Source organism: Pleurodeles waltl, chromosome 9, assembly GCF_031143425.1.
Source record: "Pleurodeles waltl isolate 20211129_DDA chromosome 9, aPleWal1.hap1.20221129, whole genome shotgun sequence".
In the NCBI taxonomy this organism is placed as follows: domain Eukaryota; kingdom Metazoa; phylum Chordata; class Amphibia; order Caudata; family Salamandridae; genus Pleurodeles; species Pleurodeles waltl.
In genome coordinates this window covers 196,027,872-196,099,960 of record NC_090448.1, presented here as the reverse complement: position 1 = coordinate 196,099,960, position 72,089 = coordinate 196,027,872, and positions in this window count along the sequence as shown.

Sequence of the window (72,089 nt, the reverse complement as noted above, 5' to 3'; positions counted from 1 at the left end):
ATAGATTTGACTAGACTATTTTTGGGAGATAATGTCCATGTACATGATGCAATTGGTTTAGACAAGCCCAGGGATTCACGTTGGGAGCTGTGTTTTCTCCTTCATATGACAATATATACATGAAACACTGTGAAAAATATCGTTTATGGTTATTCTGTACCCCTGAGGTTCCAGAACATATCCTATCTTGTGCCAGATACATTGATGGCATTTTTGAAATCCGGACAGAATGTCGGTCTGACTTGCAAATACTGTTTAATTACTTTAATGACAATCAGTATACCATAATGCTTTACCAGTCACATGAGCTCAGAACAGATTGAATCTGGATGTCATTCTATATAATGAGGATTCTAAGATTATGTCAAGATTATACTGTAAACCCACAGCTTGTTGCACCATTCTACATGCTAGTAGTTCACATCCCAGAAACCAAATACATCCCATTCCTTTGGGTGAGATGACAAGTGTACTTTGGAACTGTAGTAATGACCAGATCTTTGCTCAGGAATTGACATAATTGGAACACCGTTTCGTCGGAGATGCTATACAGAAGATTCATCAACGTGAGCGGTCACATTGAGAAATCTCACTGGCAGGTGGTCTTGAGTAAGATTTTACTTGCTTGCACTCGGCAACTCACCACTGACGAGCGCCAGCGAGGAAAATACTCCACTCCACTATGCAGAGTTTTTCAGAACTCCGTGTTCTAAGCAGAGAATGGAGTGGGTAAAACTCTGCAAACTCCGAGAGCGGAGCGAAGTTCACCACCTACCCCTATTCAAGAACACATTAGGGCTATCAAAAATAACAATATCAGTTGTCTGTTAGTGATTCATTACAACTCTGTCCAAAAAGGGTTAGGATCAATTGGTATCAGATTCCATGGGACAAAGCATGTCAGCCATGAGTTAAGAGAGGTGGATAGAGTTGAGAAACTTAAAAAAAGTTACGCTACATGTATTTTTCAGTTACGTGCCGTGGACAGGGGACTGAATACAGATAGAGAATGCATGTCTTTTTGAATCTGAGGTTATTCTTTTCTTGTCTCAACAATGTATATATGTACAAGGCCTCTACTTTCTCTCCCTACCTGTGCATTATATAAGATTTTTCACTTTTTATTTTGAACCTTCAAGCCCTAGTTTTAAGACTAAGGCCCTCATTATAATTTTGTCAGGCAGTGGAGGATGCCCGCCAAACTCAAACCGGAGAGAGACCACCTGTACAGTCCAAATACCACCAGCCCTATTTGGAGTTTACTGCAGGGCCGGTGGGCAGAAACAGTCTTTTCGCCAGCCGTCCCTGAGGTCAACAGGGCCTTAGATTGCAGCTGATTCGTAATCGAGCCGATGGCAATGTGGCGGCCCGGTGGGTGCAGCAGCACCCGTCGCGCATTCCACTGCCTGTAATTCGGGCAGTGGACTGCACAATGGGGCCCCCAAGGGGCCTCGAGACCCATATTCCTCCAGCCTTTCCATGGCGATTGAACCGCCATGAAAGGCTGGCAGTATGGGAACTCATAATCTGGAGGCACTGCACTGGTAGATTACAACCACCGGTACCGCCAGGCTACTGGCTGGTGGCAACCTGGCAGTGTTGGTGGTCCGACCGGGGCGGCTCCACCATGGTCGTAATGTGTTGGTCAGACTGAGACTCTGAATCTGGCGGTCTTAAGACCACCACACTTATAATGAAGACCTTTATGATTTATTACGTGTTTTCATAATTGTTTCATGAACAACATGCATTTGTTATCATTATGCTGTGACTAGCGATTTTTACTGCTATTCTTTTGTTGATATGATACTCACATCCTCAAAATGTTTTCTTCAAGAACACTGGTGGTGCACTTTTTGTGGGCTTTCTTCTTTTCTTTTTCTTGAAGATCAGGTCCTATTCATGTCTATAAATCACTCTTACAGATGACGTTAAGTTCTCATTTGCCTTCACTGTTTTTACACTTTTTTAGACTGAGGTTGACCTTGACTGTGTGAAATGTGGACTTTATCTGTGTTTACTTTGCCTTTTACTCTGTTATATATTGACTTTCTCCCATCACTTTTTTACTATAATGTTTGCTTTGTACACTATTTTGCTTGTTACTCACAAGATGGCCACCACATCTGTTCGGACTCCCTTTACCAACACTAGGGTACATTAGTCCTTTGTTTATTTTCTTTGGTTATACATGTGGAACGTTGATATGGCATCTCCACTCATTTTTTAATTACAAGTGGCTATACTTATGCATACAAGTAGGTGGAAACAATGATCTGTGCACCAGTTAAGTTATGCATGGTGTTTTTTTGTGTTGGATACGTGGTTTTGTACTATCTTCGATATCTCATCAAAATAATATCTGGCACCTGCTTCCTTTAGAGATGTGCTGTCAGAAACTGGGAGTCTTTTGTTGTTTCTTAGCTTACTGTCTTAGAGGATATGGCTACTTAAATGAGTAATGAATGAGCCTCATATAGCGCCCCTCTACTTCTTTTCTCCACCGTTCATTGTTGTGTTGGATACCACATATTTTGCGTACTATTGGGAATGGCTTTATTTGATTCCTGAGCTTTTTTTGGACACATGTTTAATACCAATCTGTTCCATTGCACTTAACCATGATGGCACGCCTTTTTTTTTTTTTTTTTACTTTAGCCATGTGATTTATGAGGTTCACAAGCCATCTCTGGAGTTATGTTTGGAATTCAAATGGATGATGCTATCAGGTGATTACTTTTGTCACCTATTACGTATAAAGTAGGTTGGACATTGCGAACTTGCATATGTGAATACATGGGTTCTATCCTTTTCCAAGACAGGGCCATTTCTTATATTTCTCTTAATTATCTTTTTTTAGAGTTTGGTGATTGCACTATGTATTTTGTACGACTGACTGGACGGGCTTCACACTGTTACCTGATTTAGTACTGCTTCTCCTTTGACACGTTCCCCTTAACTCTATCAGGTTAGGAGTAGTGCAATTTTGGAAGCCTGGTATACTTTTACATTTTGAAGTTGACGGGAGGCAATACTGTTACTTTATGCTTGGGTGTCTGCCCTCTGCCACGGTTGTCCTTGATTGTACCTTGAGTAGATCAGGATTGTATGATATGTCTTCACCTTGGACCTTCCTATATTCACATTGTACTCTTCTCTGCATCACTGAGGTATGACATCTTTTGTTTCTCAGCTCGGCCTTATATGCCGTTTCGGTGTACATTTCTTGTTCCAGCACTTAGCAGTGGCTTCCCTGGTCTTCTTCTAACTCTCTTTCGTGAGGCTTACTAGTCTGTGGGCCAGCTATTCCAATACCTTCAACATTCTCATTTTTGATGTACTTTACATGGTTCTGTTTGTGAGAACTGTAAGAACCAATGGTTCTTTTGTTTGTAACCACATGAGCTAATTTTTTGCATGCAACCAATGCACTTACTGTTTGCATCCCTGTCAAAATCTGCACTATTCATTCAATTATGTAATCCTTGCAAATTTTGCCTATTTCACAACCTTGAAAAAGCCACGCAGGTGATGGAACACGTGTTGGCTGTTGCTATGGATATTTCTACATTGTGTTGTTTATGGAAGATCTGATTTCGCTCATTAATAAGTGGCATGAACCTTAGAATCTTCTGTGGAGGTTTTGTGGAAGTGATTACATTATGGACTTCACTGTGTTGTGCTATCAACCAGGATATATGGTACTCTGTTCAACGGGCCTAACTGAGTCCCTGTAGCTGACCCACGCTTTGGCATGGTTGGCGTGAATGTATGAATTTGACCTAGTCTGGTGCAACCAGATATTCACAGTTGGCACTTTACACCATTTGCAGCTAATTCCACTAAAACCTTTAAAATGTAATATCTCCTGTTCTATTACTTTTGAAATGTTGGTCTTGCTTTATTTATTACAAATTACTTTATTCTTCTAAATTAGTGTGGGCCCCTTTAGTGGTGTGCTTTCACTCTGCTACTGTTAGACCTGGGATCCTTGGTGTGGTTTCCCCCTAAGGTTTTGCCTTCTGACCTCCTGTTAGAAATATTTATCTAAACAAAATGACCAAAACAACAAAAATCCGACATGCACAAGTCAAGTTATGAATTTTTTCAAAGATTAAACTAAAAAATAGCGCTTAGAAACACAAAATGCTTCGATGAGGTTTTAACACGGCGTCTTGACGGAGTCGTTCCCAACAAGCAGACATGAGCGGTGCCGGACATGGAGTTGCGTAGACCCCCAAGTACAGTACCTTTGGTGAAGAGTGAAAACAAGTCGATGCGCGAAGACAGCGATCGCGGCGTCTGTGCGAAAAGTTGAATCCACGCACTTCAAGCGGCGGCGGTCACGACGCGGTGCAGTGACTTCCACGGAGTCACGGACTTCAGTGGGGCTGCAGCGGCGTCGAGTCTTCGAAGGTCGTCGCGTTCCAGCAAAGATCACACAGTTGGTTGTAGGCGGCGTCACCGGATTCAGCAGCGCCGTCGGTCCGAAGTCGCCCGAAGTCAATTTCCTTGGATTTCAACCAGCTTTCCTTTCAAGGGCCCAGGGACTGAATAGGGCACCACTTGTCAAAGCACGAGACTCTCCAGAGACTCCAGGTGCTTGCATAGAGAAGTCTTTGCTGTCCCTGAGACTTCAAACAACAGGAGGCAAGCTCTAAATCAAGCCCTTGGAGATTTCCTCACAAGATGGAAGGCACACAAAGTCCAGTCTTTGTCCTCTTACTCTGGTAGAAGCAGCAACTGCAGGATAGCTCCACAAAGCACAGTCACAGACAGGGCAGCACTTCTCCTCAGCTCTTCAGCTCTTCTCCAGGCAGAGGTTCCTCTTGATGTCCAGACGTGATCTAAAGTCTATGGTTTTGGGTCCCCTTCTTATACCCAATTTCTCCTTTGAAGTAGGCCTACTTCAAAGTAAAGTCTCTTTTGAATGTGAAATCATGCCTTGCCCAGGCCAGGCCCCGGACACTCACCAGGGTCGGAGACTGCATTGTGTGAGGACAGGCACAGCCCTTTCAGGAGTAAGTGACCACTCCCCCCCCACCTAGCACAGATGGCTCATCAGGAAATGCAGACTACACCTCAGTTCCTTTTGTGTCACTGTCTAGTGTGAGGTGCAACCAGCCCAACTGTCAAACTGACCCAGACAGGGAATCCACAAACAGGCAGTCACAGAAATGGTACAAGCAAGAAAATGCTCACTTTCTAAAAGTGGCATTTTCAAACGCACAATCTTAAAAGCAACTTTACTAAAAGATGTATTTTTTAATTGTGAGCTCAGAGACCCCAAACTCCACATGTCCATCCTCTCCCAAAGGGAATCTACACTTTAATCAGATTTCAAGGTAGCCCTCATGTTAACCTATGAGAGGGACAGGCCTTGCAACAGTGAAAAACAAATTTAGCAATATTTCACTGTCAGGACATATGAAACACATTACTATGGGGGTCATTCCAAGTGGATGACCATGGAAGCACCGCCAACAGGCTGGCGATGCTTCATTTGGGATTCCGACCGCGGCTGTAAAGCCGCGGTCGCCCAGCCGGGTCCGGCGGTTTCCTGCCGGATTTCCCCCGGCTGGGAGAATCCTTCATGGCTGCGCTGTAAGCAGCGCCGCCATGGGGATTCCGACCCCCTTCCCGCCAGCCTGTTTCTGGCGGTTTTTACCACCAGGAACAGGATGGCGGGAACGGGTGTCGTGGGGCCCCCTAACAGGGCCCCAGCATGATTTTCACTGCCTGCATAGCAGACAGTGAAAATCGTGACGGGTGCAACTGCACCCGTCGCACCCCTGCAACACCGCCGGCTCCATTCGGAGCCGGCTTCTGTGTTGCAGGGCCTTTTCCGCTGGGCCGGCGGGCGCTCCCTTGGCGGGCGCCCTCCGGCCCAGCGGGAAAGTCTGAATGGCTCCCGCGGTCTTCTGACCGCCAAACGTTGAATGACCCCCTATATGTCCTACCTTAATCATACACTGAACTCTGCCCTTGGGGCTACCTAGGGCCTATCTTAGGGGTCCCTTGCATGTAAGAAAAGGGAAGGATTAGGCTTGGCAAGTGGATACACTTGCCAAGTCGAATTTACAGTTAAAAACTGCACACACAACACTGCAGTGGTAGGTCTGAGACATGATTACAGAGCTACTTATCTGGGTGGCACAACCAGTGCTGCAGGCCCACTATTAGCATTTGATTTATTACTATGGGCTTACTAGTAAATCAAATATGCTAATCATGGATAAACCAATTACCTACAATTTGCACAGAGAGCATATGCACTTTCGCACTGGTTAGCAGTGGTAAAGAGCTCAGAGTCCAAAAGCTAACAGCAACAGGTCAGAAAAAATAGGAGGCAGTAGGCAAAGGATTGGAGATGATCCTGCATAAGCAAAAAAAGTCCAACAACTCCTGTACTTGTTGACTTCATTTTTGCTGGCCTTAGGGCTCTCCATACTTAAAGACTGATAACTATGCTAAAGTGGTTGTGCTTTTTCCCTAAAACATGGTAACATTGCCTTGCACCCAAATTGACATATTTAATTTACTTGTACGTTGCTAGTAAAATGCTACTAGTAGTCGTGTAACACTGGATGTACCACACACTTAAGTAGCACTTTAAACATGTCTCAGGCCTGCCATTGCAGAGCCTTCTGAGTGCAACATAAACTGCTGTTTGGAACTTACAAAGTAAACCTTTGCCAGACCAAAATGTTTGTTTTTAATACATATAAGTCCCCTCTATAGTAGTCCCCATAGAGCATGGTGCAATATATTTAAAAGGTAAGACAAGTTTTACACGTCCTAGTAATGAAAAACTCTTGAATTTGTTTTTCACTAATGCACGCTTCTCTTTCCCGTAAGTATAATTTCCAAATGGCAAGAGATAAACAATTAATGAGTGGTGTTTCTGGAATCCCAAATTTAAAACTTAAAACTTATGAAGTTAAGATTTAAACTATAATTCAGAAAACATCACAAAGATGACTTTTTCTTACCTTAGCCATTTGGTGCATGAAACCTGCCTCTGGGTAACATGACTGGGTGAGAGTGACAATTGGGCTATGTATTCCTCCTAGACAGCCACACGCAATGGGAGCTTAACTTGACCATCACTGGCAAGATGGGAAGGAGGAGCTGGGCACAGCGCCACTTGCACTTGAATAGGGTATGACTTGCACACACAAAGGGCTGTATTTCCCCTGTAGATAGTCTGTAGGCAGAACCACTAAGGCAGGACATCTGTGCACTTCAAAGGCATGTCTCTTGAAGCTTCTCCCCAGTTCAAAGGTGCAACTGTGTATAAATGAAGGACCTCAGACACCAGCACACCTATCAATACTCTGCCTGAATGAAGGACTGCTATGATGCTACAAGGATTACCACTCTCCTGTACTGCAGCTGTAAAAGAACTGCTGCCCTGCTGTGCTGACTTGCTGACTATTTCCCTCCTTTCTGAGGATGAAGAACTGGACTTGTAATTTCATTTTGAACGCAGGAACCCAGAGTGAATCAAAGGGTTAATTTGCTGGCCTCCTGATCTGAGCCTCAGGGACATAAGTTCTCCAACCAGCTGCTAGACCCAGCTGCAGCAAGTTCCTGACCCCAAATTAGTGCCCCTCAGGTCCTTGAAACCTTGGTGTGGCTCGCAAGCTCTTGAAATCAAGGTTATGGGCTCTTCATGTCCATAAACAGGCTTGTTCACACAGAGACTGAGCTGCTGGTACCAAAATTCAGCATGAGCCTAAGCCAGACCATCTCCATGCACAGCAGAGTCAATAGCCTGGAGGGATAGCCAATGTAAAGCATCACCCCACCCATCTGCGATGCCCAGTCTGCTATTCACACAACACCGACTTCCACCTACGACATTCTCCTTTCTCCTTACAACCTTCGCCAATGAAAACAAGACTCTTGGCACAAAGCTTGAGCAGGTAATATTTCAGTAGAACTAAACTAGGACTGTATCACTCCATTGTGGTCAGCATGAACTTTCAATTTAGCCAACATGACCGGATAGCCACGGTTGACACTTGACGTTTTAGGCACTATTTTGCACTTTTTTCTTTAAAAAGTCATTACTTTAGATCTACACATTAGAGTTTTGATGTTTCTTTTGTTTTAAATAATAAATGCTACTCTATTTTCTAACTTTGGTGTGGGATCAATTAGTGTGGTGTTTTTACTGTTTTACATTTGGAAGTGTTTCACAAATACCTTCCACATTGCCTCTAAGTTTAGTCTTACTGATGTGTGCCAAGCAGCTAGGGGTTTGTACATAGGTTAATTTGAGGTTTGCTTGGGCCTTACCCTGACTAGAATTGTGGTTGCTGCTTGACCAAGGCTTGCACCCCAGTCAACCATTAACCCAGTTTCTAACAGCTACTGTTTGAGGTTTTGCACAAATACTTTATGAAGTGCCTCTGAGTTGTGAGCCAAGCTGTCTAAAGGTTGAGCACAGATGAATTTAGGGTTTGCTTATGACTTCATCCTGAGAAGAATTGTGGTTGCTGCTTGGTATGGGTATAGTAATATGTCATCTCAGAAGCTAATTATCATAGGGTTTGATCATGCTTAGATTTATTTTCAGCTCTAGGTGACTGATGGTGAAGTGTACACTTACATATAAATCACTAGTCATTTAGGTGGTGATTTAGCGAACAAGCATGCCAATAATGTTGCCCTAATTCTTCTCATCCAGGAAAATGTCATTAGATCAACTTTTATTCGTTCACATGATAGATGTAGGACTACTTGGCCATATTATCTTACTTCTTTTTCCATTACCACAATTTCACTGGCAATGGATTTATAAGTGTACATGCATCTCTTAAACAATGACCAACCATATGACTGAACCTTTTACTGATTTGGCATGTGTTACAAACGTGACACTTGACATAGCCTGGTTGTAAATTTGTCAACCAATTTGTTTCAGGTTTTTCAGCTAAATGGTTTGTTACTACCTGGTCTTTAAGAGATGATACTTTTCAGTATGTGATGATTGGTTTTGGACCCATTTTGCCTCCAATGTTTGGGTCATTCTGAATAAAGTGGCAATGTTTTTAAAGATCTTTGAAAATATTGTCTCTCCTTACTGTAACTCAAAATCAATCTGAATTCCAAATTGTCACCACCATTCTGTTTTTTTTTTGACATTGCAATCTTGTTGTTTTTTTCCACTTTTTTAAGCCTTTCTTCACAACATTCAACTTATATTGTCTGTTCAGGAAACATTTTGGAGACCTCTATACATTTTTGGATCTTGATCATCTGAACATATTCTTCTCATTTGTAGCATTTCACTATATGATATGAGGTGCTGTTTAGTAATGGTTTGGGGTGAAAGCTTTTGCCATGGAAGTCACTGTTGGGTATTGCAAGTTTTTCTGAAGACTATAGCCTCTATTATTTTGTTCTGGATTTATACTGTTACAACTAAAAAATCAATTCACTCTTTCAGATGTGAATTTCAGATCGCAATCATTGTACTTCAAAATCTTAAAAATAATCTATAAACTCTGTTTGTGTGCCATACTAAATTCTAGAAAAATTGTCAAGGTATCTTGACCATAAAATTATTTTGCCAAGAGAAGTTTCATGATTCCAGACCCAAGCTACTTCCTTCTCTCACCAGCCCATGGTAAGATTTGCGTAGCTCGGTGAGACAGAAATCTCTGTGGCTGTCCAACAGTGCTGCTGATGTATGTCATGGTTGAACACAAATGCATTGTTGGTCAAGCATATTTAATTTATGGTTAATAACATCTCTGAATGTTGTTGTTCGTACAGATATCTTTATTTAAGGAAGTATGCACAACTGTAACCCAGTATCAGTCTGATGGAGGTGTAAAGTGTAACAAAGTCTATTGTCAATAGAAGGCACTTATCATGCCATGAGGTGTTGGATAATGTCCTTAAAAAGTTCACAGTATCCTTGAAAAAAGAGCTTAATGTCTTCACTATAGCTGCTAAGTGATGATGAACATAGATTGAATCTTTTTGATACAAGGAACCACATGCAGAAAATGTTGGTCTTTCGAAAGGATTATTTAACATCTTGTATATTTTGGGAAACACATAAATGGTTGGCATTATTAGATCCATATTTATCATGTGTTTATATTCATTATCATTGATCAATAATTCTGTATGCCATTCTTTCACTTTAGTCTCCAACATTCCTTTAAATTTGCTCATAGAATTGAAATTCAGTTTCTTCTACTCACTTAATTGTCTCATTGCTGGTTTTATTAAGTCTTTCTTATTCATGATAACTATATTTCCTCCTTTTACAACGTGTTAAATTATTATTTTGCTGTTGTCAATAAGATTTTTTTTAAACAGCTCATTCTTTTATACTCTATTGATGATTTTTCAGCTTATCAATCTCAGATACTATTAACTCATGTAAGATTGGGCAGAACTTTAATTTTTAATTTTTCATTTTTCTTTCATTATTTTTTTAAGGTACTGAACAGATGTCTATTTGTGTTGATGCTAAGCACAGTTGGAACTTACATTTCTGTCATTGTGCCATCTTCTTGTCCATACATCAGATCAAACTGATTTTTTAAATTAGGAATGTGTACAATAGTAATACTGATATCCAAACATTTGGATTCTTCTTCCCAGTTTTGACTGTCTTTCATGTGTTTGGTAGCATACATCTTGGCTAGGTTCAATTTTCTTATGAAGTATCTGAACATGTTTCAACTTGATCAAAATGTTTTTCAGGCCTGAATGTTAAGCATTTGTTTAGCCCATTCTGTTCCTTGATGTAAGACGGAGTTCTGATAAATTAACTACAAGGTTTGGATCTTCTAATTTTATGTTTTCTATTACCTTTTCGAATTGTGAAGGGCCTACTGTTTTCTTCACAGCCCTCGTCTGATATTTATTTTTCTTTTAATTTACTTCTGCCATCCTCAGCTCCTATCTTTTGTTGTTTGGTGAACTATGTGCATTAGTTTTATTTCCTCTAAACAGGTAAGCCTGCCTGCAGTTATTCCAGTGGATGTCATTCTTGGTCTCTTGAGTCCACATCAGATTCACTGGTATTATCATTCATGATCAACACAGTTATTGTTTGATCTAACACATGTTTTTTCTCCAGAATTTTAAATCTTTTGGCAAACATAAATAAGGTTCCTTGTACGTAATCTTTTTTATTGCTCTTGAATTTTGTGCATTTGCATTACTGTATTTACGCTTCATATCTATCTTATCTGGTCTCCATTTCTTCTATTCCTTTTGAATCACTTTCCACTTGAAATTCTTTGTTCTATTTCTTTGGTTGTTTTATGTACCTTTTCCAAATCGATCTTTGCAGATTTAATTAAAATCGCATCATATTTCTTGAACATTTCACATTACGCTCTCTTTATTATTGGAGCATTTCTGGTCTTACCTTTGAGTGTTTACAAATAGTAGATGTTATAAGTCCTCTTGGGACCCTTTCCATTTGAATATACTTCCCAACATAATTAGTTCCCGACTGTGGCTGATCTCTTTTTTATACATGCAGTCCGATTGATTGTACTTTTGATTTAGCAAAGGTTTAACATTCAGTTAAGTCCGCTCCTGAGCTGCTTCCCATCAAGTTTGATTTTTGTTTAGAGAAAATGGCTGCTGTTTATAAACAACTTTTCACAGCTCCTGGCTCCATTTTGACTCCTTGTGATAAACTACTATTAATTGTTTAATATTTTTCTCACCACTAGTCATGAGTTAGTTTTTCATCATATCAACAAATATATGCACAACTGTTGTCATTGCAAGTAAAATATTGTCATTGTAGACACCATTGGAACAGGAGAGCTTCGACAAATATTTCCTCTAATTCACTTGAACTTTATGACCTTCTCTTGGGGAGACTTATCTGTTTAAGAACGACCATATGATTCTGTTTTCTCAGTGCTCAACCCTCAGCGTGAGTGCACAGATTTGTTGCTCTCCAGGAAATCTCGGGCATTGCCTCCCTCAAGGATACAATGCAAATCAGTCTTTCAGAATGTTTAGTGAGGTACGCACTGATGGCTGGTGCATGCAAGGAAAGTGGACCAGGCTTTCTTGTTTGATTCCTACCAACAAAGTTCTTTACTGTATTCCAGGAACATGATCTACATTACTTTCTTATTATAATATCACAAAAATTGCATTAATCCATGCTTGCGATAACTAAAGTTGGTGAATTTCAGTGGTTTTGTTCATTACATAACATATACACACATACACATGTGTATGCATATATTTTTTAACTGAAGAAAACAACTGTTAAAGCGCAACATGGTTAGGTGAATATGTCAGGGACAACATTAACATTTTAAGCTAAAACAACCATAGGAATTCATACAGTTGTAGTTAAATATAACTTGCACTCCTGCAAATATTACATCGCTCATTAACATGTTCTTTAACATTATTTAAGACATCACTGATGAGATCTCAAATTATGTCATTGAGGACATCATTGATGACATCATCCAATTAGTGTGTTTGTTTGTTTTTATAGTTTGCACAGTTCACCATAGATCGTTTGAGGTACTGAACATGTTATACATTGTTGCATTGTAGAGTAACTCTGTGTGCAGGTGACAGTTGATGACTTGTGTTCAGCATGATTCACAGATGTTTTTGTACTACAGACTTCATTACAACCCTGGCGGTCTTCGACGGTAAGAACCGCCATGAAAAGGCTGGCGAAAAGGGGAGTCGTGGGGCCCCTTGGGTGCTCCTGCACTGCGCATGCCACTGGCATGGCCCTGCACTGGCATGGGCAGTGCAGGGGCCCCCTGCCATGGCCCCATGGAGATTTTCACTGTCTGCTGTGCAGACAGTGAAAAGTGCGACGGGTGCAACTGTACCCGTCGCACAGCGGCAACACCGCCGGCTCCCGTGTTGCGGGCGATATCCCTGCTGGGCCGGTGGGTGGAAACCAGGTTTCCGCCTGCCGGCACAGCAGGGATCTCTTAATAGACCCCACGGGAGTGCGTCTGCATTGGCGGCCGCCCGGCGGTTCAACCTTGGCGGGCGGTGGTTTGAGCCCGCCAAGGTTGTAATGAGGGCCTAAGTATTGTAAGCAGACTTGAGTTATTAGACAGAATTGTCACAGCATGCCAATTCCTTCATAAAATAGAAGACTACGTGCGCCAGGTACTAATCTATGTAACTGTGCTTCTTTTGCTTCAGAAGATGGGCTAGCTGTAAAGTTTTTACCACAATATGAAGGCTGCAGGTAGTATATTCTTTAGTGCCCTGAGACATTGGTTATTTTAAGTGAATAGTCTATTGTTTGACAAGTGTTGCATAGTGTGTACACTGTTCTTAGTGGATACCTTTTAATACTCTATGTTATATTTCTCATGAGAGTTTCACTGTCTGCAAATACTGTGGTAAACTCTTATTATGAACACTGTTTACAATACCCACATTTCAACTCATATCAGCTTCATTTATCAATGTAGGTTCAAAGACTGCGAGGGGTTTGATACAGATAAAAGCTGCCTATAGTAGGACATTAATTTTGGATCAGCTGTTGAGTCTCTTGAGTAACTTCACTTTCTCCAAAAAGTTGTGTACATATTGAACACTGTGTGCAATGAGGGTTTCCCATACATCTGTGGTTGATTGTTAGTAAAAACTAGGCTACTCTTGATGTGTTTGGTAGAGGATTCATGTGGTGCATACAACATGCTTGCTACACCTAAGGGAGTTGTACTTGTGATGGCATTAATAATGCTTCATATTATTGTGAGCTATTTTGTACTTAGAATAAGACCTCTAATGCCATACTAGTCTAAAGAGTAATGTGTACATGAGAAGCTTGGATGATTTCAACAGGAATAAATATAGTCAATGATGTCATTTGAGATGCCATCAGAGATGTCATAAATTATGTCATAAAATATCATAAGTGTTGAAATATATGAGGTCATAAGCAGTGAATAGGAGTGCAAGTTATACTTAGCTCTGCTAAGTATAGCTAGTGAATTTCCATGTTTTCGTTTAGTTCAAAGCATTAATGTTGTCACTGACATATTCACCTAACTATAACGTTACATTATACTTTGTTTTTTCAGTGAATTTCTAACTTTTTTAAAACAAAAGCAGATCTTTTTAACACACCTACGCATGATGTTACTTTACCCTTTAGTTTTTTTTTCACTGACTTTCCAGGGATTTTTAATGTAAACTAAAATAGTATTTCCATACATAGAGCAAACTCCCAGTCATGCATGGCTGTCTGCAGGCAATCCCCCACAGGCAGCCAACTTCACACTGTGTACGGCTTTGACCATGCATATCAGGGGGTTGGCCACAGGGCCTGGCATGTGGCCAGTCCTGTGGCCAACCCATCCAGAGCTAGCATGGTTGAATACTACTAATGTGGAAGATGTGCGCCAAATGTGCAGAGGTTGTAGGTGGTTTGGCACCTTGGCATACTCAGAAGCAATTAAAGGGACACTCATAGACTCTGCCCTGAGACCATGAGACAACAAGAAAGAGCCCACTCATTTTGATCAGTCCCTGCAGAAGAGATTGCAATCCAATAAATCAATGATGCCTTCACCACCATCAAGGGTTTCGGATCATTTTTCAACATGGACTCGCAGAGAGAACACACTGTCCATCAGCCCGAAAAATGGTGGTAACACCACTGAACATTATTAATGGAGGAGGAAGATGCCAAATGGGCAGAGCTTGTAGATGACTTAGCTCGTTTTTATTAAAGGGGAGTGGGAGCCTATTCTGGCTTGGAACCCCATTCCTAAGGCCCTGCAATTAATAGTGGATGCACATGTGCCCACCCAGAGTACCAACCATACACAATGGGGAAGCCTCATGACCCTCACAGCCCCAGCTAGTTCACACCATGCTGCAGGGTTTGGCATTGCTCCCACCCACAGGGAGAAGCTATTTGTGCTGCTCCTTCTGGGTGGGAGCAATCTGTTGATCTGTTTCCCTGCCTGCATCAGTGTGCGCAGGGAAACAAATCAAGAGTCTGTGCCCAGCTGGAGAAAGCATTTTTAAAGACCCACTTTATGTTAGCTCCCATTTGGTGTGAGTTTTAAAAATGCTCCACCAGGCAGGTGCAAACACGTGTTTTACTGGCACTGGCATGGGCAGAGAAACTACTGTGTCCTGGGGCATGTGCTCAAAGGGATACAGCAAGTGAGCCGGCCCTGGGAGGTGGGGTCTTTGGGGCCAGTAATGGTTCATGGAGAGGACCACGCAGCCCACCTCCCATTTAATGCAATTAGCAGCCAGGGGATGGGTCTCATGGGGTCTTGGGTATAGGGAATCCCTACCTTTTTTGAAACCTCAGGACAGGGGACTAAGGGCCTGATTAAGACTTTGGCGGTTGGACAAGCCAACCTCCAAAGCCGTTGGAGGAGGCTGCCATCATCATCATACTAGTGGCATCCCTCTCAGTCACATTATGATGTTTCCACCAGTCAGCTTCAAACTATGCACCACATAAGACTGAAGGGGTTTGGAGCTTAAAGGGTGCAACATAAAATATATGGTTTTAGAGGGGCTGAGCAGGCCCCCTGGAGCCCCAGGTACCACCTCCCCAGGCCTACATTATAAAATAAAAAATGAGGGTTCTGTGCAGATCCCCCTGGGTTCCGGGGGACCACTACCTCTCTGGAACAACCTAAACAAATGTATGGGGGCCATACTGACCCTCTGTGCTCTGGGGACCACCACCTCTCCGGAACTCCATTTTAAAAATGATGTGGGGTTTGTGGACCCCCTGGGGTCCCGAGGACCCCCACCTCCCCAGGACAGCACAAACAAATATATATGGGGCTGCTCATACCCCCTTGTGCCCCAAGTTTGAGGTGGTAGCCCCCCACCTTTTGCCTGGAAAGTGATGTGGTTTTAAACTGCAAGTGCCCTGAGCCCCAAGGCCAGATCTCTTTCACCAAAACCTCAGACACCTTTTGTAAGTCCCTAGAAAATGGTACCCCTGGTACTTAGGGCATGGGTACTGAAGAGGGCTCCCCAGTGCCCACAGGAGCTGCTGCACTAATTGTGCCACTCTGGGGGCCCCATACCAGCCTCAGGCAGACTGCCATTGCAAGTGCTTGGCAAGGTGTATCCAAAGTTGCAAACTCAACATGGCACCACTAAAACAGCATGCAATATAGGTAAGTCCCCCCCTCTGGCAGGCCTTGCCCTAAAGGCAAAGTGCACAATAACACATGTGAGGGCATATGGGCGCATGAGCAGTTATGCCCCTACTGTGTCTTTACTAACGCTTAGTAAGTGTACAGGGAAACCATAGCACGTGCATGTGCTGGACAATGGTCATTACGAGTTCTCCCAAAAACATAATGGCCTCTCTAAACCCTGGGGTGTTTGGTATCAAACAAGTCAGAATAACAAACCCACACTGATGCCAGGATTGTATTTATTATAAAACGTACCCAGAGGGTACCTTAGAGGTGCCTCCTGTAAAACAGCCTTGCTATGATTGCTGATGCAGTCTTAACCAGCCTGCCACCGCCAGACTTGATTCTGGACTCTTTTGATCTCAGAAACCAGACCACAAATCCTTTCCTGACTGGAGGCATTACACTTCTTCCCCCAGACAGGTACTCTGAACAAGTGATGAATTTCAAAGGTTTTGCCGCCTCTGAAATCTGATCTCCATCTCTGCTGATAGCAGCAGATGGCAGTCCAAGAGATTTACCCTCACTTTAGGTGGGAAACCTTGTGGGAAACCAAGCAAGAATAAGAGGTGTGGTCATCCTCAGCCTGCACCACCACTCAGGTGTGGTAGGTGAGGTAACAACTACAATTCATTTTCCTCCATCTTGGATAGCAGGAAAATAGCCATTCAGGGTTAGGGATGTGACCTCTTTCTTCAGGAGGTGGTCACTTACTGGGTGTAGCCACACTAAATTACGTGGCCTATTGGCCGCTACCAAGTACTTCTCCTAATGCCCCTTCAATACAGTATTTAGAGGACATCCCTAGACCAAGGCCTCAGATTCAATGCCACAAGAAGACTAGCATAAAGAAGACCTAAGGCACACAAACAGAAGCCCAGAAAAAGCCAGAGAAAAAGACTCCAAACCCTGCCTGCTGCTCCAAGGACTCGCCAAGGGTCTAAAGGAGGTATGGGGGAGAATCTGCCAAGGGTGGGAAGGGTCGCTATCAGAAGAAGTGGGGGAGTAAGGGTAAACAAGGGGAGTTCCCTAAAGGGCTCAAACCTAGTTCCCACTGTAAAGATTCCCAGCCCCCAGTTTAAAAGAAACCATGGGTCTCTACAGGAAAGCATGCAGAAAGGGGCCCGCACAAGTGCTATGCATGTCATCAGGTAGGTCACATGAGGGGGATCCCAACTGCCCGAAGGGCACACAGGCACCCACTGGTGCTCAGTCACAGGCTTAGGCCAGTATAGCTCTTGGGAAGGGGTTGGTTCCAGGAGAAGGGTGGGAGCCAGCTGAGATGAACCTTGCCTCATGAGGGGACAGTGAGATGGTCCAGAAGACCCTCGTGCCTGAGAACACTAAGAAGTACAGGCAGTGGGTGACCATCAATGGACAGAGGGTGGAGGCTTTGAGAGACACAGAAGCCAGTGTGACTACTGTAAGAAGTCACCTGGTGTCTGTAGAGCAGGTAGTTCCCCAGGCACTTCACCAAGTAGTTGCAGTAGACAACTATGAGTGACTGTGCAAAGTGGCGCAGGTTCTCTTTGAATGGGGGGTCTCAGGTTCCTGGAAGGTAGCTGTGAGTCCAACCATGCCTATTGGTTGTCTGCTGGGCAATGACCTGGAGGATTCCCCTTGGAGTGAGGTGGAACACAGGCCACACTTGGAGATGTTGGGACTGCCGGGATGACCACCCAGTTAATGGCAGTCCACCAGGTTGATCAGGAGGCCCTAGAGCCTGAAAGAAAGAGGAAGGGCAAGGGGCATGGGATACCTGCCTCAGAAATTCCCACAGTCCAAGAGGAGGCTGAACCTGAGGGGGACACCCTGGAGCCTACAGGGGAACCAGTGGCTGAACTGGGGGAGGTGCCCAAGCTGACCCATTGGCAGCAGGAAGGGGGGGCCACCAGGGAGAAATGCTGTGAGGCACAGAAGTCATGCCCTACCCTGAAGGGTCTGAAGCAGCAGGCTGCAGACCAGCCATCTGATAAGGAGTCTGGATCACACTGCATCTACTAGGAGGATGGCCTCTTGTATAGTCAGACTAAGGTTGCTGAGCCTGGGGCAGCATGTATGCTGGTGGTACCCAAGTGCATCAAAGCCTTCCTACTGGGCTTGGCTCATGATCTGCCTCTAGCAGGACATTTGGGACAGGACAATACCTTTGAGAGGATTGTTACCCACTTTAACTAGCTCCAAATGTGCAGGCATTCTGATGCATATTGCAGGTCTTGCCAAACTTGTCAAGCAAGTGGCAAGAGTGGGGGGAGGGGTGTAAGGCTACCCTCTAACCTTTTCCTGTAGTCAGCATACCCTTCGAAAGGTTGGCCATTGACACTGACATTTTGCAACCTCAGGATCCCAAGACAGCCGTGGGCAACAGATTTATTCTGATCATTGTGGATCATGCCAGCCAGTACCCGGAAGCTATCCCTATGAGATCAATCACAGCCCCTGTGGTGGACCGGGCATTTATGGGGGTTTTTACCCACATGGGGTTTCCCAACGAGGTGGTATCTGACAGGGGTACCAACTTCTTTTCTACTTATATCAATTTTCTATCGTAGGAGTGTTGGGTGACATACAAGTTCACAACCCCTTAGCATCCCCAAGGAAATAGGTTGGTTGAGAGATACAGCCAAACCCAGAAGGGCATGATTAGTCGTCTGTCAGAACCACAGACATATCCATGGGACACCCTCCTGCCATGCCTTCTGTTTGCTTACAGGGCAGTACCAGAGAAAGAACTTGGTTTTAGTCCCTTTGAAATGTTGTATGGCCACCCTCTGAGGGGACCTTTGAGTCTGGTGAAGGAGAGCTTTGAGAAGACTTCCAGTAAGCCCCGCGAAGATGTGTTTAGTTACATGATGGGATTTAAAAACCAAGACACTCGCTCAGGAAAACCTAGAAGCAAGCCAGGAGGACATGAAACGCTGGTATGACCAGAATGCCTCTCTGGTCATGTTTCAGCCTGGCCAGAAAGTGTGGATCATGGCCCCAGTAGAGCCTCATGTTCTCCAGGATAAGTGAATTGGGACTTTTGAGGTGGTGGAGCGCAGGAGTGATGTCACCTATCTGGTGAACTTGCAGACTCCTAAGAACCCTTTAAGGGTCCTGCATGTGAACCGCCTCAATGCTCTTGGCAACAGATGATGGAGTGGAGGAAGAGAGTGAGCCTCTTCCTGACCTCCTATCTGCCCAGGAGAAAGATGGGTCTGTGGAGGGTGTGAACCTCTTCCACTGACTGACCCCAGAGCAACAGAGGGACAGTCACTAGGAGTTGGGACAGTTTGCCTCCTTGTTCTCCTTGAAACTAGGGATCACTCACCTCTGTACCCACGATGTGGACATAGGGGACAGTCCACCTGTAAAGCACAAGATTTACAGAGTGACTGACAAGGTCAGGGCTAGCGTCAAGGATGTGGTGTCCAAGATGTGAGCATTAGGGGTTATTGATTTACTATCATTCCTTGGGCTCAACACTGTCACAAAGACTGATGTGCACTCCATCCTCAGAGCTCATGAGCTCATTGATCGGTTTGGAGCTGCCACGTTTCTCAGGATGTTTCATTTAACATCTGGGTACTAGCAGATTGACGTAACTGATGGGACAAATGAGAGGTCAGCATTTTCCACCTCAGATGGAAACTACCAGTTCAGGGTTATGCCCTTTGGGTTGTAAAATGCTCCTGTCACCTTTCAGAAGTTGGTACACCAGGTTTTGGCTGGGTTGGAGGATTTCAGTGTAGCCTACCTGAATAACATTGCAATGTCCAGCTCCAGCTGGGAGGAACACTTGCTGAATCTCTGTGAAGTGTTGAAGGTTCTGCAGAACTCAGGCCTCACTAAAAGGTTAGTAAATGCCAAATAGGGCATGAATCTGTGGTTTACCTGGGACACTAGGTGGGGAGTGGCAAGGTGGTGCCCCTACAAGCAAAGATTGACATCATTCTGGCGTGGGAGCCTCCCAAGACCCAGACAGAGGTGAGAGCCTTTCTAGGTCTCACTGGATACAACAGGAGGTTTGTTAAGGGGTATGGCACTATTGTTGCCCCCTCTAAGAAACACCCCAAAATGGTGATCTGGACTGACGGTTGCCAGAATACTTTTGATGCCCTGAAGGCAGCATTGTGCATGGCACCCATGCCGAAGACACCTGACTTCCCCAAGGAGTTTGCCGTGGAGACTGATGCTTCAGAGCATGGTGTTGGAGCACTACATGCCCAACTGAATAAAGAGGGCCTAGACAAGTGTGTAGCCTTCATTAGTAGGAGGTTACTTCCACAGGAACATGGGTGGAGTGCAATTGAGCGAGAAGCTTTTGCTGTCATCTGAGCACTGAAGACACTAAGGGGGTCATTCCTACTTTGGCGGGCGGCGGAGGCCGCCCGCCAAAGTACCCCCGCCAGAACACAGCTGCGCGGTCAGAAGACCGCCGCGGTGATTCTGGCTTTCCCGCTGGGCTGGCGGGCGACCGCCAGAAGGCCGCCCGCCAGCCCAGTGGGAAAGAGCCTTCAACGAGGAAGCCGGCTCCGAATGGAGCCGGCGGAGTTGAAGGCGTGCGACGGGTGCAGTAGCACCCGTCGCGATTTTCAGTGTCTGCATAGCAGACACTGAAAATCATGGTGGGGCCCTCTTACGGGGGCCCCTGCAGTGCCCATGCCATTGGCATGGGCACTGCAGGGGCCCCCAGGGGCCCCACGACACCCCATACCGCCATCCTGTTCCTGGCGGCCAAAACCGCCAGGAACAGGATGGCGGTATGGGGGTCGGAATCCCCATGGCGCCGCAGCAAGCTGCGCCGCCATGGAGGATTCCCCTGGGCAGCGGAAAACCGGCGGTACACCGCCGGTTTTCCGTTTCTGACCGCCGCTGTACCGCCGCGGTCAGAATTGCCCTGGATGCACCGCCAGCCTGTTGGCGGTGCATCCGCGGTACCCTACCCTGGCGGTCTCGGACCACCAGGGTAGGAATGACCGCCTAAGACCTTACTTGTTTGGGACTCGGCTCCGGGTTCAGACAGACCACAGACCCCTCAGATGGTTAATACAAATGAGGGGGAGGAACCCAAAACTGTTGAGGTGGTCCATCTTCCTAAAGGGAATGGGCTTTATGTTGAAACACCAACCTGGAACAGAACACGCCAATGCTGATGGTCTGTACAGATTCTTCCGCCTTAGTGATAAGAACTCCCATGGGGTTTGGTAGCTTTCCCCACTTTAGGCTGGGGGGGCACATGTTAGACCTGGCTTCCTTGGTGTGGTCTCACCTGTCTTTTTGACTCTGCTTTCCATGTTTTACTTTGTGTTTTCTGGTTTTGGTACTCTGAGCACTTTACCACTGCTGACCAGTGCTAAAGTGCAAGTGCTCCCTATGTGAATTGCAGATGTAATTAGCTTTATTATGGTTGGCAAATTTGATTGTACTGATGTGTTTTACATGTCCTGACAGTGAACTACTCTCTCATAGATTAACATAGGGACTGCCTTTGAATATTTTTTAAGTGCAGTTTCCCATTGGGAGCAGATGGCGATTGGAGTTTGGGGTCTCTGAATTCACAATTTCAAAACTCATCTTTTGGTAAAGTTGTTTTTAGATTGTCAGTTTGAAAATGCCACTTTTAGAAAGGGGGCATTTTCTTGCTTACCCATTCTGGGCCTCTAGCTGCTTGTGTATTCCAGGTCCGGATCAGACTGATAGTTGGGCTTTGTGAATTCCTTCTAGACAGTGACAAAAAGGGAGCTTGGGTGTAGCCTGCATATCCTGATGAGTCTCCTGGGCTACAGTGAGGATGGAGGAGCTGACACTTACACCTGAAAGGGGTATGCCTGCTCTCACACAATGTAGTCTCCAACCCCCTGGTGTGTGTCTGGGGCCAGGCCTGGGCATTGCAGGATCTTTTGAAGTTTGTCTATTTCAAAGGCAGAAAGGCGTACAAGTAGTGGACCCAAAACCGCAGAATTTTAGATTACCTCTGGAATCAAGAGGAACGTCTGTCAAGGAGAAGAGCTGAAGAGCGGGAGGAGGATACTGCCCCTTTGCTTTTGTGACTGTGCTTTGCTAGGTTGGCCTGAAGTTGCTGCTTCTGCCTGAAAGAGGACAAAGACTGGACATTGTGGTATATTCCTGCTTGTGAACTGTCTCCAAGGGCTTGGACTGATCTTTCCCCTTGTTTTGAAGTCTCAGGGCCATCAAAGACTTTCTCTGCCAGCACCTGGACTCTCTGCTGAGACCTTGACACTGCCAAGTGGTACCCATTCTAGTCCCTGGGACCTTGAAAGGTGAACCTGGTAGAACCAGACTGGAATCCACTCAACGGAGCCGTGCCAGGAAAAATTTGATGCACCAACTGTAATGCAGCTGTGAAAATGACGTACCACCTGCTTCATGGCTGAGAAATTGACGCATCACATGCATCACGGCTAGAGAAACAACGCAACACCCACTTGTTGCTATCAAAATCAACCCAACCCACACGCAGTGCTGCTCCTCATGATTGTGGGGCCGGGTTTTGCATGCATCGTTTATGGGCATCAATGTCGATGAGAACCTGCCTGGACATGAGGTGCCGGCTGGAAACTGACACATCACTCTCTTGAAGAAGAAAAAAATGACTCATTTCCTATCGGACCAGAGAAGAAACTATGCACAGCATCACCTGCGCATAAGGAATGGATGCATTGTTTACTTTTCAGAATGCTTCTCACCGGTGCAGCTTTATTTTTTATACAAACCTAGTACTTTGTGTAACATCAACGCATCCATTGGTTTCTATCGAGCAAGACTCCTTATTAGTTTAAAAATACATAACTTTACTTGTGTTCGTTGAATTTTTGTTGTTTTGGTCATGTTTGATTTAGATAAATATTGGCTAATTTTCTAAGCTCCTGTGGTGTCTACTCGTAGTGTTTTCACTATATTACTGCATGTTCTGGGTACAAATACTTTACACATTGCTTTTGAGATAAACCTGACTGTTTGTGCCAAGCTACCAAGGGAGTGAACAGGGTTATCATAATGTTGTATCTCTTTTGCCCTGACTAGACTGAGGGTCCCTGCTTGGACAGAGTGCAAACTGACTGCCAACCAAAGACCCTATTTCAAACAATCATCCTTACCATCCTTCATACAAGACAGTAAAGACTTTTAAAATAGGATTTATGATGTACCATGTGCAAGTAACTATTTATTATTCACTCCGATGTTAATAGCTCGAGTACCAGCATGTGGTTGGGTCCAAACTGGGGTGGTGTGGTGAGCTAAAAAACAATGGATTAAGCCCAGATTTGTGACTTGGGGTGAATATTTGATTTGTTCAGCGTTCTGTCCATCAATTGTTTGTTCCGCTTTTGTTGGCCTACGTATGAGGGGTATGCCGAGACGTGGGTCTTTTGCTCACTGTACCACTGTATTCAAGCAAGTTTGACTGATGAGGGGTAAACCCTGAAACTAGTCACAGAATGCTTGTTTCCGGTCCGTGGGGGACCTGGACTGGCAGTTCCGGCTAGACTATTCCCATGGAGAGCAGGGTTAATACTAATTTGCACATGGCTGGCTGCCCTGGTAAGCAAAAAATGTCAGATTAAAACCAGATCTGCGACTGGAGATGAATGTTTGATTTGTTCAGCATTCCATCCATCATTCTGCTCTTTTTACATGTATTTATTATAAGGGGGAAGAGTATGCCCAGACATCGGTCCCATGCTGACTGTGCCACTGGATTCAAACTAGCTTAGCTGATGAGGGGTGGGTACCCTGAAATCTATCCCAGGATATGTGTTTCCTGTCCATGGAGGACCTGCTCTGGCAGTTTGGGCTGGACTGGTCTCACCGTCAGTGGGGTCAAGACTGATTTGCATATTGCAGGGTTCAAACTGGTGTGGCATGTTGAGCAAAAAAACAGTGGATTAAACCCTGATCTGCGACTGGGGGTGAATGTTTGATTTGTTCTGTGTTCCGTCCACCATCACTTCTGTTTGCTTATTTACTAGCATAAGGCACAGTGATGGGATTCAGGACTGCAGGCATTTTTTGAGGGCACAAACTGTCTCTTTATTATTTCATACTGAGATGTTAACTATGATAGAGTTTTGTTTGGAGAATATTTTCTTCCTTTTGACGACAAACTGTATAGACAAACACTGGGCATCGTGATGGGCACCTGTTTTGCTGCCAGTTATGCCAACCTTATGATGGGTTGCTGGGAGCAGCAGATGACGAAACCATGAAAGAGTTTAACACACATGTGTTCTTATGGACAAGGTATATTGATGACCTGTCAGTAGTATGGGAAAGTGGGAAAGAGCAGCCACCCAGATTCATTGCTACCTTAAAAAAGTACATCTACAATAAAAAATTTGAAGGCAGGGTAAGGAAATACAGTGTGGATGTGTTTTCATGTGAATGTGATGGTGAAGGGTGACAAACTGACTTCTAAACTCATGAAAGAAACAGTGGGCAATACTCATGCACGCAGCATCCAGCCCCGTAATTTCATTAATAGCATCCCTTATGGTGAGTACATGTAAGCTCATGAGAACTGTAGCTCTGAAAGCAGTTTTCAGTAGGAACGCATAGTGATGACTAAGAAATTCAGGAAAAGTGGGTATTGTGAATCTGTGTTAGAAAATGCAATGGGAAAAGCACAAAACGTACCTACAGATGACCTCCGTTCCACACACCTGCCCCAGACTCTAAGGCCTCTACTGTGGTAGGGTAATTAATACATATAAAGACAAAATGAGAAAGGTGAGGAATTCTTTCAATAAACATTGGGAAGCTCTGAGAACAAAAATTACCCTCTCAGACTTCCTAGGTAATCCTCCCAACATTACATTTAGGAAAAGTAAATCGCTAAAAGATAGGCTATACCAATAATTCTACCATCCCCTTGAGTACTATGTGAGGGGGATTCTATGCCTGTTGCAATTGTAGTCTAAGAATACTAAGGGGCAGGTTTAAAGAAAGTGGTGCTGCACCCAATGCAGCGCCACTTTCCTTGAACCCCTTAGCTCCCCCCTACCGCCACCATGTCTGCGCTGTATTTAAAATACAGCACATCGTGGCACATGGTAGGGGGCAATAGTGTCATTTCTTTCCACTATTGATGTACTCTGTAGGAGTAGCGTCACAATTTTGTCGCTACTTCTTCAGAGTACATAGGGGCTTATTAGAAATAATGGTATGCCCGATTTTAACTCCTGCTCTGAGAAGGCGTTAAAAGTGGCAAAAAAAGGGTGCTATGTTTTCAGCCCCCCTGATGGGGGAACACCCCTCTTGCACCACTTGTAAATATGGCGTGGGAAAAATGCCACTTTAATGCCATCTTGGCGTAAAAAAATGTATGCTATGGAGGTGCTAAGGTGGCAATAGGGTCTCTTAAATATGACCCTAAACATATTATTTCCACTCTAGTTTGTACTACATTAGGAAAAGTTTTGGGCTTCGAAGAGGTTAGATTTACTATTCCTCCCTCAGTCACTGCAATAGTTGGGAAAGTGTTGGACTTTCAGAGGGGTTAGATTTCATATTCCAACACCATTCAGTGCATGAGTAGGGAAAGCACTGAACTTTGAAAGGGTGGTGTTAGACCTATGTGCCGTTAATGTGGTCTTCCCCAAACCTTTTGTCTACTTACCTCCAATATATCCTGGATATTTCCTTCTGTTGGCCTAAGGACTTTGTGCACTTGAGCACTGCTAACCAGTGCTAAAGTTCTTGTGCTCACTCCCCTAAGCATGTTGTGATTGGAATATACCAAATTGGCATAATTAATTTAATGATAGGTCCCCTATAGTGTGGTATACCATATACCCAGGGCATGTAAGTTAACTGTTATCAGTGGGCCAGCAGGACATATAGGTGGTCATTCCGACCTAGGCGGGCGGCGGTTGCCGCCCGCCCGTTGGAAGCCGCCTGAATACCGCCCCGCGGTCAATAGACCGCGAGGGGTATTCTGACTTTCCCGCTGGGCCGGCGGGCGATCTGAATCAGATCGCCCGCCGGCCCAGCGGGAAAGCGCCTTCCACAAGGAAGCCGGCTCGGAATCGAGCCGGCGGAGTGGAAGGCGTGCGACGGGTGCAGCAGCACCCGTCGCGCTTTTCAGTGTCTGCATCGCAGACACTGAAAAGCCTAGTTGGGCCCTGTTAGGGGGCCCCAAGACGCCCGTTCCCGCCGGCCAGGTTCTGGCGGTAAGAACCGCCAGAGCCAGGCCGGCGGGAAGGGGGTCGGAATCCCCATGGCGGCGCAGCATGCTGCGCCGCCATGGAGGATTCCCCAGGGCAGCGGGAAACTGGCGGGAGACCGCCAGTTTTCCCTGTCTGACCGCGGCGTTAGCGCCGCGGTCAGAATGCCCTTAGGGGCACCGCCGGCCTGTCGGCGGTGCTCCCGCACCCCTTGGCCCTGGCGGATTGTATCCGCCAGGGTCAGAATGAGGGCCATATTGCTACCCACTCAAGGAGCCCTCCAAAACATGTTACTGACCTGCCACAGCAGCTTCAATGCAGTATCCCATTGCCATGTCAACTTGCATTTAAACTAGGCCTGGCCGGAACTCATGGAGTTTCACTTAGTGGAACTCCACAGAGTTCCATAAAATCTGTGAGCAGGAGAAATTCAGGCATGTTGCACTGCTCATGGTAATTTTTAGCAATGTGAGCTTGTTCCACTCTGTAAAGTCAGCATGAATGGCACCAAGCAGTGCACCAGTGGGAGCTGCTGCTTTCTGCTGCTCAAGTTGACTTTTCTACTTGAATGGCAGATTTTCCAACATCAACAGTAGCAACCTGTCACATCCGCCCTCATTGAGAAAGCTCATCGGAACACAATCCAGCACCTAAAAGTACTGTTAGGGGATGCAAATTCTTGCTTGCACTCACCAATGTAATATTGGTGAGCTGCACATGAGAAAAAACTCTGCCCAGCACGGTTGGCATAGTTTTGCTAGGACTCAGTGCTCCAACCCGAGTGTGGCATGCGCAAAACTCTGTGCACTACTCCAGCAGAGCAACATTTTTCACCCCCCCTGTAATTTGAGCCTGTTGGAAAATGGCCTCTGTAAAGGGTAGCCCCAAACTTTATGCCTTTTTCCTTCTCTTTTTCTGACCCCATTTTTGCTGGCTTTAGGACTCTGGACACTTTACCACTGATAACCAGTGCTAAAGTGCATATGCTCTGTCTCTAAAAACATGGTAACATTGGCACATACCCAATTGGCATAATTAATATACTTGTAAGTCCCTAGTAAAGTGCACTACATGTGCCCAGGGCCTGTAAATTAAATGCTACTAGTGGGGGTGCAGTACTGATTGTGCCACCCACATAAGTAGCCCCTTAACCATGTCTCAGGCCTGCCATTGCAAGGTCTGTGTGTGCAGTTTCATTGCCACTTTGACTTGGCATTTATGATGTCTTGCCAAGCATTAAACTTCCGTTTGCCTACACATGTCACCCCATAGGTAGGCCCTAGGTAACCCATATGGCAGGGTGCTATGGAGGTAGAAGGCAGAACATGTACTTATGTGTTTTAAATGTCCTAGTAGTGAAAAAACTCACAAATTCATTTTCCACTAATGTGAGGCCTGCTCCTCTCTTAGACTAACATTAAAACTGTCCTTGTATATTATTAAGTGGTAGATTATGATCTGGAAGGAGTAGCCATGTCTTGTTTGGTATTGCCAGAATGGTAATAGAAAATCCTACTTACTGGTGAAGTTGAATTTAATATTACTATTTTAGAAATGTCAATTTTAGAAAGTGGGTATTTCTCTGCACTTACTGCCATCTGTGCCTTACAGCCTGTCGCCAATCCATGTCTGCTCTATGGTGGTTGACAGCTCCCCTTGTGCATTCCACCCAAACATCCATAAACACAGGACACTCAGTCACATTTGTATTTATCTGCATACTGAATGTGTCCTCCGGGGCAGAATGGATAGAGTGGCTCACACTTACATTTCAAAGGCAGGAGCTTGCCTCCTGTTTCTGAAACCTTAGTGCCAAAAAGACTTCACCACTTCAAGAAAATCCTTGTGTGTCAAAAATAGACACAATGCTTGCAGAAATCAACGCAAAGCCTGCATCATGGCTGGAAAATCACTGCACCGACAAACGGAACGATGCAGCACTGACTTCCCAAAAGAAAATTCAACGCAGTGCCTGCCTTTCGATGGAAATTGTATTCATCACCTACTGGATCGATGCAGTGCCTGCTCCTTCTACCAGCACATCAAGGATTTTCAACGCATCATCCCTGGGTGTCAAAATATCCCTGCATCACAGTGAGGAACCAAGACTGCATGTCTGGAAAACCAAGCAACCCTTTGCAGCATGGAAAGAACCGAGGCATAGTCTGTGGTGGAAAATCTGACTCAACATCTTATTTTTCCACGCATCTCCTCCTCTGCGGTCCCCATGCGTTGTTATTTTTGACATATCCCAGGTACTGTGTGTTGCAAAGAAACAACTATTGATTTCTAAGGATTGAGACTCTTTTCAACCTTTTCAAAGTGATATTTTAACTTATTGGATCTTTGTCGTTTTGACCTCATTTTATTGAGAGAAATATTATCTATTTTTCCAAAACCTACTTGGTGTATTTGTGTGGTGCTTTCACTGTGTTACTGTACGACTCATTGCACAAATACTTTACACATTGCCTTCTAAGTTAAGTCTGTTGTTCAGTGCCAAGCTACCAGAGGGTGGGCACAGGATAATTTGGATTGTGTTGTAACTTACCCTGACTAGAATTGTGGTGCCTACTTGGACAATGGTGGTGTATACCTCTGCCAACTAGAGACTGGGGGGCATATTTATACTCCGTTTGCGCCGGAATTGCGTCGTTTTCTTTTTACGCAATTTTGACGCAAAACTAACTCCATATTGATACTTTGGCGTTAGATGCGTCTAGCGCCAAAGTCCATGGAGTTAGCGTAATTTTTTAGCGTGGACACCTACTTTGCGTTAATTATATGCAAGGTAGGCGTTCCTGTCTAAAAAATCGACTCCGAGGCATGTGCGTCGGATTTATACTCCCGGGCAAAAATCACGCCCGGGAGTGGGAGGGTCAAAAAAAATGACGTACGGCCGCTTTTGCGCCGTTTTTTTGCGCCTGCAAAAGGCAGGCGTTAAGGGACCTGTGGGCTCTGAAGGAGCCCAGAGGTGCCCTCCCATGCCCCCAGGGACACCCCCTGTCACCCTTGGCCACCCCAGGAGGACACCCAAGGCTGGAGGGACCCATCCCAGGGACATTAAGGTAAGTTCAGGTAAGTGTTTTTTTTTATTTTTTTTTGTAGCATAGGGGGGCCTGATTTGTGCCCCCCTACATGCCACTATGCCCAATGACCATGCCCAGGGGACAGAAGTCCCCTGGGCATGGCCATTGGGCAAGGGGGCATGACTCCTTTCTTTGCTAAGACAGGAGTCATTTCTATGGGGGTTGGGAGTGAGAAAAAAAATGGCGCAAATCGTGTTGAGGCGAAAAAATTGCCTCAACCTGACTTGCCCCATTTCTTGACGCCCAAGCCCCATTTCCCCCTACGCCTGCGCTGCCTGGTGTACGTCGTTTTTTTTAACGCACACCAGACGGCGCCGGCGGCTAACGCCGGCTAACGTCATTCAATAAATACGGCGCCCGCATGGCGCTTCAGAATGGCGTTAGCCGGCGCTAATTTTTTTGGCGCAAAACTGCGTTACCGCAGTTTTGCGTCAAAAAGTATAAATATGGGCCTGTATTTTTAACAGAACCCCCTTACCAAGCCTTTAATGCCCCTTTCATTACATATGTCACACCGAAGGGAGGCACTAGTTAGCCCATGCGGCAGGGTGTGGTTTAATTAAAACGTCAGATGTGTACTGTAAAGTGTTACTTATCTTGGGTGTGAGAAAATACCAAATTCATTTTTACTATTGTGACACCTACCCCTCCATTAGTATACCATTGGGGATTCCTTATTACGTTTAATAAACTGAAATTCCTAACTGAGAGAAGGTAGATATGTTATGTTTGGTACCTATGAAATTGTAATGATAAACCCCCTTCAATGGGAAAGTTGGAATTTTCATTAGAATTTTTGGAATGCCATTTTTACAAAGTTTTCCTTCCCTTAGCTCTTTGTGTCTGCAGCCTGTCTTAGATCACATGACTGGGTGTAGCTGACAGACTTTGTAAATTCCTCCCAACAGACCCACTCTTGATTTTACTACTGGAACAGTGGAAGGACTATCAGATGGCTCCCTGCTGTTGTGACCTGTTGTGCACTCTACCAGGCTGCTGCTGTACCAGAAATGACTGCTTTTGTACCTGAGCTGTGCATTGAACCCTCAGAGGCCAGGCCTGCTGTTGAGCCCTACATCTACACCTTCACCCAGCACCACCTGAAAAGACTCAAAAGGCTAGTTTATTGGCCTCCTGTTCAGAGTCACAGGGACATAACAGGCTACCACCATCTTGCACCTGCACGTAGACTCGGCCTGAATGAGTCCTGAACCCCCAAGAGGTGCCTCACCAGTCCTGAATCCTTGGTTGTGGTGCTAAATGTGCCCATTTGGCTATTTTTCAAAACTGATGAGTAAGGCTAAATTTGGCAAAAACTTACTCTGAACACCAGGAGGATACTGGGATCAACCTGCTCACCTATCCGCCCGAAGTGCATCATAATATTGATTTTGAACCTTCTCTTGCAGTGTTTTTTCTGCAGTGGCAAATCTGTTTCAGGGGTATCCAACCTTGTTGAACTGTATTCAGCTACAGCCCCCTGTCACATCATACTGGAGTTTTTCCACTTCTATTTTAGTGACCAAGTCCAAACATAGAACTTTTTACTGCAACTTCAACCTAAGGTAAACGGACGATGAAGCTCCCTGCTTGGACACTTCCTGAAGCCGTGCCCCACTGAACTTTACCTTCTCTGATAGTCAAAAGGTAAGCATTAATCTGGCCCAATCCACTTCTTTTATCTGAACTACGCTCCATCAAGGTTGGCTTAACTTTTGACATTGACCTGGTCTTAGCAACTACATCTCCGTGGTTGGCACTTTCATCTTTTAGGTTCTATTTCCTATTAAAACGTTTTGAAAATCAAAACTCAATTTCTATAGATCAAGGGGCATATTTATACTCCGTTTGCGCCGAATTTGCGTCGTTTTTTTAGACGCAAATTCGACGCAAAACTAACTCCATATTTATACTTTGGCGTTAGACGCGTCTAGCGCCAAAGTTCATGGAGTTAGCGTCATTTTTTGGCGTGAACACCTTCCTTGCGTTAATGAGATGCAAGGTAGGCGTTCCCGTCTTAAAAAATGACTCCCAGGCATGTGCGTGGTATTTATACTCCCGGGCAAAAATCACGCCCGGGAGTGGGCGGGGCAAAAAACCCCGCATTTGCGCCTCTTTTTAACGCCTGGGTCAGGGCAGGCGTTAAGGGACCTGTGGGCTCAGAATGAGCCCAGAGGTGCCCTCCCCTGCCCCCAGGGACACCCCCTGCCACCCTTGCTCACCCCAGGAGGACACCCAAGGATGGAGTGACCCATCCCAGGGAAGAAAAGGTAAGTTGTGGTAAGTATTTTTTTTTATTTTTTTTTGTGGCATAGGGGGGCCTGATTTGTGCCCCCCTACATGCCACTATGCCCAATGACCATGCCCAATGGCCATTGGGCAAGGGGGCATGACTCCTGTCTTTGCAAATCGGGTTAAGACGATTTTTTTGCCTCAGCCTGACTTGCCCCATTTTGGGACGCCCAAACGCCATTTTTACCTACGCCGGCGCTGCCTGGTGTACGTGTTTTTTTTTCACGCACACCAGGCAGCGCCGGTCGGCTAACGCCGGCTAACGCCATTCAATAAATACGGCGCCCGCATGGTGCTTCAGAATGGCGTTAGCCGGCGCTAATTTTTTTGGCGCAAAACTGCGTTGCCGCAGTTTTGCATCAAAAAGTATAAATATGGCCCCAGATTTTTTCATTTTTGTGTCAAATAGTTTATTATCGTTTACGTTATTTTTCTAAATTTGTTTAGTATTTTTCTTGTATTTGCACTTTATTGCTATTTGTGTGCTGTACAAAAAGTCTACGCATTGCCTTTAAGTTAAACCTGACTGCTTTAGTGCAACGTTACACAGGGTAAGCACAAGTTAATTTAGTGACTTTTTGTGGGTCACCCTGCAAGGGATGTGTCTGTTGCTTGACTCGGGTTCACATCCCAGTCAACTAGCAACCCACTTTCTCATAGGTGACGTTTACTATTACCACTGTAATCTACAAAACAGTAGGGAAAATGTTAGGCTTTGGAGAGTATACATTTACTTTTCCCACTCCAAACATTGCAACAGTAGGAAAAGTGTTGAATTTTGAATGGGTAATATATACCCTTTCCACTCCAGTCTGTGCAACAGCAGGGAAATCATTGGATTTTGGAGGTGTAAATTTACTATTCCTACTCCAAACAGTGCAATAGAATGGAAATTGTTGGACTTTGGAAAGGTCATATTTATAATTCCCACTGCAATCTGTGCTACAGTAATGAAAACGCTGGACTTCGGAGAGGTAAAATTTACTATTTACTCTCCAGGCTGAACAAAAGCAGAGGCAGTGCTGGACTTTGGAGGGGATACCATTACAATTTCCACTGCAAACAATGCAACAGTAGGAAAAGTGTTGAATGTTGGAAGGGTAAAAATGACTATTCCCGCTCCAGTCTGTGCAGAAGTAGGGAAAGCACTGGTTTTCAGATGTGTTGAATTTATTACTCCTGTTCCAAACAGTGCAACAGTAGGGAAAGTGTCAGAATTTGCAGATGTAAAATTTACTATTCCCACTCTGGTCTAAACAAGAGTAGGGAAAGCGTTGGACTTAGGAGGAGTTACATTTTCTATTCATAAGTCAAATACCAACAATAGGGAAATCATTTGATTTCAAAGTGGTAAAATGTACTCTTCTCATTTCAGTCTGCGCAACATGAAGAGCATTGAATTGTGGAGGGGTTATATTTACTTTTCCCACTCCAAACAGTGCAACAGTAGAGAAAATATTGGACTTAGGAGGGATAAAATATACTGTTCCTATTCTCACTCCAATCTGTGCAACAGTAGGGAATGCATTGTATTTTTATAGGGTGCAATGTATTATTCTTAATCCAAAAGGTGGAACAGTAGGGAAAGTGCTAAAATGTGAAGAGGTTAATTTTACTAGTCCTACTGCAGTCTAAACAAGTACAAGAATTTATGTTATGTGTTTGAAGTACTCCACCTCAAACACATTAGAAACATAAGTAACACCATGAATGTAGAAAAAATATTCAACTGTTAATATAAAAAGTATTAATTAACATGAAAAATATAGGTATTAAAACAACTAAAAACAAATACTCAATTTACATTATTGCTATTTAGTAAAATAATTATTCCCACCATATACCCCTGCAAAGCTCGCAGCCCACACCTCAAATACAATTAATTAGTTAATACTTGTTAATTAATGACTACTTCTTTACATTCTAACCCTATACCCCTACAGACCTAAAAATTTGCTGGGTTTGTAGTCTGCAAATAACATAGAGCAAAATAAATGTGTATTACATTATTAATATGATAAATATTAATCAAACAATTAAATAAAATGTAATAATACTTAATTAATTATTATCTTTTACCTTTCCACCCTATCCCCCTTGAAATCCAACAACATTCTACATAAGTAAACATTATTATTGTAAGGAAAAAAAACATTTAAGTCACTTAAAATCATAAGCTATATTTTAAAAAATGAATAACATTTATATAAACAATAACATACAACTTAACACATAACAGTAATATATGATCTAACCCACATTCAAATAATTAAAAAAGTGATATTTCACCCACTATTTTATGGAAAACAATATTAAAGACATCAATATGTTTTAAAACAATATTACTTTCCTCAAAAAATGATTTTGTGCATTGCCATATTTTTATGTCACTATATTTAATTTCCGATATGTCCATCTGCTGGTATGAGTCAATATTTTGTCAAAACACCTCAAGTTATACAAATTGGAGCCTAGATTCCAAAGTGACACAGCCTGACCTGCAGGTTTGTCAAAAAAAGTCTTTGTTCTTTACTTGATTAAAAAAAAATGATTAAAAAAAAGTGATGAGGTCCCACTTTGTGAATGCAGTTATTATTTCTCAGTGTCCGAATATCTGGAGATATGTTGCGTTCATCAACAGAGCTAGAGATAGTGTCAATATTGCTCCAAATCCAATTTTATTTTAGAAAACATTTGACTCGTAGTGAAAATGTGAACACACAGAGATCCGAGAGGATATATGAATTAGGCCAGCCAACACGTGTTTCGACCCGCGGGCGTGTAAGCCAGGGCTTTCTCAAGGCTGGGGAAGAGAAAGAGATGACATAAGGCTGAGGAAGTAGTAGAAATAAGTGTGATTATATTAACACCAGTAAGAGGAAGCCAAGAGGCTTGTGCCAGGAATATCCCAAAGGGTTACTAAGAATAGAGACCCAAATGTCCAATGTGAATGGTCGTGCTATCTGAAGACATGCTTCTCAAAATCAAATGAATATCAAGAACAAAAACAAAAACCGAGCAAGTAGCGGAACAGTGCCGGATAAAGGAAGAACTTGGTGAATGGAAATGGAATAACCAAGGCAATTAAATATATATTGTTAGTAGTGGCCAATCTAGGTATCCTTTACAGAGAATAAAGATAATCAGAGACTAGACTTTAGATTACCTAAGGTGACTAAAGTATGAAAGAGAGCATGCTTTCGAAGAGAGACTTTGTTAAATTAAGGAAAAGCACGATTAAAAACAGTAAATGTTGCTATGCAGACAGAAAGAAGAGAGGAAAATGAAAAGAGGAAGGGGAAGGGAGAGCAAACGTACCAATTCAAGTGATTGTTTGTTCAGATAGCCAAATAAGCAGTCGATTGTGTAAGTAATAATACAGCAGTTATCCTGAAATATAAATGTATGCATGTAACATCACGTAGCTGATGTCAGTAAATTATAAACTAATTAACAGTCAAAGAAAGGCCTTTCCGGCTGAAAGATATTGAATATTAAAGGTATGTAAGAGAACAAAGTGTTGTCTGTTGGAGTAGAAAATAAGCACGATTGAGGTTTAAAACTGGGCTCAAAAAGAAGAAATGAAAGAAGAAAAGGCTTATGCAAACGAGTTAATAGAATTGTCAAAGAAAAATAGCTGAGAATAAAGATGAATACCGTTAGTTACACTTAATGGAGACCAAATTGAAAAGAAACCACTCATTTTGTATGCTCTAAAAAATATACAATGCACTTTACGTTAATGCAATGGTCAGCTACTTGGACCGTTAAATAATTTAGAGTGAGAAAAGGAGCCGCGTATTTGGTGATGGGGAAAAGGCTCCCCTGCGACAGGACTCACCCATTTTCTGTAAGTATTTAGGTAGACAGCCGCATTCGTCGCCTGAAGAAACATTCAAAAGACAGGCGGCGCGCCGAAATTTAGCTCGCATCTTTATACGCGGCCGGTGGAAATGTAGTCTCTTGTCCTGCCTCGTGTAAACTATCGGGCATGGACAAGAAAAACAGACTAAAGCTGCTTTCGGCATACTGGTAGCACACAACGTCAAAGGCGCCATCTTGGTAGTAGCCAAGAGCGGCGCCATCTTAACATGGAGCAGTGCATGTGATAATGTCCTAAAAGCGGTGGCTGGAAATTACAACCAAGTTGTTACGACCTTATATATCGATGGTCTATTAAGTAATGGTTTGATTTAAATAGTTAAAGAATTAGGAAGAAGAAACCAAGAAGAAAGGAGGAGGTAAATGATGTTTTTTTCATTGCATTTTTGATGTAGCCCTAACAGCCTTAAAGGAAATAAAGCATAGGAGACGGGAACAGATGAGAATGAAGTAAACATATGAGAAAAGTATAAAGTTACCATTTTAAGAAAGCAAAGGTGCGGAGACAGAAAACAAGGGAAAAGGAAAAAAAACATTAAACAGATATTTAAGGCAAGAAAAATAGTAAATACATTGTTACAAAAACATTGTTACAAAAACACTCAAGGTGGCATTGTTGTTAGGTATCTCAAATGTTTACAATAGCCAATTGTGCCACTCATAGGGGGTCATTCTGACCCTGGCGGTCATTGACCGCCAGGGCCAACGACCACGGAAGCACCGCCAACAGGCTGGCGGTACTTCCTGGCCAATCGGTCAGAAAAGGGAACCGCCGGTTTTCCCCTGGCCAAAGGAATCCTCCATGGCGGCGCTGCAAGCAGCGCCGCCATGGGGATTCCGACCCCCTTCCCGCCAGCCTGTTCCTGGCGGTTTACACCGCCAGGAACAGGCTGGCGGGAACGGGTGTCGTGGGGCCCCTGGGGGCCCCTGCACTGCCCATGCCACTGGCATGGGCAGTGCAGGGGCCCCCTAACAGGGCCCCAGCAAGATTTTCAGTGTCTGCTTGGCAGACACTGAAAATTGCGACAGGTGCCACTGCACCCGTCGCACCCCAGCAACTCCGCCGGCTCCATTCGGAGCCGGCTTCATCGTTGCTGGGTCTTTCCCGCTGGGACGGCGGGCGGCCTTTAGGCAGTCGCCCGCCGGCCCAGCGGGAAAGTCAGAATGACCGCCGGTCTTCTGATGGTCTCCGCCCGGAGGGCGGCGCCCGCCGCCCGCCGCCCGCCGTGGTCGGAATGACCCCCATAGTCTTTGTTCAGTCCGTTATTAACTGTATCATGTCGGATTATAAATCTACTTTCCTCCTTGCGCAGGCGTAATGCAATGTTGCAACCTCGAGGGGTTGGTTTAATGCGTCGAAGGCCACAGAATGTAAAATTCCATTCATGAGAATGAAATTCTGTGAAATGTTCAACCAGTGGTGCTTTCATATCCAATTTTTGGATATTACGATAATGTTCTTGAATTCTTCTTTTAAGCGGGCGAATGGCACTGCCTATGTAGGCTTGGTGGCATGGGCACCATATTATGTAGACAACATTTAGGCTTTCACAGTTTATGAAGTCATTGATATAAAACCTTTGCTCATTGATTGTAGTTATTGTAGTTTTAGAGAGGCCCCACCTGCAAATTGAACATTTGCTGCATGTATACAAATCCTTTGGTTTTGAAGGTAGAAATGATGTTGGGGACTGATTTTGAGAAAATGATGAACAAAGTTTATCTCTGAGGTTAGGAGCCAGTCTGAAGCCTATTTGTGGAAAATTGGTTATGTGTTGATTAATGGAGGGGTTATTTTGTAGGAGGTACTAGTGTTTACAAAGGAGTTTCCGAATCAAGTGATGACCGTAATGAAATTCAGTAATAAACCGGATAACAGACTTCGTATTCGGTGTGTAGGGTTTGTTTAATAGCTTAGTGCAGTCCATGTCACGTAGTTTGTCCTTAGTTACTTTGAGTGATTGACAATTGTAACCCCTGGCCGTTAGTCTCTCAGTCATTTGGGTAGAAATGATATCATAGTCTGTCTTGGTAGAGCAATTCAATCTGGCTCTTTTATATTCACCCTGAGGAATGTTCCGGATGGTGCTTGAAGGGTGACAACTGGTGGCATGGAGGAATGAATTTGCTGCTGTCGTTTTACGAAAGAATTTTGTGTGTAACTTGTCTTCTTTTATAAAATCAAAAGGTCCAAGTATTCTACTGATGAGTTAGAGATTTGATAAGTAATGTCGATGCCCCATTTGTTTGGCACTAGTGACTGTAAAAATTGATTTAACAGACCCTTCTGACCTTGCCAAATTAAGAATATATATCATCAATGTATCGGCCCCAAAAGATTATATGTTTGGAAAGATGTTCAGTTAGGTCATTCCATAGCCAGTGGTTTTCTACTGCACCCATCAATATTTGTTCTTTACTTGGCCTTTCTTGGAGTCCTTTTGACCAACCATCACATCAAGATCAAAGTGTAAATCGAAGAAACATAACTTTGTTGAGTGCAGACCTCTACTCACATAGGCCCTACCTCCAATCCTGAGTGTCCAATGCTTAACATCAATTTTAAAGCCATTAAGACTACAAAGTCCCATTTTAGAGTAAGACAGAAAGACTCACCACGCCTTATTTGTGATTTAAACAAAAATGAAACCTTTAGGCTTCATCTTAGGCAGCAACCTTTCTTCAAAAAAATCACATTACCAGGATAAAAATGCCTTGGTTCCACCTCCCAAACCTGTATAAAACAAAGGCACTGCTCATGAAAGCAGTTCTAAACATGATCCTCCACTTGCATTGTGCTATCGACTTTGTATCTAGCATCTTCAACAGGTTCCGCCTAGCCCCAGACATAAGAGTATGCCACAGCCTCTCACATCAAAGACAAAAATAAATACTTTAAAGACACCACACTGGCTACCCTTTCAAAGCCTCCATTAACTTCCAATTACAATACGATAATAACCAGCACTCCTCCCTCCAGGTTGGCTGGTTCACAATTACAGGAGGCTAAATCAACACTTAAAGCCATGACATTGCCAGACTGAAAAATAAGGTATTCAAAAAGGAAAGGAGGGTGAACAAACGTCCATGCAAAACAGTTTCCCAACATTTATTCACCTTTAAACTTCAGAAAGTAGAAAAATGCACTTCTTTGAATAAGAATCTTGCCAAAACTGGTCCTCAGGGTTATCCAGCACCAAAGTGCAACATGCCCACATGCCTAACTACTACAGGATACTGAATTATACGGAGCTCTTTGGCATGTGCAATCCCCTGTTATTCAGCTAGATTTGATCTATGTAAGTCCTTAGTAATTATTACATACAGCCGTACATACATACATATATGCATGGTTCTGTATCTTTTGAAAGGATTCGCTCCATTAACTTCTGAACACATCGCTTCTACCCACTCCCTTAGTCAGCTAAATACCTTATTCCTTAGAGTCTCATCAACAGGAAAAGCACATTTTTTATAAGTTGCATTTGGGAGGTTTCGCTGCATTGTAACATAGCTGGCATATCTTTATGATAAAAACATTTGAGATAACATTTATACCAAACAAATGGTATGTAATAATAATCTTTAACACGTGGTGGAAAGGCTATCCTTAATCCTTGATGTCTCTGTTCCTAATCGCCTTTCTCCTTATGGTGTAGTTTAGCCAAAGATTTCACTCTGAAAGCAGGAAGAAGAATCGATAGCTACGTGTGACTGTGTTTGAAAATATACATTTAAAATATCAAAATAGTATCGGATTTTGTAAGTGTTCTTTTAGCTATTTTTCTGCTTAAAGTTCATTTTACTAACTGAAGTGTCTACTGTCCCGGCAGATGCAGCGAAAGGAAATGCCCAAAATTCACAGCTGTCTTTACAGATCTGGCTGATCCCTTGACAATGCAAGCAATAAAACACCGGACAGTTAAATGTGTACATTTAAATCGTTGCAGCGACCAAGGGCCCACACAGACCGCATGAATGGTTTTAATTTTCATGTAACTTACACCCAAACAAATGTAGATCGTTCTATCCAAAGCCCATTAAAATGGAATGGAACGAGAGATGCGAAAGAGGTTGGAGGTGAGTGAGATGAGATACCAAATTTAGTCACTGAGAAAGTGTATACATTTTAAAATATTTGCCAATTGTTAAAATGCGCTGCCGTCTTCAATGGTGGGGCGGGGTGCTTTATAATGAACCAGGAAGAAATACAATAAAGAAATTCAGGTTTGAATGTAGTAAACGGCGAGGTTGTATATTAATTCTCCTGACCGCAAAAAAAGGTGTGGCAGCTGGGAGAAGTGAACCAAGCACAGTCACTGAGAACATGTAGACATTTTTAAATATATGTCCCATGTTTATTTATTAACCGCATGTAAAAAAAGACAGTCCTCATAAAAGGGGCGGTAAGGAGTTTTACAACAATCTAGGAACAAATAAACCGACAATAGAAAAGAAAAGAAAGAAATACAGGTTTTGAGATGGTAAAGGGAGAGGTTGTACAAGGTTTTCTTGCGGGTCTTTGACGTGTTGGGGGAAGAATGAACTGCAAAAAAGTGGAGAAAGTTAAAACAGCGGAAAACAGAGGTACCTAATGGAGAAAAACAGAGGCAGAACAAAGAATGTAGCCAGAGCAAGAACAGTGGTAATAAAGCAGTGGAACGTGGGCAGAGAAGAGGCTATAAGCCAGAAGGCTGAGCCGAAAATAGGGCAGAAGAGAGCAAAGTGAGGCAGATCAAAGGCAGAAATTCGGAAGAGAGATACGGCCTCTCGAGAGTGGGATAGGGACAGCAGCATCACTGGATAACGATGCGAGACGTAAAAGAGAGAGAGTACTGAGCAGAAGAGCAATGGTTGTTAGAGGTGAGTGGGGGGAGGACGAGAGACAGCAAGGACTGCGTGATGTCTGCAATGTCTGCAATTTACAACGTCTCTTGGCACTGAGAGCTCTCCTACTGAGAGTAGAAGTGATCTCTGCTAATTTGAAGGACTGAGCGCCAAGCGCTCTGTCCCTGGTGTAATCTCCCTGTGGGCTTTTAACCATGCCCATGCCAAGACCATCAGGTTGGTTGCTTCGTGGGCTTGCATTTTAAAATTAGCTTGATTTAATTAGTGAAAGGCATGCATACGTCATTCCTTTTGGAGTGACTGAAACCCGCCTCGAGCGCACCGGCCAACTTCTGAAAACAAACGAGTCTCCATGTTTTCTGTATGGTTCCTGCACTACTTTTTCTCTTTATTTTGTAGACAGCGTGATTTCGCTTGGCAGTAGTAGAGCGCTTTGCATGACATCAACCCTGTTACATGGATATTTACACTTTTGCCGGTCATATGGTTAATTGCACTTTTGGCCGTTAGTTGAATAACTGCACTTTTGCCGATTCGTTTCACTGCAAGCAAACTTCTGTTTCCTTTTGTGTGGTTGCTTTGCGCTCATGGCAGCCATCGGCTCGCTTATGTGAACCTGTTTTACTTTTCATTTTAATTTTATGTGGCAACAAAAGTCTGGTTACGAGTTTACAATGCTAATAGCTTAAACACGAGACCCATTGCAGTGCAAATGCTTGTTAAGGGTTGCATCTCTATGAAGGCTAGGGCTAGGAGCCTTCCTAATGAACTTGTGTGTGTGTGTAAGTAGACCGGGAGTTCCATAGTAAGCAGATGTTAAATTCTCTGAATTGATGACCAGTGTTGTAACCAGATTAGTGGATTGTGAACATAATGAATCCCATAACATAACTTGCAGAGCTGATCAAAGTTGTGATAATACGTCTATTGATTGATCAGTATTTCATACTTCTTCATCCATCTCATTGCTAAGCACTGTGTCTGATAAAACAATAACCCCACCTTATGGGTGTTCACTCATGTTATGGAAATACTTCCCTCATACCAACAAAACAAAGACAAACCCCTTCTAATCAAACACCCAACATATGTTCTGCCCCTGTGGACAAGCACTGCAGCACCACACACAGGAGTAGTGAGCGTAATATAAATATTACCATACAATAAATTAAGAATGGTCCAGGAAAGGGGATAAGGGGGTGATGGAGAGAGAGATAGAAGGAAGCAGAGAGAGAGGTAGAAGAAACAAAAAGAGATATGGAGTGACAGGAGAGAGAGAGAATAAGAAAGAGTGTAGCACAGAAAACCATGAAAACAAAGAGAGGCAAGAATGGCAAATGAGTATACAGATAGGCAGAGACAGAGAAAGATGGATAAACAGGGCGAGAGAGAGGAGAGAGATAGTAGGGTGAAGGGTGTGTAGTCAAAGAAGAGAGACAGGGAGAGGCAAAGAAAGCCAGAGAGAGTGAGAAACTGAATGACATGGCTCTGCTTAGGCGTACTGGTAGCCTTTGTGTCTGTGCTCTTCTCTCTGCCTCTTCTTCATTGTGAAAGTAAGCAAGATTCCATAAATATCTTCATCTTTTTAGATCTTGCATTATCCAAGAACATTTGATTTTACTAAAGTAATAGGAATAATATACTTACTTAAAGGGGCTTTTAGCCACCTCTCTTCACATTGGTCTGTTGTGTTGGTCTCATTTTACTTCTGCCACTGCAGTATAGAGCATGGATCAGTGGATCAGCATACTTAAGCTTCTTTGAGTGACTGCATTTTGCTCTTTCACAAGGTGATATCTGCAGACAATGAGTTCCTTTTAGTCCAGGGTTGTCGGATGTGATAGCAGGACACATTTGAAGTGAGAACAGGGCAAATTCCAGCTTTATTTCCTGTCTCCTTCCAATGATGTTATAAATTCCTTTGAAAGAGGTCTGCTGCTATCTCATAGCATACCATATTGTGTTCCTGGGCTCTGTATCACCAATGGTTCTTTGATAAACTTCGCCCAGGAAGAAAACGTTTATGGTATTTTGTTTACAGCACACTTGTGACAGTTTTATTTAAATGTAGATGGAGTGTAATTTCAGTTACAGCATCTAATACTGTGATCCTTTTTTCCCTCCCTTCTTGCCTTCTTTCTTTCTTCCATTTTCCCTTCTTGTTTTTGCCCTATTTTATTTTTTGTTCATTCACTACTTCTTTCTTCCTTTTTTGACTTTCCATTTTTTTCTTCTTAATTTTCTTTTTCTGCCTTCTTCCCTTTCTCTCTCCTTCTTTCTTTACTCTCTCCTTTCCTTTCTAGTTTTCCCATCTTTCCTTCATTCTCTGCTTTTATTTTTATTTTTTGTTGGCTTTCCTTTTCTTTTGTTATTTCCTCTTTTCTTTCATTCCTTTTTTCTTTCATCCTTAAAATCCTTCTTTCTTTCTTCTTTTGCTCCTTATCATTCTGTCTTGTTTTCCTGCTGTCTTGCTTTTTGTGTACTTTCCTTTTTTCTTTCCTTCTTTTTATTCTTTCTTTCTTAATTCTTTCCTTCTTTCCTTTCTTTCACCTTCAATCATTTTTCTTTCCTTATTTCCTTTCCTTTTTGCACCTTTATTTCTAGCCATCTTTACTTTTCTCCATGTGCTTTCCTTGTTTCTTTTTTGCATGTGTTTTTTATTTATTTTGCCTTCGTTCTTCATTACTATTTTCTTTCATTTTTACTTCCTTCCTTCTTTCTTTCCTTTGCTCATTTATACTTTTTATCTTCTTTCCTTCTTTGTTACGTTTATTCTCGTTTGTTTTTTTCCTTCTTTGCTTCTCTTTTGTCATCTTTACTTTCTTATTTCCTTATTTTTTTGCCTTCTTCCATTATTTATTTTCTTTCTTCATTTCTTTTTAACTTCTTTCTTCTTTGTCTTTTCTCCCTTGTTTTTTCTTACTTTTGCCTTGGTCCATTTTCTTTCCTTCTCTCTTTCTGTATTGCCCTTTTTCCTTTTTTTGTTTCCTTCTTTCTTTTTTACCATCACAGTGGGTTCTGGACACTTCAGCCATTGGCGTTGCTCCAGGTGAGTGATGGCATTTTGCTTTTCTACTGCTGCTGACAATCGTTTCCTCCCAAAATGATTGGTACCAGCATGCTAAGGAATCCCTTAAACTACAGCCCAAGCTCTACATTTCAAAACTCCAAGTATTTGTGGGATTCATAGTGTCAACCCTTGTATCCGCATGCTGGTGCTGCAGTGCAGTTTCCACAACAGCAGATGAAAACGTGAAACACTGCTTGAAGTATCAGACCATCCTCCTCTGGGTCTCATCAGCCTTGGCTGTTTAAAACGATGCCTACCAATCTATACTCTTTCTGAGCTTGTGGAGTTGTTGAAGTATTATAGTTACTGATATCAGGCCATATGTTGGTTAGAATGTGACAGTAAAGTCACTTTTGTGCTTCAAAATTTGCATCTGTGGTAGAATACAGTACATACAAGTGTCAGCTTTAAGAAATCCGCCCCTCAACCGTGTCATATTTGCATGATCAGTGTTTGTGTTGACTTGAAGCAGTCTCTGACAGTGGCATACAGCCTTCATAGTTACAGGCAGGTTTGGCGAAAAGGTGTTGTACAAAAGGAAACCTTCATTAAACATCGACCAGCACAGGTAGGCATGGTAAACTATATGAGTGTGTGGGAGGCCTAGATGGGTCCATTTGAGGTCAGTCTCACACTTCTCCCATTAAAAGTGCTACCTCAAATGTTCACCAAATATTGTGCATTTAGTACATTACTTCTATAGGGACCTCATAACAACAATTTATTTGTTATGATCATAAATTAGATATAGCTAAATCAAAATTTCCCAAAGGAGTTAATAAATTTCAAAAAGCAGATTCAAACTACACCATTTTTAAAAATTGCATTACACAAAACTCACAAAATGTTAGATGACGTTCTGTGGATATGTGTAGAGAGGTCAATTATAACACAAATTCGTTCATCCTCAAATATTTATAGTTTCTACAATATTTGATGCACAGAGATGAATCCTCAGCGTTTTGAGGATGGCAGGATTATAAATATATTAAACAATTTCTGAAAAATAGTAGCCCTTTGAGACATGAAAGGCTGTATTGGATCATTTCAAATTCACACTACTGCTAGCTAGATTATTTGTTGGCCTCTGCAGCAGGCACATTAACCTGCAGACAAAAAAGTGATCTTAAGAGTTGATAAATTATCTTGCCAGGCTATATTTCACAACAGACCAGTGTAGGCTAAAGCAATGTCATTTAAAAGTAAGTCGTACCTAACTTGTTATAAGTCTACCTCAGCACAATAGGCTAACCAAAGGACCATGCTATAGTAGTTTCCTTATTAGGTATTGCTACTAAATGACTGATAGGTTGAAGTAGTGATGTCTATTTATGAAAGGAACCGGAATGGTCATGAAAGTTACTGGCTCAAGAACAACATGACTCAGTGCTCTGAACAGATTTGCAAATTCTTGTTTGACATACCATATGTGAAAGGTTAGATAGGAGTTCAGCTAATACCCCTTGAATTCTTGGCTTCTCAGCTGTGACAGTGAACTAGTGTTGGTACAACCTTTCATATCAGCTCTTGACACACAACACTGTGGCTTTCCACAGGGTTCCATCATATCCCCTCTATTATTCAGCATCTATCTAACTCACTTACCAAATCTAAATAAATCATTCAACCTCAGCTGTTACACCATGTATACGACATCAAAATAATGTTTAAAAATGGATGGTCTGGAAGATCTCTACAGCTCGATGGCTGCCCTCAGGCCCTAAACAGATGGATGATGAATAACAATCTAAAGCTAAATGCCACATAAACAAAGCCTATACCCTGCGGACAAAAATACCAGCCTCCTGTCAAATGGCCTAAGGCTGTGGTTCCAAATCGGTGGTCCAGGGACCCCTAGGGGCCCGTGAAGCCCCCTAAGGGGGACCGCGACTGCTTAGAAAATTAAATAATATTACCATATTAGGTCCCCAGCTTTCAGTAATGGCTCCATGGGGGGTCCACAAATTCTAATAATGATTATGTGGGGGTCCCTGGGCTCCAGCAATGATAAAGGGGGGTCCACAGAGGTTAAAAGGTTGGTAACCACTGGCCTAAGGAACATGAGCCCCCTCCAACATTATCAAGAAAAGTAAGAAACCTAGTGGTAAGTATGGATTCAGAACTATTTGTGATACCATATGTTAAAAACATAAAACTGAGTGTCTTCTACTCAATGAAAATACTATATTGCAGCCTCCTGTTCCTTAGATACCAACAGAAACTGCAGGTCATCTTTACATGCATAGGGCCTTAATACAACTTTCACGGAGGGGTTTCCTCCATCACAAATGTGACAGATATCCCGTCCGCCGTATTACGATCTTCATTGAGTATAATGGGATCATAATACAACTAATGGGATATCTGCGACAAGGTCATAATAAGGCCCATAATTTCGAAGCGTGACTATGCTGACAGCCTGTACCTTGGCACAACTGCATTCATCATACGCAAAATATAACTTGTAGGAAGCTGGCCTGGTGTGTAGTGGGTACCTATGGTACTTACAGCTTATAACAGGTCCAGTCATCCCTTATTAGTGAAATGTAGGCAGAGTCTAGAAGACAGGCTCTCTAGAGGTAGCTATGAATGAGCAGCCAAGGCTTATCTAGGAGACATACAAAGCTCATGCAATACCACCGTAGTCACAGAGTACTAACACACATGAAAGAAAATACTCAGTGTTACAAAAATAAAGGTAGTTTATTTTGGTGACACAAATGCCAAAAATACCATAGAGACTATACTCAATCAATCAATCAAAGGCATTTGTATAGCGCACTGCTCACCCGGAGGGTCTCAAGGCGCTGGGGGGGGGGGAAACGCTACTGCTCGAACAGCCAGGTCTTGAGTTGCTTCCTGAAGGCGAGATGGTCTTGCGTTGTCCGGAGGTGGATGGGGAGGGAGTTCCATGTCTTGGCTGCCAGGTAGGAGAAGGATCTTCCTCCGGCGGTGGCTCTGCGGATGCGGGGGACGGTGGCGAGAGCGAGGCTGGCGGAGCGGAGCTGGCGGGTGGGCTTGTGGAAGGTCAGGCGGCTGTTGAGGAACTTGGGGCCCAGGTCGTGGAGGGCCTTGTGTGCGTGGGTGAGGAGTCGGAACGTGATTCTTTTGTTGACGGGGAGCCAGTGCAGGTCTCTCAGGTGTTCGGAGATGTGGCTGTGTCGGGGGATGTCCAGGATGAGTCGTGCTGAGGCGTTCTGGATCCGTTGGAGTTTCTTCTGGAGTTTGGCGGCGGTGCCGGCGTAGAGGGCGTTCCCGTAGTCCAGCCGACTGGTGACGAGGGCCTGGGTGACCGTCTTCCTGGTCTCGGTGGGGATCCACCGGAAGATCTTTCGAAGCATGCGTAGGGTGTTGAAGCATGAAGATGAGACGGCGTTGACTTGTCTGGTCATCGAGAGGGAGGAGTCCAGGATGAAGCCTAGGTTGCGAGCGTGGTCCGTTGGCTTGGGGGTGGCTCCCAGGGCGGGGGGCCACCAGGAGTCGTCCCAGGCGGATGGTGATGATCCCAGGATGAGGACCTCCGTCTTGTCTGAGTTCAGTTTCAGGCGGCTGTTCTTCATCCATTCGGCGACGTCTTTCATCCCTTCGTGTAGGCTGGCTCTGGCGGCGTCCGGGTCGCTGGTGAGGGAGAGGATCAGCTGGGTGTCGTCGGCGTAGGTGATGATCATGAGGTAAGTAATACACAAATTATAAACACTATTATGCAGAAATAGGCATAAAAACAGTTAGAAAACAGTGTAATTATTGAAAATCACAATAGCTAGATATGGGCCTAGGGATAGCACAAACCGTATACTAAGAAAGTGGAATGCAAAAGTCAGCCCCCCACCTAGACAAGTGTAGTGTGTAGAGGGGAGCTGGGAGTACTAGAAAAGCCCAAAGGTAAGTACCACAACCCCCATACAAAATCCAGAAGAGAATGGAAGACACCAACAGTGGATTCCTGGACAAGAAGACCTGTAGAAGAAGGGCACCAAGTCCAAGAAGCACAGAGGAGTCTGGGAAGAGCAGGAGCCCCTGCTAACCTGGATGAAGGTGCAAAAGGAGAACCACCAGTGAAGAAGAAAAGTCAGCACTGCACCCAAGAACATGAATTTGGATTCCTAGAGGGTACAAATGATGTCCCATGCCAGATGGAGGATTGCAGTTGGGTTTGCGTTGTCAGAGTCTGCCAACAAGCCTTGGAAAACACAAAGCTCGTGTTAGCGGAAAATGGCGCTGCCTGGGACCAGGAAGGACCAGGTGGACTCTACCCAGGAGGGAGAGACAGAGGTGGCCTCAGCAACTCAGAGAGGCCACAGAAGACCAGACAGCACACACAAGAGTTCCAAAGCACGGGGACAAGAAAGTTGCAGAAGAGGCCCATGCCGCACTACGAGAAGGGCTCCCACACTGCTAGAGAACAACTCAGGAAGCTGTGCGTCGCAGGATAGAGTCCTGGAGGCCGGCGCTACAAGATGCATAAGGACTTGTAGGAAGGATGCCAACAAGCCTTGGCAGCTGCAAAAAACTCAGTGCACGGGGTACTGTCTTGTGTGGGGAGGCAAGCTCTTACCTCCACAAAAGTTGGACAGTTTGGAAGAAAGGACTGTCTGGACCTATTCAGTATACCACCCATGATGCAGGACCAATGCAGCTCAGCAGGAGAGGGGACTCACGCAGCTGGTCAACATTGCAGATGGTGCCTGCAGAATCAGGGGAGTGATTCCTTCACCCCAATGGAGATTCCTTCGGCTCTTCTGATGAAGGCTGAAGACGGGCTGTCTTCAGATGATGCATGATCAAGAAACAGTTACCGTTGCTGGCAGGATCCAGATATACAATGTTGCAGAAGGTGTCTTGCTTCTTTGTTGAAGGTTGTAGAATTACTGGAGTGACCAGATGCAGTTTCTTCAGTGAGAAGTCAAAGTGGAGGATGCACAGGATTCCTGCTGGACTCACCCAAAGGAGAGCCCCTAAATTACCCTGAAAGGAGGGTTGGTCACCTAGCCAGGTAAGCACCTATCGGGGAGGGCTTTGACGTCACCTGCTGGCTCTGGCCACTCATATGCTCCCAGAGTTCCCTGCCAACCTTGAATCCAAGATGGCAAAACCCAGGGACCCTCTGAGGGAGCTCTGAACACCGCCCCTGGGTTGGTGATGGACAGGGTAGTGTTCACTCCCCTTTCCTTTGTTCATTTTTGTGCCAGAGCAGGGACTGTGGGTCCCTGAACCAGTGTAGACTGGTTTATGCAAGGTGCCCTTCAAAGCATTTCCAGTGGCTTGGGGAGGGTACCCCTCCCACGCCTGTAACACCTATTTCCAAAGGGAGAGGATGTAACATCCCTCTTCCAAAGGAAATCCTTTGTTCTGCCTTCCTGGGCTCAAGCTTTTTAAGCAACAGGAGGGCAGAAACCTGTCTGTGAGGTGGCAGCAGCTGGGAATGCCTGGAAATCCTCAGAAGGCTGAAATGGCAATATTGGGGGTCCCCCAGAGTGCATGGAATCATACAACCAATGCTTGCAAAAGGCTTGGGGTATGATTACAACATGTTTGATTACAACATGTTTGATACTAAACATGCCTATGTTCGAAGTTACCATTATGTAGCTCGATATAGTTAGTGACCTATGTCCAATACACTCGTAAAATGGCATCTCCGCACTCACGAAGGTTGGGAAAATGGTACCGGAGGTCGTGGGGGCACCTCTGCTAGAACAGGGGTGCCCTCACACACAGGTACTTTGCACCCTGCCCTCAGGGCTGGAGAGCCTACTATATCAGTGACTTATAAGTGACCTGGTGCAGTGTAAATGGTAGTGAAAGGGTGCTTGCACCTTTTCACACAGGCTGCAATGGCAGTCCTGCAGAAGCCTTTGCATAGGTTCCCTATGGGTGGCAAAATATATGCTGCAGCCCATAGGGATCCCCTGGAGCCCCAGTGCCCTGCTTACCTGGGTACCATAGACTAGGGACGAGTATGCCAATTGTAAGTGAAATACAGAGTTTTGGAAGAGAGATTATAACCACTGGAGTCCTGGTTAGCAGGACCCCAGTGAACACAGTCAAGCACACTGACATCAGGCAAAAAATGGGGGTTACAATGCCAAGAAAGCGGGTACTTTCCTACAGACCTCATCCAAAATGCTGCTGCAGGACCTCTTCTCTGCCTTCACCCAAGAGAACACATGACTCCAGTCTTGCAATCCCTCCACTGGCTATATATAAGAAGAAGGGCAATGTTCCAGCACTTTGCATTGTTCATAGAGCCTCCAACAAAAAAGTATTGATATACCAAGAAGATAAATTCAAGCATTACAAACCTACTAGGACATTGCATTCCAGGCTTGCATCATATCATCATACCACCTTAGCAGAATAAATCCGTAGGAGCCACTCCTTTCTCAGTACAAAGTGCCAAGGTTGGAAACTCACTACCAGCAAGCATTCACAGCATCCAAAAGCCTATCCACTTCAGACGACAGGTGAAAATATGGATATTTCCAAGACAACTACAATATCCACATCCCAGCCACAGAAACTGGAAAGAAAGTCACACGCCAAAGCTCAATCTTTAGCTTACAATCACAATCAAAAATAACCTAACCAGCAAACTACTTTCAATAACCAGGTATGTTAAGAAGGGCTGACCTATGCTTTACCATATGTAATTATGCCTAGCGGTCAGCAGCAAACTGTAACTTATACTCTTACATTTAACTAAGGCATTTTTGCTACAAGGGTTGCCATCACTAGTACTGTGCAGCCACGAAACCAGCCATCACTAAATGAATGGACATGGATTAACTGTAGAGATCTGTCACATACTGCAGATCAATCGGAGGACTTGCATCTAGTACATGACTGCAGTTCCTAAATAGCTATCCATTCTGCCAATTTCTTTATCTCATAGTGTCTTTCAGAAGTGAGATGATAGTAACAGTGCACATCCCTGCAGATCTCTCAACTTCTCTTTTCCACCAAAAATGCCTGCTCTGCCCCAACCCTGTACCATAGGGACCAGATTTACTAAGATTTTGCATCATAGTTGCATCGTGTTTGTGGTGCAGCCCTGACACAAACAATTTTTGGTATTTACTCAGCTATGCAAAGCTGTTTTGCATGGTTAGTAAATACAAAGTAAGCCAAGGCAGCTCATAGTTCTGCCTTGAGTTCCATTTTTCCACCAATAGATTTTGGTGCTATCCCAGCTTTAGTAAAGCTAGTAAATCTACGCATGAATCAAAATGCTATGCCTACCCCAGAGATGTGTTACAATGATTATTATCTTTAATTCTGGACACTACTTACTCTTTTTATGTGTGCTGCATTCCCCAGCACAAATAGTAAAAGGAATGTGCCTCTAAGGATTCTTTTTGTGAAGGAAGGTGCTTCTTCCTGTAAAAAAAAAGAAAAAAAACATGCCGTTAATGCAGGCACCTTTGCACCATAGTGCAAAGGTGTGTGCATTGGAACAAGGTTGCACACACTGCACCAGCACTAGAAGAGAGCAGAAATGCACCCCATATTTGTAAATAAGTACATTTCTGCTGCTTCCCTTTCAGGCAACGCAGCGCAGCAAGTTGCCTTGCTATGTTGCATTACGTGAAATGTAAGTGAATCTTTCTCAACATTTAAGATAAAGGGGCCTGCAGAGCTTTTCAAAGCTGCCAGTGCACTGAAAAAACATAAACTGTATATCTGAACATCCACCAGACTACTATAAGCTGTGCCCCAGGGACCATAACTGCACCTCAGTGGTCATCATGCATGACATGGAATTACCATCACATAGGATCAAAAAACAAAGATAACAACATTCCCGTACACACCACCCTATGGGGTGCAGTTAGCATGCCCTTGTAGGTAATTGATTCAGCGCCACACATAGGGATAGTAAGCACTATACAAATACTAGCCAATATTTATCATTTGTGTATCACCAGATTAGTTTTGAGCCTATTCAAATCTTTGTTTGCATCACACTTCAGAATAATTCAACAAAATGTGATTCATTTGTGCTTTTATAACTGCTGGTATATATTGAAATATTTACACTGTTCATTTACAGGTTTTGAGAACTAGAAACAAATTGACATCATGCAGTATTTCTTTTGCACTACCTGCACACAAAGCCATTGGGACTGTGTGATTTTATGGTGTTTTTCACATAATTATGAATATTCTGCATTTGCCACAAAATCCATCATCTGCTCTATAATCTGCAGATTTTAACCAAAAACTATTTTTTCTAAATTAAACAGATCAAAAACTCCAAAAGAAGCTGTAATGTGTGCTAACACTCAGTGGAAGGTCCTTTGCAAAGGTTGACTGGTCACCTTTCAGTTACTTAGAGTGGCATTTGGACTTGGAACTGGTAGTAAGGGAGTGAATACGTTGCCTAACAGTGCTAACATGTAAAAATGACAAAACATTGAAGTAAAACTATCACAAAATGTGCAGCAATAAGCCACATATTTTCTGTTTCTTTGCGGCACAATTTAGTCAACATTGCTGCAAAATTTAGCCTCGACTGTATAAGTCCAGTGGTTCCCTCTGTACCTCAGCAAGATTTTCACATGGTTCACTTTACAAAATCCTCTCACTTAGCAATCAAATATAGAAAAGTAAACAACATGCTCACCTAAAAGAATGACATCAGTTTGTCAGAAGACCTAGGGCTTGATTACGATGTTGACGGTCCGACCGCCAGACTGCCAATACAGCAGTGGAGAGGTTGCTACTAAGACGGAGGCACCACTGTGTTATGATAATTCCGCTGGGCTGGCCTCCAGAAACAATGCAACTGCATCGACTTTGGCTCTCAGAGAGAGCCGAGGCCAATGCCACCACACACAGCACATTCGGAATGCACGCTGTCTACCATGCAGACAGTGGGCATTCCGAGTAGGCCCACAGGATGGCTCCTGCACTGCTCACAACATGGTTGTGGGTAGTGGAGGGGCCTCCATGTGGCTCCACCTCTGCCTTTCTGCCAGCCTTTTCATGGCGGTGTCGGCAGTGTTGTGGCAGTCTGATCGTCAGCATTGTAATCTGGCAGGCAGACCATAAAGGATGCAATGGTCCAACCACCGCCACAAGTTTGGCGGTCCAAGGGAATGTGATTCTCATAATCAGGCTCATAACCTCACATTTACCTGTCTTGAAACACAGCATCAAATGTAACAAGCAACAAACAAAATGTAAGGCATGTGTAGTATTCAATAACTTTCTGAACTGAAATACCTGCTCCTCTGTGCCAGCTGCCGCGGTCATTTGAGGGTGGTATGGATCAATTTAGGCTGATCTGTCCCTCAAATGCCCACCATGGCTAGGGCCATTAGTGTATGTAAAAGGCAAAATGTTCTTCTAAGTTTAAATCTGCTCTCATGTGATAATATGGAAACTGTCTCCTAAGGCACTATAAGGTTTCAGCAACTTCCACAATCCTCACCACTAAATTCTACTACATGCATCAAACACTTTACCATAACTCCTGAAATCGTACCTTATGTTTTGAGTCTTATAGGTACAATATAAACTGATGACGTGAGTACAACTCCCTCAGGAAGGCTGTTCCTTGAAGTTGTTATTAGCCTGACAATTGTTTCCTGTAGTTCATCAAGTACAATAAAAGTAAAGAAAACAACACGATTTTACGTGAAGATGGATTACAATGTAGTTCACCAAGTACAATAAAAGAAAAAACATAATTTTATATGAAGATGCATTACAATGTATATTACATATCAGGATGCCCTGCTGAGTGGCATCAGATTTCACTGTTAATTTTTCAACAGGCAGTAGGGTAATGGCAATGACTGTATGTCCTTATGTTTGCTCGAGCATCATTTATTTACCCAGACTATATTATATTTAAAGAATTAGATTTTCTGATCAGCGTGTGAAGATGTAATGGTGGCATTATCAGCTGATTTTTGTCTTTAGTTTGTTATCTGTGAGCCTTCCCTTTGACCAAACTGAGCTTCACACACTGGCTTTGTTGTGTGAGCATTTACAGTCAAATGTGTTGGTTTTGTGTTACCTAGCGTTATTGTTTTATTCTGTTATGTTCCTTTTCACTCAAATCTAAAGCATTTTGGGGTCAGTGTTGGACACTATAGGGGTAACCATGGGTGTTCGCAAAGGGGGTGGGGAGTTGTTTCCCCCCTGGATTAGGTACTGCCTGGTGTGCAGGCTCACAGTACAGAGTAAAGCTACTGCTGCCATAGTGTTACACTTCCTGCACTAGTACAGTACTAAAATTATGCCCCCCCTGAAAATATTTCTGCGGACGCTCATGCGGGTGACATTTGCTATTCCCACTCCAATCTAAACCATAGTGGGTGAAAGTCTTGGACACTAAAGGGTTTGCAATCTCCGCTTCAAAATTTTACATTTCACACAAGATAATACGCATTAAGGGACATATTTAAGAAACGTTTTGCTGCAAACAGTGCAGCACCACTATTCTTGTGCCCTTTGGTGCCCCCTACCCGCACCATGTGTGCACTGTGTTTAAAATACGGCGCACCATGGCATATAGTAGGGGGCAATATCGTCATTTCTTTACGCTATTTATGTAGTCTGCAGGAGTAGCTTTAAAATTTTGACTTTGACACTGACATAGCATTACAGTGGCGCTAGATTCTCTTAAATATGCCCCGAAACAATTAAAATACACAATGAATACTTGATACATGCAATTATTTTTACTATAAAACTTTAATACAATCTAGAAATGCAGGCCCATATTTACAAGGATCATGCCTCGCCTGTGTGCCACTTTTAGTAAAGCACTGGCGGCACAGACTGCTGACCCATATCTACTTGACCACGCAAAGCCACTCTGAATGGCTTTTTATGGCAAGGTAGATATGGAGTAAGGCAACACAGCACAAGTCTCTGAGTTCCCGTACTTTGTGTCAGGGAGGTCTTTCCATGGGTGTTGCATGGATTTTGGTGCATTTCCAAATGTTCAAGGTTTTGTAACCCTGGGAACATGTCAAAAGCCTACACCACCCCAGATGTGGCATAATTATAGTGATTCAACGGGGAGAAATATCTTTATCCCTCCCAGTGATTTCCTCTTTCTATGTATGCTGCATTCTGCAACACATATAGAAGGAATGAAACTCCTCCATTGATTGTTTATGTGCAGAAAGGTTTTCTTTCCTGCACAAAAACAATCATAGCCACAATGCAGGCACCCTTGAACAATGGTGCATGGGTGCCTGCACAGCCACATGTTAGCAATCTCTGTCCCAGGGCAGGGGGAGAGGACAGAAATGTGCCATATCTTGTAGATATGGTGCATTTCTACCCTTTCATGGTGGCGCAGGGCGGTGCAGCAAGGCACTTGCTATGCACCCTGTGCCATGGGACCTTGTAAATATGGCTCACACTACCCAAATCTACAAACCTATGTGTACATAGTAAAATATAAACAAAAAATAATTACAAAGAATATTTAATATATTTTTCAAAACATTTACTTCCATTCATGAAGTTTAAACCATCAAATAATGAATACAATTATAATACAAAATTAACAAGTACTAAAGAAAATATATTTTTTAAAAGTTAAAAATTTAAAAACTTCAAAATATTTTTAAATAAAATTACATTTTTAAAATGAAAGCATTTAAAATGTTTCTTTAGTGTAAGGAAATGTGTTACAAACTATTTAAAATTTAAACTTGCATAGAAATACTATATCAATAAAACCACAAGGAAATAAAAATAATAAACATATAAATCAAACAATACAAAAAATTATATACTAATTAACACTTCCAACTGATATTACATAAAACTATTTTCTACATCGATATTTATTACAGTGATATTAAAAATAACACTAAATACAGCATTTTTACCATTGATGTTTCTATAGATAATATTTTTTTACATCCTGATAGTCGTGACACAATATTTTTGTATCACATTATCTTGTTCACATACCGCAATCCAATGTAGCACACATTCCCCATCAGCAGTACACACCACCAATGCTGACACCAGTATCGTCTCATGCCAATGCTATACATAGTATATATAAGTCTCAGCAACATATAGGTGGATGTGAAATATCAGAGACTGGGTCAGTTCCAGATAGTGAAGTGTGGTGCAAGTGCCATCAGAACACCCACAGCCAGTGCAAGGCCACACCATGATAATGGAAGTAGATGGAGGGTTGAGTAGTACAAGAAGGTGGAAACATACAATTTGGACAGAACCTACACCTAGAGGATGTGACAGAGACAATTCCCCAAACTGCCCACACTACATGTGACATGCAGTTGGGCATAGGCCTGGGAGACTGCTAATCTTAATGACAGGAACAATGAACAGGAACCAAGATCACAGTGTTCAACTAATAGGAAGTCAGGAACGTCACATTACAAATGCCACAACACAGACACACTAATTGTACAATATCTCATTGCAGAGCACTAAGGCTCTCCTGGGGATATGCCTGTCCTGGACTTCCCTGATGACATGGATGACGAGCTGACAAACATTAGCCAGCAGACCCTCCAAGATGTCCTTGGAACCCTCCAGACCCCACCTTCAGTCGCAAGGAGGATCATAGAAGTAGCAGCCATCACAGAGGACCCATCCGCCACCTCAATAGTATAACCTGCCAGCTCCAACCCAGCTGAGGACTCTGAGGACCCTGGTACCACCTTTGAAAGGACTGTAGTTGGAGTACAGCAGGAGCTGGCCAAGGAAGTGCAGGTGGGGATGCAAAATATGGTAGCCAGCCTTGAGGGCATGGGTGCATGATGTCATCTGCAGAACAGGCAGCAGCCATGCAAGGGCTAACATCCATCCTGCAAGGACTACAACAAAGTTTAAGGGAATTCACCACTGCAGTAAGGGAGTTGCCACAACACCTGGCACCCCAAACCTTTCACTGCGTGCACAAATGCAGTCATGATCCCCACAGGGCCAACCTAGCTGCCTACCACAATGATGTAGCTGCTATACTCAAGAACCAGCAGCTCCTCCAGCTGCATTAATGTCCTTAATAGCCCCACAGTTGGCAGCTACCGGGATTTCTGACTCCACATCTTCAAACACTAAAGTGTGTGTTGCCCCTTCAAACCCACCATCACCAAGAGCAGAGGAGATGAAGACGTGGAACAGATCACCTTCACCCGTAGGAGTACCCGGTAGCACAAGTCCATGCTACATGGGCACTGATATCCTAGATCCTGTGCTTGTTAACATGCCAGTCTTGCAACAGTTGGTCACATGCACTTTTCTGCAGCACACTGTTTACATTGACACTATGCTCTGTGATTGTCTCCCACTACCTCATTGGCAATTCATGTTCCTCTGCACTGTTTATACACTTCACCCCAGCATGCCCACTGACATGTCCCATTGCACTTGTGTAGCATCACAATAGAAGGCGTCACACTAATGGACTCACAATCCTGGACTATGTAATTATTGCACTACTGCACTTTCAAATACATAGCACTTACACAACCACTTTGTCTCTGTGTGATGTGACACATCAACTGTGTAGGAGATTAGTGATGTATGTCACATGTCAATGGCCATAGAATGTCAATACATCTGCGTTGAAAGATTGTGGGCTGATAACTATGCACTGGGGTCTGGATAGTATCATCATCTGCACTTCCTTAAGATTATTTATGAAGTAAATTGAAAACTATAATAATGCTGTGTTGACCTGAAAAAGTCCGCTTCAAGGTATATATAAGCTGAAAATCAATGTGTCTTATATTCCCTTCAAGACAATATTTATGTATGTGACATCTGACTATAAACATTGATCATACACACACGCCATACAGCAGGAATGGATGTGTACAAGTGTATGGACAATTATGTAACCTGGGAGTATAATGTAAGAAATACTACATAAGATTATAACATCATTCAGGTTATCAGGGTTCGCATGAACATCAGGCTGCAGGCAGATGTACCACAATGCCCAAGATTCCAAATCAGGTCTCAAACGATGACAGATTTAAAAACACATCCAATCTTCACAACACATTGGGAACCATAGTAACTTCGTGGGTCCAATGGATGCAGATGCATTGAGAAGTAGCTTTGGTGTAGCTGCCAATGTGACTGCACATTAGGAATTGTGAATAACCATGTAAATAATGAGATTCTGATGCATGATGGAACACAAATGAAAATACTAAATTGACACTGTTCAAGGCCCTGATCCCCAAGCATATGACACATACTGTAAAGGAGTACCTAAATATTTATTTAACAGTGAAAACGGATAATAAAACTAAGGGAAACACCTTAACTAACCTAACCTATCCTAACTACACATTAACAACAACTGGCCCTAACTACCCTAATCTAGAGTTACCTATCACATTTAACTAAACACTCTAAACATCATCCCTCCACCCCCATTATATGATGGGACACATGTAGGACAACATATACCAACCTAAACACATACTATCTTATCCTAAACAAATATATTATGTTTTGGTATGTATTTTCTTTCATTTTTAAATATATATTTTTATACACATAAACCCCAACATCATCCCCCCCAACCACCCACAAAAATCACATGTAATAATATAACCCCCTTCATCCCAACCCACTTATACTAACTAAACTAACAGCCTACTCTAACTTAACACTAAGCCCCCTAAACCCACTAAAGATAAGAACCAGGAAAGAGGAGGGAGGGGAGGGAATCATGGCTGAGGGTCCAAAAGTCACAAATTTGCCCCCCACAGGATCTTCTTTATACCCCACAGTCTCCTGCTATTGCAGGACACCTCCTGCTGCATCCTGTTCATCTTGCGCAACATCCGTTGCATGTCACGCCCCATAGATTGAAATTCAGCATTGTTTATCACTGCAGCTGGGGTTGTCTGTGTGTCACTAGAGGATGGCACTGCTGGTGCCATGCTTGGATGGGGGAGGTGCAGGAGCTGCTGTCTGTGGGCCTGGAGCTGATGAGGTTAACAGACCTGCAACAGTGGCTGTCATCCTTTGGGTGTCTGTGGTCTGAGCGGTTGTGCTGGTGTTGGTGGCTGTTGTGGGCAAGGATGGCCCCCCTTGGGCAAATGCCCTCCAGAGCCCTATGGCCCTCTCATGGCGATAACACAGTGCCATATTGCGGAACCCAGACTCCACATCTAGTATGTGGCGGTAACGCATCGCCCGCCTCTGGAATTCCCTGATCTCATGGGCATTCATGTTGGCAGCTGCAAAAATAGAGCAAGCCAAACATTAGAGACATCATTGTGTGATACATCTACAGATGACATTCTAACACTTCCTCAAAATTATCTGAAGCAGTCCAAATCACAGTACAGATCACAGAATGTCCCTGAGAATGACAGGCTAACGCAGCCTACACGTCTACTATCTAACAGCATAGCAATGCTCAAAAAGGTGTGTACCTACTTAAATGATCTGTGCATCATTGTACCGCCATTAGTCACATAATAAATGCTGCAAGTACTCCATATGTGACATGTCAACTAATGACTATCTTCTGGATTGCAATCAAGCCCCACAAGATCTGTGATTTGTAAATGGAATTTCCTGGACGGTATGCAGTTGCTTATCATGAGGGGGTATCCTAGGTTGGAACAAATGAATGTTGGAATTACATGTCTGTCTTCTACACTGGGATCCTCACACCTAGGTACACATATTCTAGAACCATAACCCTGTGCCTTAAGGGGGTGATGGACATGCAATGCATACTTTCAAACATCAAGGACAGCCAGGAAGCTTTGGACAGCTGTCCATGGGCTTAGTCAGTCCACCACAGCTAAGGAGGGTTGCCAACTAGGATTGACTCAAGCACTGGACAATCACATCCACAGTTATGTTCCTAATTGTGGACAACTGTCAACATCTATTGATCTCACTAATACCTTTCCAAAAACAAGCACATAGATGCAAGCACCCATCTGGGCTTGAGCTGCATGCACACCTATAACATTCTACCCAAGTGCCACATAAATGTAGCACAACATGTGGAGCTAGATGCTGTTTGGAAGTCAAACATACAGTCCTACATGTTCATTAGTTAACAGGGAGGCTCAAGTCTGTGGGTAATACATCAGCATCACTGGTCTATGTGAATCAGAGTATGACTTGCTGACTAAATCATGAAAATGGGCACCTCCAAATTTATCACTGGCATAAATGTAGCAACAAATATCACCCTGTTCACCTGCCCATGCCTATAGTGCAGCGCTGGAATCCCAAAATATGACTCTCCGCCACAGATTGTCCAACTCAAAGAGGGAACAAAATGTCAAACTCCAGGCAAGTCACATGTCAGATCATGTGCCAGCACATCATACCTTGTAATGTGTCTAACACACAGGAGTCAATCACACAACAACTGCAAACACAACACAGAACTAACATATCAACACTGGATATGTCTGGGTCCGCAAATCGAGCCACTTCTCCAATTGTGTAAGGGCTGGTCCACCTGTAAAACATGGAAGGGTGATATGTGCTCAATGTCTGCTCACTGTATAAAACTTGGAACAAAAGGTCACTGTGTATGACATTTTATATGATAGAGCAGCACCTCAGGAATGTACACACCCCAACAGACATACTACTGCAAACATGTATTGACCCTGTCACTCCAGTGAGTGATAGACACACATATGCACACATGCACTGGCCCTAACAACCATGTGGTGCCAAACATGATTGCTCAATTTTGTGCAGAATTATTTCTAGAGGGTTTTCCATTTCTTAATTTGTTGTTATGAGAGACATGCATAGCCACATTCCTGGTGCACTGCAATACCAGTCACTCAGGTATTATGGCTTGTGCATCAAGGGACAATGAGTTACTGTGTGATGCTCATGTGGGTTGAGTTTAGTTCAGGAATTATTGTGCTTTCTATGGTCCATTATATGTGTGCCTGTGTATGTAGGTTACATATGCCACATTAGCAGTGGACCCAGAGCCGTATATGCCCCCTTTGACACCATGATGGCTTGGATCCAGTGTGTTACTTGATGACAATGTTACAATACACATGGATTGGCCATTTATCTAAACCAAAACAACAAAGAAATGTATGCTGACAGTGTCTAATTTGATCATCTGTGACAGAATGCATGGGCAGCGGTGTAGTCATTGCACCTGAAAGGTGTTACTCAGGGCCCTATGTACCTATATCAGGTATTGTAGATCACAGTTAGACACATTTGTTATGTTACAATTGCCAAATTGGATGATCAGTGGTTATACAACGAACTGACACTGTCCCCTAACTGAAACATCGTTTAGCAAATGTCCTACTTTGCCAATCTTGATGAGGTAGGTCTCAATTTGTATGCATCTTGGGAATGGCAGCACTCACAGGAATGCTGGTCTGCTGATCTTAGCATGCACCCCGTGTGTGATAGCCTTCATACTGAGAACTTAACAATTGTACATATGATGCACTAGATCAGCAGGGGTGTACCAAACGTAAGCTAGCAAACTATTTTTTCACTTTAAATGTATGATGAAAGCAGTCAGGGGTCCCTTGCACAACATCATGCAAATAAATAATTTGTGACCATGCATTCACAAAGTTCATGGATCCTATGATGACCCATTAACTTATGAAAATTGCTTGGCTATAAAGTGGCACAGATGGCAAATGCATCAGCTCTGTACCAGCAATTGTGCCCAAGGCAAAATAAGATACACAGGAACAATGAACATAGGGCCAGATTATTATTATTATTTTTTTGTGTAGCATTTGCTTCAATTGTTTTACGCTACAGCTATGGAAAATAGCACCAAACATTTAGATATTATCAAGTGTGCATTACTATAGGAATCCATAATTAATTTAAATGCTGCAGAAACCAAGTCAAAATAATAGCCTAAGATATTACCAGAGCTTAGGAAGATCTTTGTACGTATGGCCATGAATACAGTTCAGACATGTATTCAAAATAATTGGGGACTACATTCATTCCTTGCATTAGCATGTGAAATACATCTCATTCCTGGTACACTCACAGGCCATGAATAATACTTTTGTTTGTGCCGCATTACCATCATCTTTTGACGTCAAAGCGGCACTAATTTACATGATCAAGCTGTCTTTTGTATGTTTGTGCAGCTTTTGCGTCAACAAATGACAGTAATGCATAGAAAATATTGTATTAATCAGTGCCACTGTATGTTTAACTTGCATTCCACATATCCACAAACAAGCATGCAGTATGCAACCAAATCTGCTACTGTCACTACAGAGCATTTTACTGTACACATTAGTCTGATTTGTACTCACCAACAGGGCCACCAATCACCACACCCAGGTGGTCCAGCAGATCTTGCTCTCTGGCCACAAGGTCAGCCCAGCGATGTTTAAGTTGGTGGTCGTTCCACTGGCTGTTGAACACTCTCTTTAGGTGGAACAGCACCTTGGAGCACCTGAGCCTCCTCGCCTTAGTGTGATACTCCTGTATCACCCTGACACCAGCCTCTAACATCAGGGGGAGGAAGTGGCACACCAGCCAAATGAAAGCTCCCAGCTCCTCCTCACCCATTCTCCCCAGACGTGGCCTTCCCACCATCACAAAAATAATAGGGATAGGAAAGGGAAAACATGGAAATATAGGAAAAGGAGGTATGAAAATTAAACTTAAAGAACCCACAAACAGCCCAACAATTCCCCAGCTAACAATACCCACTACACACTCCCAACAGTACAAATACAAAATTAGACACAAAAAATGTTATGACGCTTACGCGCTTTGCGGCAATATTTCTTGACGCATATGCTTAAAAATTCCCCTGTATTCAAGGATCAATATATTTTTCATGGATAACCAATTTCAGGGGTGCAGTGTTGGAATTAACTCTAGGAACCAATCGATGTATAATGGCTGTGAGCGTAATTTTTTTAAAGCATATGCAGCATATTTTGACGCATATGTGTCTTTTTTGACACTTTTGTGTCAAAATATCTGTCTTTAACTGAGTTTGGGTCCTTTTTCTCATTTTTAACGTACATGAAGGCTATAACTATACAAAAATAGGCTATTAGGGCCTGGTGTGTTATCTAGTGTTTGGGCACATGTGGCAGATCACGCTACTGCGGACCATAATACTCATGTTGTTGTGCCAATTAGCACTCTTCACTAATGCAACAGCAACCCAAACATTTGGAATAAAAATTGGTATTCCCTAGTTTGAGCAGGTGGTGCATCAATAGAGGATAGCAAGCCTACGCAAGTTAAAAAATTCACTCATGGCCTGTGTGCTTATGTCTGTGAATTGGCTATTTCAATTGTTGTTGGGCCTCTGTGTGATTGTATGCATGTGTTTTAATTGTGGATAACCATCAGATGCCATTCATTGAGGCACAATAGTCATGATATGTGTTTGCCATATCTGTTGCATCTTATGTTGTGTGAACTTCCCTGACTTTGGGGGCAAAACATCTCCCATGACAAACTATACACTGGATAGATAGAGGACAGTTGATAGTGGCAATGTTACAAATGTAACCCATCACATGTAATGGAATGTTGGATACCACTTCATGGTCACTTGTGTGTATACTACCCATGAGTCAGGCATTTGAACATGCTAGGTAGGTACAGTGTTTGTGACGCAAAGTCCCAACTCCAATCCAAAAATGTTATGGTACACCACAGTTTGAGTCATGTAAATGACCTAAGTTTCTCCTGTGGCTGTGGAGGACCAGCAGACCATGCTCCATGTGTTCACATATTTCCAGTGGTTCAGTGCACAAAGGTGTCCAGTTCAAGTGTGTGGTCATGTGTACCCTGTGTCAGTGTTGGCCTCCATGTTGTCACAGTTACGTGCAGGTCTAGTCATGAGTCTGTGGAGCCATTCCCTGAATTAACAGAGTATCCTTCAAAGCAGATTTGAATTTAAGGCAAAGAACAACTTACAACACACATGGGGATAGTCCATCTATGGCACTGCAGAACTCTAATAAGGCTGACAACAGGGCAACCCTGGTGTGCTTAAACACTTTATAGATCAGTATTAGGAAACAGGCAGCTTTAATCACAACATTTGTACACAGGGTGGCCTCTAAAATTCCCACTGCAACATGGAACATCAGTGCCTCTGTGCTGATTAATCTCACAGCTAGTCACCACGCAAGCATCATTAAAAGGTGGCGGCAGAAGTGATTCTGTGTGTAGACCGTCAGGACACAAACATGTTTTGTCTTTACATACACACTGGCAACCCTTGTTTGTTGTGCTGTAGGCACCGTATCAAATCCATTCATATAGCCATAGCACACTGTCACTGTTTGGCACAAATTAATACATGCAAAACCAGACAAGGGATGAGGGCTGGATTAGGCAATTAGAATACATGTCTCAGAACAGAATACAATAAGGAAACTGATTAAACTATACTATGTATTTGAGGATTCATCGTAGACATACCAGACACAATACCCCAGGAGGAAAGAGAGGGCATGGAAAGCAACTATGAGACAAATGTAACCATAGGGAACCTCTATGGTTAACACAAAGACAGGAACCAGTCAGGCTAACAGGATGCAGGCTCTGTCAGGAACTAACATGAACATGGAAAATACACATTGAGCCGACTCTGACTGGGAAAAGCTGGAACAACACTGTGGGAACTAAAAATTGTTTTTGTACTGTGGTCTGCAACATTATACAGCCCCACAAGGGCTCTATTATACAACCCCAGGGGCTCTGTTACACAAGTGATTTGTACACCTATGCACAACAAGGAGATTCTGAAAATGGCAGCTTCTAAGCAGTTCCAGGCAGCAGCAGTAGCAGGGTAGGTTCAATTTGGCTGGTCTGCATGGAAGTGCTCACAGGTGTGTGCAGCTTCAGTCTATCACAAGTCCTGGAGTTGAGAATCAGGTTCAAAGGACCAACTGGACCTTTCACATGGGAAGCAATGGACAGCTGATTACATGTCCTACCAGGCAGTGAATTATCAGACCTGAAGTCCATGCAGACTGATGAACTATGACTATGGCATGCCATGCTGAAGAGGGAAGCACACAGGAGTCAGAATGGGAGTCTGGGTGTGTGTAGATGAAGATTCTCAGGTTAAAGATAGTCCATTTACAGAGCCCCTAGAGAAAGGTGGGCAGAGACTGAAAACATGGCAGTGGCAGGACTTATTATCTGGGGTGGACTGCGCAGGGCATGTCTTCTGAGCAATTCTTGTCATATCTGGGGCACTCGTGCTATCCATTTTCTGCTTAGATGGACTCCTTGTCACACATGCTCCTTGCAAAGATAGCTGATGTCACACTTACGGCTGTCAAGGGTCTGGTCATACATTCCTGTTACCAATGCAATAGCACATCCACTGCCTAATGTATGAGACCTTTTTTTTCTTTATGATTGATGGTATCTTAGTTGTGTGTCATGTGCTGCAATGGACCATATTTGCAACATGGATGTGTGCCATAGCTGTGGTCCTCTGATATTGCCATTCACATGTGAAATAAACAGGATATATGTCATTTATACTGTGTGTGATGTTGGGTGTACATTCATACCCATCAAATGTGATGTGGCTTTTTCAGTACACTAATCTGTATTTCTGCAATGCTCCATGAGGCTAAACTCTGATTATGAATCATAGGGATCATTTGATGCATAAAAATTACCCAGAGCATGATTAAGTAATAAAGGTCGGTGTTTAATGACATATGAGAACAAAGTGGTGATGGTGACTATAGTTAGAAGAAGGTTTGTACAAAGTGTTGTCTCCGACGCAATCCTGCTGCAGTGTTTGGATGGTCCCACTCATTTTCACGAACAACATCCTCCTCTTCCTCCTCTTCAGGCACTTGTGGGTCTGGTTCATAGAGGGTAATGTTCCTCCTTACACAAATGTTGTGCAGGATGGCACAGGTCAAAATGATCTTGCAGATCATTTCAGGTGAATATAGCAGGCTGCCTCCGGTGATGTTGAGGCACCGGAATCTGGACTTCAGGATGCCAACAGTCCTCTCTACTATGGTGTGTGTCCTCTGATGTGCCTCATTATTGGCATGCTCTGCTGCTGTGCTTGGGTTGGCAAATGGGGTCATGATCCATGGCTGGATCCCGTAACCCTGATCAACTAAAAGAGAAAATGAGTGTGAATATGTGGATGTTGCTTGCACCTTGATTATCACTTTGCATGGCAGTTGTTATCTTGTGTCGTCTGTGACTCAAATGTGTTTGTGTTATTGTGTGGGATCCTAGGCTTCTGTGATGTTCTTTCTGCATTGGGTTGTTTAATTATCAAAACTGGTGTTTGGCTGATTGACCTGATATCAGCGGTATATTTGTAAACTTGCAGTTTATTGTGAATCTCCCATGCATTATGTCATGGGAAAGAAGTGTCCATGAACCTTCACTGGAGGTGACATAATACTTCCACACACACAATCAATTCCACTGTGGTGGTAACACGGTTGCACTATATTGCCTGAACATCCCATTCAATTCAACATATGTAACAGCAGGAGAAAAACAACAGTGTGGCCCTTTGATTTGGCTAGGTGACAATGTACAACACATCACCATAAGTTGGCAGCACTGAAGTATTCACAATTGACAATGCACAAATGTCCCATGTGTGACAAGTTCTATGCAAACCTATTTTTGTGCCCTCATTGAGTTGGCTTATGTGTAATTATGTAACTACACTACTGAACCTGCTCCAGGTAAACTGGTTAACACGGTTTTGGGGGTAAAGGTTTAAGTGTCAAAAGGTCCATGTGCCTGTAAATCTGTTATAGATATGTGTAATTGTCTCAATCCGTGTGTGTAGCAGTGTGCACTTTGCATTATTGTCACATCAATATGTGTTCATAGCACAGTCCACTTCCTTATTGCTAGCGGGCAATGTCACCCCAGGAGTGATGTGAAATGTTGGTACTGCCTCAATGATTCCACGTCACCTTCATTAAAGTGAGCATCATCATGCCATGTGCCTCATGGTGTTTGACCTGCAGCGAAACACATTACAAACCCCTTATACAGTACGTATTGTTTGGAAGGGTGTTTGATTGAGTGTTATTGATGTGATATTAGAGGATTCATCTTCCAAGTTTTACTGCCAGTTAAGGCCATGTCATTGTCACTGTGTGGTTTTTAATTGGTACCTTGTGGCTCTGGAGTGGCATCTGTTGTTATTTGCATCTGTCATTTGTCCATGGGTGTGTATCCCATTGGGTCAGGACATCAAACATGACTAGCAGTGTCACAACCTCAGTGTCTTCCTGGCCACGTGTCACTGTAGTGGTGTATGTGCTGTGTGTCCCTCAGGGTTTCTGTGCAGTATGTATATAACTAGGTTTCTGTACTTACCAACAGGTAAGCCATTTCCATATCATCCTTCCTGGAAGTGTTGATTGATGGTGCTGTGGCGGAAGATAAATGAATCATGTACACTCCCAGGATACTTTGCCACGATGTTGGTGATCAATCCCCGGTGATCTACAATGACCTGCACATTGATGGAATGTGTGTGGTTCCTGTTGTGGTATAGATGCTCGGTTGCAGCAGGTGGCACAATCTGTACATGTCTGCAGTCAATGGCACCAAGCACATGTGGGAAGCCATTGATATGATAGAAGCCTTGTTTGGTCTCCTGCTGCTTCAGCTGTGCGTTGGGGAAGCAGATGTGGCGGGGTGTGAGGGAGATGATGGCATCCAGTACCTTGGGAAGGGTGGCAGAGAATAAGGGCTGTGAGATCCCGGCAACCAGGGCACCAGTGGATTTAAAAAGAGCCACCTGCCAAAATATGCAGGACACTAGTAGATTGGTCTCTGGTGGAATGATGTGGGGTGTCTGCAAGCTGGGTGCCAACTGTGGCTCAATGTGGTGCACCAGCTGCTGTATGGCTTGCCAGTTTAGTCTTTACCTCTGGATGATGTCATGTTCCCTGAGGCCCTGAAGGGTTGTCCTGGTCCTGAATATAGTCTCCTGCCTTCGGCATTGCCTTTGGTGTCCCTGTTGGTGTGGTGGAAGCTGCTGCTGTCGCTCCTGTGCTCTGTGTCTTCATGCATGCTGGATGAATACCACCTCCCTGTCTTCCTTTTGGAGCTCTGATGTTGCTTCAGTGGGTTTTCCTTAAGTACTGGTGTGTTTGCCCCATTTTAATGCCTGCCCTGACCCAGGCATTATTTTGGGCGCAAATCGGGATGTGTGCCATTTTTCGGCTCCGCCTCCCAGCCGTGCGGCATTTTTGCGCGGTTGGATAAATATGGTGCACAGGTGTTTAAGTCATTTTTTGAATGGGAACGCCTACCTTGGATTTCATTAACGCAAGGTGGTTTCATGCATCCAGAAAATGATGCACACTGAGATATTTTGATGTTAGACGTGTCTAGCGTCAAAGTATAAATATGGTGTTAGTTTTGCGCTGAATTTGTGTCAAAAAATGAAGCAAATCCATGCCAAGCAGGGTATAAATATGGGCCTTAATTTTATGGTGATTGAATTGGTACTTATTACATAAGTGACCAACCACACATATTGTTTCTCTGTACTATTTCAATCTGCAACAATGCCACGTTTCACTAACTATATGTTATTTTTGTTTGGCTGCTTTTGGGTCCATAGGAGAAGAGGCATCACATCACCTGCAGACCTGCCAAAGAGAAGGCCTGTACTGTTAGCCCTCCAATTCCTTTTATTTGTGCAGCTTGGTGCCACTGCCAACTGTGAGCTTTAAGATGGCCCCAAATAAATTTGCTCCCAAGAAAGTGGTCAGTGAGAACAAGCAGCCTTCTACCAGTGGTGTGCCAACCGCAACCTTTTTCGGGACATGTGTGCCTGTCACACCGAAATCCAGGGATGAACCTGGGAGCAGCCCACCTGTATCTACAGCACCACCCCAAATGAAAGCCCAAGGCCATGTCTGTCAGTAAGGCAGCCACTGCAATCATGGCAACGCTGACGTGCAGTGAGGTTGAATTGGATTTGTCCTTTTCCCAAAGTAGTAACCAATTGTTTCAGAAAAAAAAGCAAAGTGGACAGCAGCCAAAGCCACCAATAGTAGATCTTCCCAAGTTGGAGAACAACAGGCGATCAAGATTCCTGCTGAGCAAAAATGTCCTCTTTTAGAATCAAAGGGGACTACTCCACCATCTTCTCCAGGCACCATTTCTGAAGATGATGATAGGGACATGGATTGGACAGAGTTCGTGAGATGCAAAGAGAGTCGAGGGAAAAGCTGAGTTCCAGAAAACCTTAGAATCATGGAAGGGGATGATGGTGAGGAGGATGATGATAATGTTGAGCCAGTTGTTATGGAAGATGGCACAGAGTTTGCCGACATTACAGTCCAACCTGCTCCAAGGGATATGCACAGACAGCACCACCAGCTCCTATATTTGTGAGGCCCCAGCAGAGAGCTGCCCCAACTCATAGATCAGTAAAAGTATACACTGCAGAGAGGCAATCAACACCCCTACCTGACTCCATTTCTTCTTCAAGCATTGGCAGTGGCCCAGTAAGAAAGTACTTCTCCTCAGTTTGGGACCTTTTTACAATTAGCAAACAGAAGGAGAACATTGTGATAGGTTCGATTTGCAACATGAGTGTTTGTCAAGGTAGGTCTCATTCACATTGTAGTACTGGAGGCCAGACAACCCATATGAGAAAAACATCACGCATTAGGGTGGGAACACCTTAAAAAATTGCTGAACATGGTTGTGGTGGTGAAAGTGAGGAGAGCCGAGAAACATTAGCTACAATTGGTCAAATCACAGTGGGAGGTGAGGAAGAAGAGGGTGACATCCTCACACAAAGTAGCCCTTTCCTATCAGTGCACCAGAATCACCCACCTCAGTGTCTTCACAGTGGTACTGGAAGACTCAGAGTTAAATGGAGACACCAGGGCATACAGTGACTGTACCATGATGCACATTGAGTCTACCACCACTTACATCTCAAAAGTCACCTGGGTCAGTGGCCCCACAGAAGAAGAAAATACAGGCTACTGTTATGGCCATATTTAGGTAGGTGGGACACTATGACCACAACAACCCAATGGCATGTTTGTACAATGGGAAGCTGGTAAAAAGGGTAGTGCTGGACCTTCTCCCTTTTTCTGTTGTGGAAGCAGTGAGATTCTCAGAGTTTATGGCTGCTGTCTGTCCAAAATAGAAGATTCCATGTTGGACCTATTTTGTCAGAGTTGCTGTTCCAGTGCTGCATCACGATGTTCTGCAATTGGTTGGACATGTAAACGAGTTGTCAGAATACTAAATACATGTGCATCACTTCACAATGGATCTCTTTTGCAGGGGTAAAGCAAAAGCTATCTACAGGTCTTGGACCTGAAGAAACTTTTAAAGGGCGTTCGGTGGCATGCAACAGTAGCTATATTCTCCATGGAGAAATTCCATACTGTTGCAAACATCTTGAGAAATGTAATATCATGGTATCTGAATGGCTGTGACCTAGAGTACCCTGACCTGAATTTGTTGCCATGGACAACGGCAGTAACATAGCCAAGGCCATGGCAGATGGTGGCTATTTCAGGGTCCTGTGTTTGGCATAATGTATCAACCTGGTTGTGCAAGACTTCCTCAAAAAAGAAAACATAAGGCCCGATTCACAAATATAAACTGAGACACTTGGACAAAACTTGAAACAAACGTCTAAGTTAACAACTTTGGGAATTCAATAAGGGCATTTATGAGAAGTAACTTTAGGTCCACACTCGAGAGACCAAGGACCAGATGTATGAAAGCATTTTGCATTCGCAAACGGTGCGAATGCCCGTTTGCGAATGCAAAATGCCAGTTCAGAATGTATGAAATACATTCTGAACGCAATTTTAAGGAATCGCTAAAATAGCAATTCCTTAAAATTGCGACCCTGTTTAGAGAGTCGCAAAGTACGACTCTCTAAATAAGAAATCGCAAATAAGGATTCCTTATTTGCGATTTCTTAGCACATGTATGAAGCAATTCCTAAATGCGATTTTGGCATTTAGGAATCGATAATTACCACCAAGTTGAACTTGATGGTAACCATGTGCAAAATTTAAAAATGCATTTAAAATGCATTTTTAAATTGTACATGTAAAGCGCACATGCCCTTTTGGCATGTGTGCACCTAACATGTCCCCAATATTTTTTTTAGGGTGCAGCAGAGCCGGCCTTAGCCCCCCAGCACCCTTGGGTTTTGCATTTCCAAAATTGTGATTTCTGGTTCAGAAATCACAATTTTGGAAATGCAAACAATTCGCAGATATGGGCCATAGCTGCGAATGGTGCCGGTATTGCAATTTGCGATTCGGTAATAGCATTTGCGATTTTTAAGAAATCGCTATTACCGAATCGCAAATGTGATACATGGCACTTTGCGAGTCGGAAATAGCGATTTCTTAAAAATCGCTATTTCCGAATCGCAAAGGGCCGTTATGAGACATCTGGCCCCAAATGTCTAAGTTTACGTTTGGGAATCAGGCCTGTTGTCAGCAACATACTGACCACCTGCAGACAAATCTTCACTCATTTAGGCATTCTTTTAAAGCCTAGAAGGAGCTGCGGATTACTCAGCATGGTGACAGAGTACCGGCAAAAGCCCTGATACCGGAGGTGCCAACACATTGTAACTCAGCCTAATGTTTGTTACAACTTATGTTTGAGCAGTACATTCAGATCAATGACTATGGGGGTCATTCCAAGTCTGGCGGGCGGCGGAGGCCGCCCGCCAGACTTCCCCCCTCCGAAATACCGCTCCGCGGTCGAAAGACCGCGGAGGGTATTCTAAGTTTTTCCCTGGGCTGGCGGGCGGTCGCCAAAAGACCGCCCGCCAGCCCAGGGAAAAACTCCCATCCCACGAGGATGCCGGCTCGTAATCGAGCCGGCGGAGTGGGAAGGTGCGACGGGTGCTGTTGCACCCGTCGCGTATTTCACTGTTTCCCAAGCAGACAGTGAAATACTTGTAGGGGCCCCCAGGGGCCCCGCGACCCCCCCTACCGCCATCCGGGAACTGGATGGCGGTGGGGGGGTCGGAATCCCCTCGGCGGCGCAGCTAGCTGCGCCGCCTTGGAGGATTCCAAAGGGCGGCGGTACACTGGCGGGAGACCGCCAGTGTTGCCGGTCCGACCGCAGCTTTACCGCCGCGGTCGGAATGCCCTTGGGAGCACCGCCGGCCTGTCGGCGGTGCTCCCGCGGTCCTCCAACCCGGCGGTCATTGACCGCCAGGGTTGGAATGACCCCCTACGTCATTCCAAGAGGAGGAGATGCAATTGGGAAAGCTATGATCATAGATCTGGACAAATGGGGTCTAGTCAAATGCCTGACACAGATGCTGCTCCCTTTTGAGGTTTTCACACAGAAAGTTAGCAAGGAGGACAGTAAAATGGGCCAAGCTATATTGTTGTGCATCTGCTATAGAAGCAGCTAAAGAAGTTCTCCAAAAGGTTACACTCAAAGGTGTGAATCAGAATGCCGAAGCACATGCCTCGATTGAGAGCCTAAGCTATCGCTTGACTTGTAACGCAAGGCTGTAAATTACATTATCAAGTGCAAAGAGTACATCTGTGCCACCCTACTTGATCCATGCTACAAAAAATAT